The sequence below is a fragment of the Gorilla gorilla genome, chromosome Y, assembly GCF_029281585.2.
Source record: "Gorilla gorilla gorilla isolate KB3781 chromosome Y, NHGRI_mGorGor1-v2.1_pri, whole genome shotgun sequence".
Lineage (NCBI taxonomy): Eukaryota > Metazoa > Chordata > Mammalia > Primates > Hominidae > Gorilla > Gorilla gorilla.
This window is the reverse complement of record NC_073248.2, coordinates 15211967-15284055: the sequence shown is the minus strand read 5'-3', so window position 1 is coordinate 15284055 and position 72089 is coordinate 15211967.

Genomic DNA, 72089 nt, shown 5'->3' with positions numbered 1-72089 from the left:
GAATGGAATGGAATGGAATGGAGTGGAGAGAAGAAGAATATATAATGGAATGGAATGGAATGGAATGGAGTGGAGTGGAGAAGAATACAATATAATGGAATGAAGTGAAATAGAATGGAATGGAGTGGAGTGGAATGGAATGGAATGTAGTGGAAAGGAATGGATTGGAAAGGAATGGAATGGAGTGGAGTGGAATGGCATGGAATGTAGTGGAATGAAATGGATTGGAAAGGAATGGAATGGAGTGGATCGGAAAGGAGAGAAGTGGAATGGAGTGAAGTGGAGTGGAATGGAGTGCAGTGGAATGTATTGGAATGGAAAGGAGTGGAGTGGAGTGGAACGGAGGGGAGTTGAATTGAATGGAGCTGAGTGGAGGAGAATGGAGTGGACTGGAGTGGAGTGGAATGGAGTGGAATATAATGGAATGGAGTGGACTGGAGTGGTGTATAGTGGAGTGGAGTGAAATGGAGTGGAGTGAAATGGACTGGATAGGAATCGATTTGTCTGGAATGGAATGGATTGGAATGGAGTGGAATAGAGTGGAGAGGAGTGGAACGAAATGGACTGGAATGGAGTGGAGTGTAATGGAATGAAATGGAATGTAATGGAGGGAAGTGGAGTGGAGTGGCATTGAGTGGAGGGGAATGGATTGGGGTTTAATGGAATAGAATGGAATGGAGAGAAATTCAATGGAGTGGAGTGGAATGGAATGGACTGGAGTGGAATGGAATGGAGTGGAGTGCAACAAAATGGAAAAGAGTGGAACGGGTTGAAATGGAATGAAATTGAGTGGATTGTACTGGAATGGAGTGAACTGGAGTGGAAATTAATAGACTGGAATGGAATGGAGTGGAATGGAAGGGAATGAAATGGAGAGGACTGGAATGCAATGGAATGGAATGGAATGGAATAGAATGGAATGGAAGGTAATGGAATGGAATGGAATGGAATGGAATGGAATGGAATGGAATGGAATGGAATGAAACGGAATGGAATGGAATGGAATGGAATGAAATGGAATGGAATGCAATGGAATGGAATGGAATGGAATAGAATGGAATGGAAGGTAATGGAATGGAATGGAATGGAATGGAATGGAATGGAATGGAATGGAATGAAACGGAATGGAATGGAATGGAATGGAATGAAATGGAATGGAATGGAATGCAGTGGAATGGAATGGAATGGAACGGGGAGGCATTTAGTGGAGTGGAATGGAATGTAGGGTAACGGATGAAGTGGAGTGGAGAGGAATGTAATGGAGTTTGGTGCAATCGAAGGGAGTTGATTTTAATGGAATTGAGTGCAGTGGAATGGAACGGAGTGGCAAAAAATGGATTGGAACTGAGTGGAAAGGAATGGAGTGGTGTGAAATGGAATGGAAAAGAATGGAATGGAATGGAATGGAATGGAATGGACAGGAGTGGGTTGGAGTGGAATGGAATGGAGTTGAATAGAGTGGAATGGAGTGGGGTGGAATGGAATGGAGTGGAGTGGAATGGAATGGATTGGATTGGAATGGAATAGAATGGAGTGGAGTGGAAAGGAGAGGAATGGAAAGGAGTGGAGTCGAATGCATTGCAGGGCAGTGGAATGGGATGGAGTGGAATGCAATGGAGTAGAATGGAGTGGACTGGAGTGGAGTGTAGAGGAGTGGAATACAATGGAATGGAGTGGCATAGAGTGGAGTGGAATGGATTAGAATGAAAAGGAGTAGAGTGGAATGGTATGGAGTGGATTGGAGTGTAGTTCACTGGAGTGGAATGGAAAGGAATTGAATGGCGTGGAATGGAACTGAATTGAATGGAGTGGAATGTAATGGAGTGGAGAGGGGTGGAGTGGAGTGGAGTGGAATGGAATGGAATAGAATGGATTGGAATGGAGTGGAATGGAATGGAAAAGAGTGGAGTGAGATGGACTGGAGTGGAATTGAATGGAGTAAACTACAACTGAATGGAAAGGAGTGGATTTGAGTGGACTAGAGTGAAGTGGAGTGGAATAGAGCGGAATGCAATGGAGTGGATTGGAACGGAGTGGAATGGAATGAAATTGAATGGAGTGGAATAGAGTGTTATCAAGTGGTCTGCAATAGAATGGAGTGGATTTGAAAGGAATGGAGTCGAAAGGAATGGAATGGAATCGAATGGAGTTGAATGGAATGGAGTGGAATGGAACATAGTGGAGTGGAATGGAAAGGTTTGGGGTGTAATGGAATGGAATGGGGTGACATAGAATGGAAGGGAAAGGAGTGGAATAGAATTTAGTGGAGTGGTATGGAATGGAATGGATTGAAAAGCAATGGAGTGAATTGGAATGGAACGGAGTGGAGTGGAGTGGAGTGGAGTGGAGTGGAAAGCATTGGAATGGAATGGAATGTTGTGGATTGGAATGGACTGAAGTGGAATCCAGTGGAGTAAACTAGATTTGAATGGATTATAATGGAATGGAATGGAGAAGAGTGGAGAGGAGTGGAGTGGAATGGAATGGAATGGAGTGGAGAGGAGTGAGCAGGAGTGGCGTGGAATGGAATGGAGTGGATTGGAGTGGAATTGAGAGGAATGGATTGGAGAGGAGTGGAATGGAATGGAGTGGAAAGGAGTGGATTGGAGTGGAATGGAACAGAATGGAACGGAATGGAGTGGAATGGAATTTAATGGAATGGAATGGTGTTGAATGAAATGGAATAGAATGGAATAGAATATAGTGGAGTGGAGTGGAATGGAATGGAGGAGAATGGAATGAAATGTAGTAGAGGGGAATGGAATGGACAGGGGTGGAATGGAATGGAGAGGAGTTGAATGGAATGGAGTGGAAGGGAATGGCATGGAGTGGCATGGAATGGATTGGAATGTAGTGCAAACAAATGGAGTGGTGTGGAATGGAATGGAATTGTAAGGAATGGAATGGAATGGAGTGAAGTGGAGTAGCATAGAGTGGCATTGAATGGAATGGAATTGTGTGGAGGGGAGTGGAAGGGAATGAAATGGAATGGATTGGAATAGAGTGGAATTGAGTGGAGGAGAATGGAATGGAATGGAATGGGTTTGAATGGAATGAAATTTAACGGAGTGGAGTGGAATAGAGAGGAGTGGAATGGAGTGGATTGGAGTGTAATGGAGTGTAGTGGAATGGAATTTAAAGGAGAGGAATACAATCTAATGGAAAGGGGAGGAGTGGAATGGATTGTAATGGAGTGGACTGGAATGGAATGGAGTGAACTGGGGAAGAATTGGGTGGACAAGAGTGGAGTGGATTGTAGTAGAATATAATGGAGTGGAGTGGAGTGGAGCATAGTGGAGTTGAATTGAAGGGTGTAGAGTGGAATGGAATGGAATGGAGTGGAAGGGAGTCTAATGGAATGGAGTGGAGTGGAGTGGATAGTATTTGAATGGAATGGAGTGGAGTGGAGTGGAGAGGAGTGGAATGGCATGGAATGGGATGGAATAGAATGGAGTGGAATGCACTGGAGTGGAAGGGAATGGAATGGAATTGAGTGGAATATAGTGAAATGGAATAGAATGGAATGGATTGGAATCGAATGGATTGGAATGGAATGGAATGGAATGGAATGGAATGGAGTGGAATGGAATGGAGTGGAGTGGAGTGGAATTGACTGGAGTGGAAAAGAATTGAGTTGACTGGAGTAGAATGGAAAGGAGTGGAGTAGACTGGAATGTAGTGCAGTGGAGTGGCATACAGTGGACTGTAACTGAATGGATTGGAGTTGAATGGACTGGAATGGAATGAACAGGAATTGAGTGGATTGGAGTGGACTGCAACGGAATGGAGTGGAGTGGAATGGAATGGAATGGAGTAGAATGGATTGGAGTGGAGTGGAGTGGAAAGGAATTCACTGGAAGGGAATGGAATAGAGTGGAATGGAATGGGTTGGCATAGAATGGAATAGAATGAAGTGGAATGGAATTGAGTGGAGTGCAATGTAATGGACTGGAGTGAAAAGTAAAGGAATGTAGTGGAATGGAACGGAGTGGAGTTGAGTGGAGTGGAATGGAATGGAGTGGAGTGGAATGCAATGGAGTGGAGTGGAATCGAGTGGAGTTGAAAGGAATGGAGTGGAAAGCAGTGAAGTTGAATGGAATGGAGTGGAAAACAGTGGAGTCGAATGGAATGAAATGGAGTGGAATGGAGTGGAATGAGGTGGAGTGGAGTAGAACGGAATGGAGTGGGGTGGAGTGGAATGGAATGGCGTGGAAATGAATGGAATAGAATGGAATGGATTGGAGTGTAGTGGAGTGCCATGGAATGGATTGGAATGGAATGGAATGGAGTGGAGTGGAGTGGAATGGAATGGAATTGAATGGGTGGATTGGAATGGAATGGGGTGAAGTGAATTTGTATGGAATTCAGTGGAGTGGAATGGAATGAAGCAGAGAGGGGTGAAGTGGAGTGGAGTGCGGATGAGTGTAGTGGACTGGAATGGAATGCAGTGGAGTGGAGTGAGGTGGACTGAAGTGGAGTGGGGTGGAATGGAAAGGGTGTAATAGAATGGAATGGAGTGGAGTCGAATGCAGGGGAGTGGAACATAGTGGAGTGGAGTGGAATGAAAAGGGAATTAATGGAATGGAATGGAGAGGTGTGGAGTGGAGTGGGGAGCAATGGAATGGAATGGAGTGAAGTTTAATGAAGGGCTGTGGCGTGGAATGTAATGGAGTGGAGTCGAGTGAGGTGGAATGGAATGAAGCGGAATGTAGTGGAATGGAGTTGAATGAAACAGAATGGAAAGAAATGGAGTGGAAAGCAATGGAATGGAATGGAATGGAATGGAATGGAATGGAATGGAATGGAATGGAATGGAATGGAATGGAAAGGAGTGTAGTGGAAATGAGTGGAATAGAATGCAATGGAATAGAATGCAGTGGAGTTGAGTGGAATGGAATGGAATGGAATGGAGTGCAGAGGAGTGGAGTGGAATGGAATACAGGGGAATGGAGTGAAATGGATTGAAGTGCAATGGAATGGACTGGAATGGAATGGAATGGAAAGGAATGGACTATAGTGGAGTTGAAAGGAGAGGAGTGGAATGGCAAGGAGTGTAGTGGCATGGAGAGGAACGGAGTGGAGTGGAATGGAATCGAGTGGAGTGGAGTAGAACAGAGTGGACTAGAGTGGAATATAATGAAATGGAATGGAGTGGATTGGAGTATGGTGGAGTGGAGTAGAATGAAGTGAAGCGGAATGGAATGGAGTGGAACGAAGTGGAAAGGAGTGGAGTGGAGTGGAATGGAGTGGAATGGAAGGGAATGGAATGGAATGGAGTGTAATGGAACGGAAAGGACTGGACTGAAGTGGAGTGGAGTGGTGTGCAGTGTAGTTGAATGCAATTGGGTGGAATGGCAGGCAATAAAATGGAGTGGAAGGGAATGGAATGGAATGAAACGGAAGGGAGTGGAATTGAATGGAGTGGAGTGGAATGGAACGGACTGGAGTGGAATGAAATGGAGTGGAAAGGAATGGAATGGACTGGAGTGGAAAGGAGAGGAGAGGAATGGAGAAGACTGGAGTGGCATGGAGAGTAAATGGAGTTGAGTGGAATGGAATCGAGTGGAGTGGAGCAGAACGGAGTGGACTGGATTGGAATATAATGAAATCGAGTGGAGTAAGTTGGAGTGGAGTGGAATGGAGTGAAGTGGAATGGAATGGAATGGAGTGGAACGAAATGGAATAGAGTGGAGTGGAGTGGAATGCAATGGAGTGGAGTGGCATGGAATGGAATGCAATGGAGTGTAATAGAATGGAATGGACTGGAGAAAAGTGGAGTGGAGTGTTATGCAGTGTAGTGGAAGGCAATTGGGTGGAATGGCAGGTAATATAATGGAGTGGAAGGGAAAGGAATGGAAAGGAATTAAACGGAAAGGAGTGGAATTCAATGGAGTGGAGTGGAAGGGAATGGAGTGGAGTGGAAGGGAATGGAGTGGAGTGGAATGGAATGGAGTGCAGTGCTACAGAATGGAAAGTAGTGGAGTGAAGTGGAGTGGAGTGGAATAGAGTACAGTACATTGGAATGGAGTGGAGTGGAGTTGAAAGGAATGGACTGAAGTGGAATTGAATGGAGTAGAATGGAAGGGAATTAAAGGGAGAGTAGTGTAATGGAATGGAATGAAATAGAAAGTAATGGAATGGAAAGGAATGAAATAGAATGAAATGGAATGGAATGGAATGGAATGGAATGGAATGGAATGGATTGGAGTGGAGTAGAGTGTAATGGAGTGGAGATGAGTCGAATGGATTGGAGAGGATTGGAATGGAGTTGAATGGAAATGACTGGAGTGGAATGCAGTGCAATGGAATGGAGTGGAATGGAGTGGAGTGGTGTGGAATCGTTGGAATGGAATGAAAACTAGTGGAGTAGAATGGAGGTGCATGGTATGGAACGGAGTCGAGTGCAATGGAATGGAATGGCATGGAATGGAATGGAATGGAGTGGAATAGTTTGGAATGGAATGGAATGGAATGCAATGGAATGGAATGGAATGGAATGGATTGGAATGGAATGGTGTGGAATGGAGTAGAATGTAACAGAATGGAATGGAGTGGAATGGAATGGAGTGGATTGGAGTGGAGTGGAATGTAATGGATTGGAATTGAGTGTGGTGTAGTGGATGGGAGTGGAATGGAGTGGAGTGGAATGGAGTCGAGTGCAGTGGAGTAGAGTGAAATGGAGAGTATTTGAATGGAGTGTTGTGGAAAGGAATGGAGTGTTGTAGAATGCAATGGGGAGGAATGGAGTTGAATGGATTCGAGTGGAAGAGAATCGAGTGGAGTGGAATGGAATGCAGTTAAATGGAATGGAAAGGAATGGAGTGGAATGGAATGGAATGGAAAGGAATGGTATGCAATGGAATGGAATAGAGTTCAATGGAGTCGGATGTGCTGAAGTAGAGGGGAATGGAATCGAGTGGAATGGAATTGAAAGGCCTGGAATGGAATGGAGTAGAGTGGAGTCTTGTGGAATGGAACACAGTGGAGTGGAGTGGAGTGGAATGGAATGGAGTGTAATGGAGGGCATTGGAATGGATTGGAGTTGAATGGAATGGAATGCAGTGGAATGGAGTGGAATCTAGTGGAATGGAGTGGAGTGGAGTGGAATAGATACACGTGGATAGGAATGGAATGGAATGCAATGGAGAAGAGTGGAATGGAATGGAACGTAGTGGAATGGAGTGGAGTAGAATGGAGTGTAATGGAGTGGAGTGGATTGGAAGGGAGTGGAAGGGAATGGAGTGGAGTGGAATGGGATTGAAAGCAATGCAACTGAGTGGAGTGCAGTGGAGTGGAGTCAAGTGGAATGAAATGGAGTGGAATTGATTGGAATGGAATGGAGTAGTGTGGAATGGAATGGAGTATTGTGGAATGGAATGGAGTGGACTTGAATGGAATGGAGTGTAATGGAATGGTATGGAGTGGAGTGGAATGGAATGGAATGGAGTGCTATGGAATGTATTGGAGTGGAGTGGAGTGAAGTGTAATAGAATGGAATGGAATTCAGTGGAGTGGAGTGGAGTGGAGTTGAGTGGAGTGGAATCGAGTGGAGTGGAATGGAGTGGAGTGCAGTGGAGTGGAGTGCAGTGGAGTGGAGTGCAGTGGAATGGAATGGGGTGGAATGGAGTGGAATGGAATGGAATGGGAAGGAGTGGAGTAGACTGGTGAGGACTGGGGTGGATTGGAGTGGAGTGGAATTGAATGGAGTGGAATGGAGTTGTATGGTGTGGAGTGGAATGTAATGGAGAGGACTGGAATGGAATGCAATGTAGATTAACGGAATGAGATGGAGTGGAGTAGAATGAGATGGAGTGGAGTAGAATGAAATGGAGTGGAGTGGAATGGAATGGAACTTAGTGGATTGGAATGGGATGGATTGGAGTAAAGTGGAGTGGTGTGGAGTGGAATGAGGTTCAGTGGAGTGGAGTGGAATGGAGAGGATTGGAAAGGAATGCAGTGGAAATGAATGCTAAGAAGGAAATAGAATGGAGAGAAATGGAGTGGAAGGGTATGAGTGAAATGATGTGGAGTGGAAAGGGATGGAATGGAATGACATGGAGTGGAGTGCGGTGGAGTGGAGTGTAGTGGAAGGGAAAGGAGTGAAATGGAGTGGAATAGAGTAGAGTGCAATGGAATGGAGAGGAGTGGAATGGAAAGGTGTGGAATGGAATATAATTGAAGAGAGTGGACTGGAATAGAGAGGAGTGGAATGTAGTGGAGGGGAATGGATTTCATTGGAGTGGAATGGAATGTAATGGAGTGAAATGGAATGTATTGGAGTGGAATGGAGAGAACTGTGATGGAATGGAATAGAATGAAGTGCAGTGGATTGGAATGGAGTGGATTGGATTGGAGTGGGGTGGAATAGAGTGGAGTGGAATGGAGTGGAGTGGAATGGAGAGGAGTCCATTGGAATGGAGTGGAAGGAAATGGAATGGGATGGAATGGAATTGAATGGAGTGGATTTTAATGGATTGGAGAGGAATGGAATGGAGTTGAATAGAGTGGATGTTGTCGAGTGGAACTGAATGGAGTCGAGTGAAAAGAAATGGAGTTGTATTAAATGGTACGGAATGGAGTGGAGTCGAATGGAATGGAATGGAGGGGAATGGAATGGAGTGGATTGCAAAGGAAGGGAGTGGAGTGGAATGGAATACCACGTAGGGGAATGGAATGGAGTGGAGTGGAGTGGATTAAAATGGAGTGGAGTGGAATGGAGTGAAATGGCGAGTAGTGGAATGGAATGGAATGGAATGGAATGGAGTGGAGTGCAGTGGAGTGGAATGTAGTGCAATGGAATGGAGTTGAGTGGAGTGGCGTGCAGTGGAATGGAATGGAGTGGAGTGGAATGGAACGGGATGGAGCGGAATGGAATTGAATGGAGTGGATTGGAATGGAGAGCACTGGAATGGAGGGGATTGGAGTGGATTGGAGTGAAATGGAGTGGACTGCTGTGGACTGGATTTAAATGGAATGTAGTGCAATGGAATGGAATTCTGTGGAGTAGAGTGGAGTGGAATGGAATTGAGTAGAGTGGAATCAAATGGAGAGGAATGGAGGGGAATGAAGTGGAGTGGAAAGGAATGAAGTTGAGTGGAATGAAGAGGAGTGGAAGGGAATGGAGTGGAGTGGAATGGAATGGAGTTTAGTGGAATGGAATGGAATAGATTGGACTGGAAAGGAATGTAATGGAATGGTATGGAATGGAATGGATTAGAGTTGAAAGGAATGAGATGTGGTGAAGTAGAAAGGTATGGAGTGGAGTTGAATGGAATGGAATGAACTGGAATGCAATGGAGTGGAGTGGAGTCTACTGGAATGGAGCAGAGTGGAGTGGAGTGGATTTGAATACAGTGGAGTGTAATGGAGAGCATTGTAATGGAAAGGAGTGGAATGGAATGGAATGGGGTGGAATGAAGTGGAATGGAGTGGAGTGGAGTGTAACGGATAGGCGAGGAGTGGAATGGAATAGAATGGAATGGAATGGGGAGGAGTGGAATGGCATGGAAAGGAGTGGAATGGAGGAGTATAATGGAGTGGAATGTTGTGGAGTTGAGTGGAAGCGAGTGGAATGGAATACATTGTAGTGGAATGGGATGGAATGGAATCGAATGGAGTGGAGTGCAGTGGAGTGGAGTGCAGTGGAATTTAATGGAGTGGAATTGAGAGGAGTGGAAAGAAGTGGAGTGGAAAAGAACGGAGTATTGTTGAATGGAATGTAGTGCAGTGGAATGAAGTGGAATTGAGTGGAGTGGAATGGGAAGAAATGGAGTGGAATGGAATGGATTGGAGTGGAGTGGTGTGAAGTGTTACAGAATGGTATGGAATATGGAATGCAGTGGAGTGGAGTTGAGTGGACTGGAATGGAGTGTACTGGAATGGAGTTCAGTGGAATGGAGTGGAGTGCAGTGGAGTGGAGTCGAATGGAATGGAGTGAAATGCAGTTGGGTGGAATGGAATGGAGTGGAATGGAATGGAGTGGAGTGGAATGGAATGGAATGGAATGGAATGGAATGGAATGGAATGGATTGGGGTGGAATGGAGTGGAATGGAATGGAGTGGAGTGGAAGCTAATGGATTGGAATGGATTGGAACGCAGCGGACTAGAGTGGAAGGGATTGGAATGTAATGGAGTCGAGTGCAGTGCGATGGAATGGAATGGAGTGGAGTGCAGTGGAGTGGATGGTACTGCAATGGAATGGAGTGAAATGGAATGTAATGCAGTGGAGTGCAATGGAGTGGAGTGGAGTGAAATGGAATGGAGTTGAACGGAATGGAATTCAATAGAGTGGACTGGAATGGAGAGGAGTGGAAAAGAGTGGAGTGGAATGGAATGGAGTAGAGTGTAATGGAATGAAATGGAGGGGGATGGAATGGATTGCAGTACAGTGGAGTGTAACATAATGTAATGTAATGCAGTGCAGTGGAGGGAAGAGGAGGGGAGTTGAGTAGAGTAGAATGGAGTGGAGTGGAAAGAAGTGGGGTGTAGTGGAGTGGAGTGGAGTGGAGTTGAATAGAGTGGAGTGGAACTAAGTGGAGTGCAGTGGAATGGATTGGAATGGAATGGAGTGGAAAGGAAAGGAATGGAATGGAATGGAATGGAATGGAATGGAGTGGAGTGGAGTGGAGTGGAGTGGAGTGGAATGGAATGGAGCGGAGGGCAGTGGATTGGGGTTGAGTGGAATGGGATGGAGTGGAATGAAGTGGAATGTAGTGGATTGGAACAGAATGGAGTGGACTGGAATGAAATGGAGTCAAATTGAATTGCATGGAATGGATTGGCGTGGAATGGAATGGAATGGAGTGGAATGGAATCGTGTGGAGTGGAAAGGAATTGAGTGGAGTGCAACGGAATGGAATGGAGTGGAATGGAATGGAGTGGAGTGGAGGGGAGTGGAATGAAGTTGAGGGGAGTGGAGTGTAATGGAGAAGAGTGGAATGGAGTGTAGTGGAATGGAATGCAATGGAATGGATTGGAGTGCGGTGGAGTCGAGTGGAATGGAATGGAGTGAAATGGAGAGGAATGGAATGGAGTTCAATGGAATGGGGTTGAGTGGAATGGAATGGAGTGGAATGGAATGGAATTGAATGGATTGGACTGAAATGGAGACGATTGGAATAGAGTGGAGTGGAGTGGAGTGGAATGGAATGGAGAAATGGAGGGAAGTGGAATGGAGTGGAATGGAGTGGAATGGAATTGAGTGTAATGGAATTTAGTGGAGTGGAGTGAAATGGAATTGATTGGAATAGAATGGAGAGCAGTGGAGTGGAGTGAAAGGAAATGGAGTGGAATGGAGTGGAATGAAGTGCAGGGGAGTGGAGAAGAGTGGAATGGAATCGGATGTAATTGAATATAGTGGAGCGGAATGGAATGGAAAGGAACGGAACCACACACAAATGAAAGGAATGGAACGGAACCGAACAGGTGCTAAGATTGTGCCACTGTGCTGCAGCCTGTGTAAGAGAGGGAGATTCTTTCTAAAGAAAGGAGCAAAATGGAATGGATTTAAATGCATTGGAGTGGAGTAGAATGTAGTGGAGTGGAGTTGAGTGGGGTGCAATGGAATGGAGTTGCGTGGAATGGAGTGGACTGGAATTGAGAGGAGTGGAGTGGAATGGAATGGATTGCAGTGGAAAGGACTGGAATGGAGTGGAATGGACTGGAGTGGAATGGAAAGGAATGGAATATAATGGAATGCAATGGCATGGAATGGAGTTGCACAGAATGGAGTGGAGTGGAAAGGAATGGATTGCAGTGGAATGGAATGGACTGGCGTGGCATGGACTGGAATGGATTGGAATGGAATGGAATGGAGTAGAGTGGATTGGAATGGAGAGCATTGGAGGGAAATGGAATGGAATGGATTGGAGTAGAGTGGAATGAAATCGATTGGAGTGGAATGGATTAGAATGGAGTGAAGTGGAACTTACTGGAATGGAGTGGAATGGACTAGAGGGGAATGGAATGGACTGGAATGGAGTGGAATGAAGTGCAGTGGAGTGGAGTGGAGTGCAATGGATTAGAGAGGAATGGAATGGAATGGAATGGAGTGGAGTTGAATGGAATGGAATGGAGTGGAGTGGAAGGCAATGGAGTGGCATGGAGTGGATTAGAATAGAATGGAATGGAGTGGAGTGCAATGCTGTGGCATGGAGTGGAGTGGAATGGAATGGAGTGGAATGAAATGGAATGGAATGGAGGAGTGAAGTCGGTTGGAATTCAGTTGAGTGGAGTGGAATGCAGTGGAATAGAATGGAATGGATTGGATTGGAGTGGATTGGAAAGGAATGGAGTGGAAGGGAGTGCAGTGTAGTGGAGACAATTGGAATGGAGGGAATGGAATCGCATGTAATGGAAAGTAGTGGAGTAGAGAGGAATGGAGTAGAGTGCAATGGAACAAAATGGAATGGAACACAACCGACCCGAAAGGAACAAAATGGAATGGGTGCTGAGATTGTGACACTTCTCTACAGCCTGTGTGACAGAGGGGGACCTGTTGAAAATAGGAGTGGAAAGTGATGGAGTGGAGTGGAGTGGAGTGCACTGGAATGGAGTGGAATGGAATGGAATGGAATGGAATGGAATGCAGTGGGTTGGAGTAGAGTGGAGTACAGTGGAATGGAGTGGAGTGGAGTGAAATGGAGTGGAGGGGAGTTAAATGGAGTGGAGTGTAGTGGAATGGACTGGAGTGGATTGGAGTTGAATGGAGTGGAATGGATTGGAATGGAATGGAATGGAATGGAGTGGAATATAGTGGAGTGGAGTGGAATTGTGAGGAATGAAGCAGAGTGGAGTGGAATGGATTGGAGTTGAGTGGAGTGTAATGGACTGGAGTGGAGAGGGGTGCAGGGGAATGGATTGGAATGGAGTGGAATGGAAAGGAATGGAATCTAGAGGAATGGAGTGGATAGGAGTAGAGTGGAATGCAGTGGAGAGGAGTGGATTGGAATGGAGTTAAAAGGAGTGGAATGCAGTGGAATGGAATGAAGTTGATTGGAGTAGAAAGGAATGGAATGGAATGGAACAGAATGGAATGGAATGGAATGCTATGTGTGCTGAGATTGTTCCACTGCTCTAGAACCTGTGAAACAGAGGAAGATCGTTTCAAAAGAAAAGAGTGGAATGGGATGGAGTGGATTGGAGTGGAATGTAGAGGAATGGAGTTGAGTGGAGTGGAATGGAGTGGAGTTTCATGGAATGGAGTGGATTGGAGTGGAATGGAATAAAGAGGAGTGGAGTAGAATGGAATGGATAGCATTGGAATGGACTGGAGTGCAGTGGAATAGACTGCAGTGGAATGGAATGGAATGGGATGGAATGGAATGGAATTGAACGGAGAGGAGTTGCGTGGAATGGTGTGGAGTGTAATGGAATGGATTGCAATGGAATCGACTGGAGTGGACTGGAATGGACTGGAGTGGAATGGAATGGAATGAGCGGAATGTAATGGAGTGGAATGAATGGAATGGACTGGAATGGAATGGAGTGGAGTGGATTGTAATGGAGTGCAGTGGATTGGGGTGGAATGGTGTGGAGTGGAGTTGAGTGGAATGAAATGGAGTTTAGTGGAATGGCTTGGAAGGGAATAAAGTGGAACTTACTGGAATGGAGTGGAATGGACTGGAGTGTAATGGAACAGAATGGAGTGAAATGGAATGGAATAGAGTGCAATGGAGTGGAGTGAAGTGGAGTGGAACAGAGTGGAGTGGAGTGGAGTAGAGTGGATTGGAGTGTAGTGGAATCGAATTTAATATAATGGAGTGGAGTGGAATGCAATGGAATAGAGTGGAGTGGAATGCAATGGAGTGGCATGGATTGGAGTGGAATGGAATGGAATGGAGTGGAATGTAATGGATTGGCATGGAGTGGTGTGGAATGGAATGGAGTGGAATGCAATGGAGTGGCATGGAGTGGAGTGGAGTGAAATGGAATGGAATGGAGAGGAGTGGATTGGAGTGGAATGGAATGGAAAGGAATGGAATGGAATAGAGGAGTGGAGTGGATTGTAATTGATTGGAGTGGAGTGGAGTGCAGTGGAATGGAATGGAGTGGACTGAAGTGGAGTGGAAAGGAATGGAAGTGGAAAGGAGTACAGTGGAGTGGACAGAAGTGAAATGCAGTGGAATGGAAATGCATGTAATGGAAAGTAGTGGAGTGGAGTGGAACAAAATGGAATGGAATGCAATGGAATGGAAAGGACTGAAACGGAATGGGTGCTGACATGGTGCTACTACGCTACAGCCATTGTGACAGAAGGAGAACCTGTTGAAAGAAAGGAGTGTAATGGGATGGAATGGAGTGGATTGGAGTGGTGAGGAGTGCAGTGGAATGGAATGGAATGGAATAGAATTGAATAGGTGCTGAGATTGTGCCACTGTGCTACAGCTTGTGGGACAGAGGGAGATCCTGTCAAAAACCGGGCTGAATGGAATCCAGTGGAGTGGAGTGGAGTGGAATGGAGTAGAGTGGAGAGGAATGGAATGGACAGGAGTGTAATGGAATGAAGTGGAGGGGAATGGAATGGAGTAGAGTGGAATGGACATAAATGGAGTGGAGTAGAATTGAATGGAGTGGAGTGGAATGGAATGGAATTGAATGGAGTGGAGTGGAATGAAATGGAATTGAATACAGTGGAATGGAATGGAATAGAATGCAAAGGAGTGGAGTGGAATGGAAAGGAGTGGAGTGGAGCAGAATGGAGTGGAATGTAGTGGATGGAGTGGAGTGGAGTGGAGAGGAGTGGAATCAAGAGAAGTGAAGTGGAATGGAGTGGAGTGGAGTGGACTGGATTGGAATGGAGTGGAATGAAGTGGAATGGAATGGAGTGGAGTATAATGGAGTGGAGTGCAGTGGAGTGGAGTGGAATGGAGTTGATTGGATTGGAGTGGAGTGGAGAAGAATGAAATGGAGTGGAATAAAATAGAATGGAACAGAGCGGAGTAGAATGGCATGGAGTAGATTTGAACGGATTGGAGATGCAGGGAGTGGAGTACAGTGGAATGGAAAGGAATGGAATTAAGAGGGGTGGAGTGGATTTGACTGGAGTCGAGTGGAGTGGAGTGGAATGCAATGGAATGGAATGGAGTGGAGTTGAGTGGATTCAAGTGGAAAGAATGGAGTGGAATATAGTGCAATGGAATGCAGTGAACTGGAGAGGAGTGGAATGAAATGGAATGGAATCAGATGTAATGGAATGTAGTGTTGTTGAGTGGAGTGGAATGCAATGGACGGAACAGAACAGAACTCAATGGAACAAAATGGAATGAAACGGAATGGGTGCTGAGATTGTGACACTGCGCTACAGCCTGTGTGACAGATGGAGATCCTGTCAAAAGAAAGGCATGGAATGGGATGGAGTGGAGTGGAGAGGAGTGGCATGGAATGGAGTGGAGTGGAGTTGAATGGAGTGGAGTGGAATGGAATGGAGTGGAGTGGAGTTTAATGGAATGGAGTGGAGCAGAAAAAACTGGAGTGCAGTGGAATGGACTGGAATGGAAAGGAAAGGAATGGAGTGGAATGAAATTTAAGGGAATGGAATGGAGTGGAATTGAATGGAATGGAGTTGAGGGGAAAGGATGAAGTAGAGAGGAGTGCAGTGGAGAGAAGTTGAGTGGAATGAAATGGAATAGAGTGGGGTTGAAATTACCTGAATGGAGTTGAATGGACGGGAGTGGAAAGGAATGGAGTGGAATAGAGTGGAGTGGCGTGGAGAGGAGTGGTGTGGCGTGGAGTGGAGTGGAGTGGCATTTAATAGAATTGCATGGAGCTACAGTGTGTGTGACAGAGGGAGATCATGTCAAAAGAAAGGAGTGGAATGGAATGGAGTGGACTGGACTGGAGCGGAGTGAAGTGGAGCAGAAAGGAGTGGAATGGAGTTCAGTGGAGTGGAATGGAGTGCAGTGAAGTGGAGTGTAGTGGACTGGAATGGAATGGAGTGCAATGACTTGGAAGGCAGTGGAGTGAATTTGAATGGAAAATAGTGGAATGGGATGGAGTGGACTGGATTGGAGTGGAGTGAAATGGAGTGGAAAGGAAGGGAATAGAGTGAAATGGAAAGGAATGGAGTGGAATGGAATGGAGTGGAGTGGATTGGAATGGAGTGGATTGGAATTTACTGGAATGGAGTGGAATGCACTGGAGTGGAATGGAAAGGAATTGAGTGGAGTGGAATGGAATGGAGTGGAGTGGAGTGAAGTGGATTTGAGTGAAATGGAATGGAGTAGAGTGGAATGGAGTGGAGTGGAATGGAAAAGTGGGGTGGATTGGAGTGGATTGGAATGATGTGGAGTGTAGTGGAATGGACTGGAGTGGAATGGAGCAGAATGGAGTGGAGTGGAGTGGAATGGAGTTGATTAGAGTGGAGTGGAATGGAATGGAGTGGAGTAGGGTGGAATTGAGTTGAGTGGGGTGGAACGGAGTGGAGTGGAGTGGAAAGCAATGGAGTGGAGTGGAGTGGAGTAGAGTGGGGTTGAGTGCATTGAAATGGAATGGAATGGAGTGGAATGGACTGGAGTGGAGTGCAATGTACTGGAGTGGAAAGAATGGATTGGAGTGGAATGCAATGGAATTGAAGGAAATGGAGTGGAGTGGATTGAAGTGGAGTGGAGTGGAATGGTATAGAGTGGACTGGGGTGGAGTGGAGTGGAATGGAATGGAATGGAATGGAATGGAATGGAATGGAATGGAATGGAATGGAGTGGAGAGGAATGGAATGGAGTGTCGTGGAGTGGAGTGGAATGGAATCAGATGTAATAGAATGTAGAGGAGTGGAGTGGAGTGGAATGGACTGGAGTGGATTGCAATGGACTGTAGTGGAATAGAATGGATTGGAGTGCAATGCAATGGAATGGAGAAAAATGGAATGGAGTGGATTGAAGTGGAGTGGAACGGAGTGGAGTGGAATAAAGTGGAATGGAGTGGAGTGGAGTGAAATGGAGTGGAGTGGAATGGAATAGAATGGCTTGGATTGGAGTGGATTAGAGTGGCTTGGAGTGGAGTCGAGTGGAATGGAATGGAATGGAATGCAGTGGAGTGGAGTGGAGTGGAGTGAAAAGGAATGGAATGGAATGGAGGTGTGGACTGAAGTGGAATGGAGTGGAATGGAATTGGACGTGATGGAATGTAGTGGAATGGATTGGAGTGGAATGGTATGGAACGGAATGGAATGGAATGGAATGCGGTGAAGTGGAGTGCAGTGGAATGGAAAGGAATGGAGTGGAATGCAGTTGAATGCAGTGCAGTGGAGTGGAGAGGAGGGGAATGGAGATGAATTGAATCAGAGGTAATGTAACGTAGTGGAGTGGAACGGATTGGAATGGAATGGAACGGAACAAAACGGAATGGAATGGAATCAAATGGAAGAGAATGGGTGCTGAAATTGTGCCATTGTGCTACAGCCTGTGTGACAGAGGGAGATCCCGTCGAAAGGAAGGAGTGGAAGGGAATGTAGTGGAGTAGAGTAGAGTGGAATGGAGTGGAATAGAGTTGAGTGGAATGGAATGGAGTGGATCGGAGTGAAATGGAATGGACTGGAGTGGAATGGAATGGATTGGAGTGGAGTGGAATGGTGTGGAGTGGAGTGGAATGGTGTGGACTGGAGTGGAATGGAATGGAGTAGAGTGCAAAAAATTCGAGTGGATTGGAAAGGACTAGAGTGGACTGGAATGGAATGGAGTGGAATGGAATGGAGTGGAGTGGAGTGGAATGTAGTGGAGGGGAGTGGAGCGCAGTTGAGTGCAGTGGAGTGGAGTTGAGTGGAATGGAATGTAGTGGAGTGGAATGGAATGGAATGAAGAAGAGTGGAATTTACTGGAATGGAGTGGAAGGGACTGGAGTGGAATGGTTTGGAATGGCGTGGAAAGGAGTGGAATGGAGAGGAGTGGAATGGAGTGCAGTGGAGTGCAGTGCAGTGGATTGGAGTGCAGTGGAATTGAATGGAATCGAATGGAGTGGAACGGAATGGAATGAAGTGGTGTAGAGAGAGGTAGAGTAGAATTGAATGCAACACAAGGGAATGGATCGTAATGGGTTCTGAGATTGTGCCTCTGCACTACAGCCAGTGTGACATAGGGAGATCCTGTCAAAAGAAAGGAGTAGAATTTGATGGAGTGGAGTGGAGTGGATTGGAGTGGAATGGAGTGTAATACAATGGAAAAGAGAGGAATGGATTGGAGTGGTATGGAGTGGAGAGGAATGAAGTGGAGTGGAGTGGAATGGACTGGACTTTGGTGGAAAGGAAGGCAGTGGAGTGGAACGGAGTGGAATGGAGTGGAATGGAATAGAGTGGAGTGGAATGGAATGGAGTGGAGTGGAATGGACTGAAATGGAGTAGAATGGACAGGAGTGGAATGGAATGGAGTGGAATGGAATGGAATGGAATAGAGTGTAAAGGAATGGAACAGAGTGGAATGGATAGAAGTGGAATGGAATGGAATGGAATGGAATGGAATGGAATGGAATGGAATGGAATGGAATGGAGGAGTGAAGTGGACTTTAAATGGAGTTGGGGGAGTGCAGTGAAACGGAATGGAATGGAATGCAATGGAGTGGAGTTGACTGGAAAGGAATGGAGTGTAATGGAGTGCAATGGAGTGGAGTGGAGTTCAGAGGAGTGGAATGGATTGAAATGGAATCGGATGTAATGGAATGTAGTGGACTGGAGTGGAGCGGAACGGAATGGAATGAATTGAATGCAACAGAACTGAATTTGTGCTGAGATCGTGCCACTGCGTTACAGCTTGTGTGACAGAGGGAAATCATGTCGAAGGAAAGGAGTGGAATGGGATGCAGTGGAGTGGATTGGAGTGGAGTAGAGTGGAATGGAGTGGAGTGGAGAGGAGTGGAATGGAGTGGAGTGGAGTGATATGGATTGGAGAGGAATGGATGGTGTGGAATGGAATGGAGAGGAGTGGAAAGGAATGGAGTGGATTGGAATGGAATGGCGTTGAGAGGAGTGCAATAGCCTGGAGTGGAATGGACTGGAATGGAGTGGAATGGAATGGAATGCAATGGAAAGGAATGGAGTCAAGTGGTGCAGAATGGAGTGGAGTGGAGTGTAGTGGAGCTGAGTACGGTGAAATGGAGTGGAGTGGAATTGAGTGGAGTGGAATTGAGTGGAATGGAATGGAGTGGAGTGGAATGGAATGAAAAGGAGTAGAGTGGAATGAACTGGAGTGGATTGGAATGGAATGGGGTGGAATGGAATGGAATGGAGTGGAATGGAATGGAGTGGAGAGGAGAGGAATGGATTGGAGTGGAGTGGGACTGAGTGGAGTGGAGTGGAATGGAATGGAGTGGAGTGGAATGGAATGGAGTGGCAAGGAGAGTAGTTGAGTTGAATGGAATGTAATAGAAGGTAATAGAATGAAATGGAATGGACTGGAATGAAATGGAATGGAATGGAGTGGAATGGAATGGAATGGAATGGAATGGAACGGAATGGGTGCAGAGATTGTGCAACTGTGCTACAGCCTGTGTGACAGAGGTAAATCATGTCAAAAGAAACGAGTGTAAAGGGGTGGGGTGGAGTTTAGCGGGGTGGAGTTTAGTGGAATGCAATGGAATGGAATGGAGTGGAGTGGAGTGGAATGGAGTGGAATGGAGTGGAGTGGAGTGGAGTGGAGTGGAATGGAGTGGAATGGAGTGGAGTGGAGTGGAATGGAGTGGAATGGAGTGGAGTGGAATGGAGTGGAGGGGAGTGGAGCGCAGTTGAGTGCAGTGGAGTGGAGTTGAGTGGAATGGAATGTAGTGGAGTGGAATGGAATGGAATGAAGAAGAGTGGAATTTACTGGAATGGAGTGGAAGGGACTGGAGTGGAATGGTTTGGAATGGCGTGGAAAGGAGTGGAATGGAGAGGAGTGGAATGGAGTGCAGTGGAGTGCAGTGCAGTGGATTGGAGTGCAGTGGAATTGAATGGAATCGAATGGAGTGGAACGGAATGGAATGAAGTGGTGTAGAGAGAGGTAGAATAGAATTGAATGCAACACAATGGAATGGATCGTAATGGGTTCTGAGATTGTGCCTCTGCACTACAGCCAGTGTGACATAGGGAGATCCTGTCAAAAGAAAGGAGTAGAATTTGATGGAGTGGAGTGGAGTGGATTGGAGTGGAATGGAGTGTAATACAATGGAAAAGAGAGGAATGGATTGGAGTGGTATGGAGTGGAGAGGAATGAAGTGGAGTGGAGTGGAATGGACTGGACTTTGGTGGAAAGGAAGGCAGTGGAGTGGAACGGAGTGGAATGGAGTGGAGTGGAGTGGAATGGAGTGGAATGGAGTGGAGTGGAATGGAGTGGAGTGAAATAGAATGGAGTGGAGTGGAGTGGATTGGAATGGAATGGAGTGGAGAGCAGTGGAATGGAATGGAGTAGAGTGGAAAGAAATGGAGTGCAGTGGAATGAACTGGCGTGGAATGCAAAGGAATGGAGTGGAATGGAATGGCATGGAATGGAATGGAGTGGAATGGAATGGAATGGAGTGGAATGGAATGGAATGGAGTGGAATGGGATGGAATGGAATAGAATGGAATGGAGTGGAACGGAATGGAATGGATTTGAGGAGAATGGAGAAGACTGGAGTGGATTGGAGTGGAGTGGAGTGGAGTGGAGAGGAGTTGAGTAGAATGGAATGGAATAGAGTGGAGTTCAATTTGCTTGAATTGAGTTGAATGGACTGGAGTGGAATGGAGTGGAAAGGAATGGAGTGGAAAAGAGTGGATTGGAGTGTTGTGGAGTGAAGTCGTGTGGAGTGGAGTGGAGTGGAATAAAGTGGAGTAGAATTCAATGGAGCTACAGCCTGTGTGACAGAGGGAGACCCTCACAAAAGAAAGGCATGGAATGGGATGGAGAGGACTGGACTGGAGTGGTGTGAAGTGGATTGGAATGGAGTGGAATGGAGTTGAGTAGAGCGGAAAGGAGTTGAGAGAAGCAGAATGGAGTGTAGTGAAGTAGAGTGGAGCAGACTGGAATGGAATGGAGTGCAGTGAAATAGAACGGTGTGGAGTGGACTCGAATGGAAAGGAGTGGAATGGAATGGAGTGGACTGGATTGAAATGGAGTGAAGCGGAGTGGAATGGATGGGAATGGAGTGGAATGGGAATGGAGTGGAATGGAAAGGAATGGAGTGGAATGGAGTGGAGTGGAGTGAAATGGAGGGGAATGGAATGGAGTGGAATGGAATTTACTGGAAAGGAGTGGAATTAACTGGAGTGGATTGGAATTGAATGGAGTGGAAGGGAATGGAAAGGAGAGGAATGGAGTGGAATGGAGTGGAGAGGAATGGATTGGAGTGGAGTGGAGAGGAATGGAGTGGAGTGGAGTGGAGTGGAGAGGAATGGAGTGGAGTGGAGTGGAGTGGGAAGGTTTTAGTTGAATGGAGTGGAATGGACTGGAGTGGAATGGAGTGGAATCGAGTGGATTGGAGTGGAATAGAGTGGAGTGGAGTGAAGTGGAGTTGAGCGCAATGGAGAGGAGTGGATTGAAATGAATTGGAGTGGAGTGGAGTGGAATAAAGTGGAGTGGAATGGAGTGGAGTGGAATGGAGAGGACTGGAGTGTAGTGGCATGGATAGGAGGGGAGTGGAGGGGAATGGAATTGAATGGAGTGGAGTGGAGTGGAAAGGAATGGAGTGGATTGGAGTGGATTGGAGTGGATTGGAGTGGAATGGAGTAGAGTGCAGTGAAATGGAATGGAATGGAATGGAATGTAGTGGAGTGCAATGGACGGGAGTGGAATAGAATGGATTGGAGTGGAATGCAATGGAATGGAAAGAAATGGAGTGGAGTGGATTGAAGTGGAGGGGAACGGAGTGTAGTGGAATAGAGTGGAATGGAGTGGAGTGGAGTGGAATGGAGTGGAGAGGAATCTAATGGAATGGAATGGAGTGGAGTGGAATGGACCAGTACAGAGTGGAATTTACTGGAAAGGAGTTGAATTAACTGGGGTGGACTGGAATTGAATGGAGTGGAAGGGAATGGAACGAAGAGGAATGGAGTGAAGTGCAGTGGAGAGGAATGGAGTGGAGTGGAGTGGAATGGTGGAGTGGAGTGGAATGGAATGGAGTGGAGGGGAATGGAATGGAGTGGCTTGGAGTGTATTTGCATTGAATGGAATGGAATGGAATGGAATGGAATGGAATGAAATGAAATGGAATGGAAAGGAACGGAATGCAATGGAATGGATGGGTGCGGAGATTGTGCAACTGCGCTACAGCCTGTGTGACAGAGATAAATCATGTCGAAAGAAAGGAGTGTAATGGGGTGGGGTGGAGTGGAGTTGAGTGTAATGGAATGGAGTGGCGTGGAATGTAGTGGAGTGGAATGGAATGGAGTAGAGTGAAATGGAATGGAGCGGAGTGGAGTGAAATTGAATGGATCATGGAATGGAGTGGAATGGGTTGGAGTGGAGTGGAATGGAGTGGAATGGAATGGAGTGGAGTGAAAAGGAATGGATCCGAGAGGAGAGGAATTGAATAGAGTAGAGAGGTATGGACTGGAATTGAGTGGAATGGACTGGAGTGAAATGGAATGGAATGGAGCAGAAAGGAATGGAATGGAGTGGAAGGCAATGGAGTGGAATGTGGTGGAATGGAGTGGAGTGGAGTTGAGTGGAATTGAATGGAATGCAGTGGAATAGAATGGGATGGAGTGAACTGGAATTTTCTGGAATGGAGTGGAATGGAATGGAGTGGAATGGAATGGTATGGAATGCAACGGAATGGAGTGTAACGGAGTGTAGTGGAGTAGAGAGGAGTGGAATGGAGAGGCCTGGAGTGGAGTGGAGTGGAGTGGAATGGAATAGAAAGGTGTCGAGTGGAATGGAACGGAGTGTTGTTGACTGGAGTGGAGTGGAGTGGAATGGAATGGAGTGGTGTGGAGTGGAGTGGAGTGGAGTGAAGTGGAGTGCAATGGAATGAAATGGTATGGAGTAGAGTGAAGTAGAGTGGAACTGAATGGAGTGGATAGGAATGTAGTGGAGTGGAATGGAACCGAATGGAGTGTAGTGGAGTGGAATTGAGTGGAGTGGATTGGAGTGGAGTTCAGTGGAATGGAATGGAGTGTAGTGGAATGGAATTTAATGAAGTTCAGTGGAATTTGCTGGAATGGAATGGAGTGGAATGGAATGGAATGGAATGGAATGAAATGAAATGGAATGTAATGAAATTGAATTGGATCTGAGATTGTGCCACTGCGAAATAGCCTTTGAGACAGAGGGAAATCCTGTCAAAAGAAAGGAGTGTAATGGGATGCAGTGGAGTGGAGTGGAGAGGAGTGGATGGAGAGGAGTGGAGTTTAATGAAGTGGAGTGGAATGGAATGGAGTGTAGTGCAGTGCAGTGGAGTGGAATGGAGTGTATTGGATTGGAGTGGAATGGAATGGAATTGAGTGGAAAGGAATGGAATGGAGTGGAATGGAATGGAGTGGAGTGGAGTGGGATATAATGGTGTTGAATGGAGTGGAGTGGAGTGAAGTGGAGGGGAGATGAGTGGAATGGAGTGGAGTGAAGTGGACAGGAGTGGAGTAGAGTGCAATGGAATGCAACGGAATGGAATGGAGTGGAGTGGAGTGCAGTGGAGTGGAGTGGAATGGAATGGAAAGGAATGGAATCACATGGAATGGAGGAAAGGAGTGGAGTGGAATTGAGTTGAGTGGAGTGGACTGCAATGGAATGGAATGGAATGGAATGGAATGGAAAGTAATGGAATGGAATGAAGTGGAATGGAATGGCATGAATTGCAATGGAATGGAATGGAATGAAATGGAATGGAACAAAACGAATTGCAATGGAATGGAATGGAATGAAATGGAATGCAATGGCCTGGAATGGAATGGAATGAAATGGTATGGACTGGAATGGATGGGAAGGGAATGGAATGGTATGGAATGAAATGGAATGGAATGGTATCTGAGATTGTGGTACTGCAAAATAGTCTTTGCGACAGAGGGAAATACTGTCGAAAGAAAGGAGTGGAATGGGATGCAGTGGAGTGGAGTGGAATGGAGTGGAGAGGAGCAGATGGAGTGGAGTTGAGTTTAATGGAGTGGAGTGTAATGGAATGGAGTGTAGTGGAGTGCAGTGGAGTGGAATGAGTGTAGTGGATTGGAGTGGAATGGAATGGAATTGAGTGGAATGGAATGAAGTGGAGTGGAATATAATGGAGTGTAACGGAGTGGAGTGGAGTGACGTGGAGTCGAGTGGAATGTAGTGGAGTGGAAAGGAGTGGAGTGGAGTGCAATTGAATGAAATGGAGTTAAATAGAGTGGATTGGAGTGCAGTGCAGTGGAGTGGAATGGAATGGAATGGAATGGAGTGGAGTGGGATGGAATGGAATGGAATGGAATTGCATTGAACAGAGGAATTGAGTGGAGTGGAATTCAGTTGAGTGGAATGGACTGCAAAGGAATGGAATGGAATGGAATCGAATGGAATGGTGTGGAGTAGATTGGAGTGGAGAGGACTGAAGTGGAGTGGAAAGGAATGGAGTGGAATGGATTGGAACGGAGTGCAGTGGAGTGGAGAAGATTGGAAGGGAATGGAATAAAATCTTATGTAATGGAATGTAGTGGAGTGGAACGGAATGGAATGGAACAGAATTGAACGGAATGGAACGGTACTGGTTCAGAGATGGTGCCACTGCACTGCAGCCTGTGTGACAGAGAGAGACACTTTCAAAAGAATGGAGAGGAATGAGATGGAGTGGAGTGCAGTGGAATGGTGTGGAGTGGAGTGGAATGGAATGGAATGGAATGGAATGGAATGGAATGGAATGGAATGGGTGCTGAGTTTGTGACTCAATGCTACCGCGTGTGTGACAGAGGAGATCCTGTCGAAGAAAGGAGTGGAATGGGTTAGAGTGGAGTGGAGATGAGAGGATTGGAGTGGAAAGACACGGAATAGAGTGGAATGCAGTGAAATGGATAGGAGCAGAGTGGAATGGAATGGACTGGAGTGGAATCGAATGGATTCGAGTAGAATGGAATGGAGTGCAGTGTAGTGGAATAGAATGGAGTGCAGTGGAGTGGAATGCAATGGAGTGTAGTGGAATGGACTGGAGTGGAGTGGAATGGAATGGAGTTGAATGTAATGTAGTGGAGTGGAATGGAATGGAGTGGAATGGAGCGAAATGGAATGGAGTGGAATGGAAAGAATTGTAGTGGAGTGGAATGGAGTGGAGTGGAGTGGAAAGAACTGGAAAGGAATGGAGTGGAATAGAATGGAGTGGAATAGAGTGAAATGGAATGTAGTGGAATGGAAGGAAGTGGAGTGGAGAGTAATGGAGTGGAGTTTAATGAACTGGAAAGGAATGAAGCGGAGTTGAATGGAATGCAGTGGCGTGGAGTGGATTAGAGTACAACGGAATGGAATGGAATGAAGTGGAGTGGAGTGGAGTGCAATAGAGTGGAGGGTAGTGAAGTGAAGTGGAATGGAAAGGAATGGAATGGAAAATAATGGAATGGAATGGAGTAGAGTTGAGTGGATTGGATTGGAAAGGAATGGAGTGGAATGGAGTAGAATGGAGTGCAGTGAATTGTAGAGTAGTGGAATGAAGCGGAATGGAATTGGAGGTAATGTAGTATATTGGATTGGAGTTGAGTGGAAAGGAAAGGAATGAAATGGAATGGAATGGAATGGAATGGAATGGAATGGAACGGAACAGAACGGAATGGGTGCTGAGATTGTGCAACTGCGCTACAGCCTGTGTGATACAGGGTGATCCTGTTGAAAGAAAGGAGTGGAATGGGATGGAGTGGAGTGGAGAGGAGTGGAATGCAGTAGAGAGGAGTGGAGTTGTGTGGAATGGAATGGAGTGGAGTGGAGAGGAATGGAATGAAGTGGAGTGGAATAGACTGCAGTCGCGTGGAATAGACTGGAGTGGAGTGGAAAGGCATCTAGTGGAATGGAATGGATTGGAATGAAATGGAATGGAATGGAATGGAGTGGAGGGGAGTGGAATTGAGTGGAGTGGAGTGAAGTGGAATGGAATGGAATGGAGTGGAATGGAATGGAATGGAGTGGAGTGGAATTTACTGGAATGGAGTGGAATGGAATGGAATAGAGTGGAATGGAGTGGAGTGAAGTCGAGTGGAGTGGAATGGGGTGCAATGGAATAAAATGGAAGGAAATAGGTGCTGAGATTGTGCCACTGCGCTGCTGCCTGTGTGACAGGAGACCCTGTCGAATGAAAGGAGTGGAATGGGTTGGAGTGTGGTGTAATGTAGTAGAGTGGAGTGCAGTGGAGTGGAGTGAAGTGGAATGGAGTGGAGAGGAGTTGAATGGAATGGAGTGTAGTGAAATGGAATGAATTGGATTGTAGTGGAATGGAATGGAGTGGAGTTGAATGGAATGCAATGGAGTGGAATGGACTGGAGTGGAATGGAATGGAATGGTGTGGAATGGAATGGACTGGAATGGAGTTGGAAGGAATGGAATATAGTGGAGTGGAATGGAGTGGAGTCTAAAACAATGGAATGGAACGAAACGGAATGCAACGGAACGAAATGTGTGCTGAGATTGTGCCACTGAGCTACAGCCTGTGTGACAGAGGGAGATCCTGTCGAAAGAATGGAGTGGAATGGGTTGGAATGGGGTGGAGTGGAGTGGAGCAGAATGGAGTGGAGTGGAGTGGAGTGGAATGCAGTGGAGTGGAGTGCAACGGAGTGGAGAGGAGTGGATGGAGTGGAGTGGTGTGGAATAGAATGGAGCGGAGTGGAATGGACTGTAATGGAGTAGAATGGAGCGGAGTGGAATGGACTGGAATGGAGTAGAATGGAGTGGTGTGGAATGGAATGGAATGGAGTGGAGTGGAATGGAATGGAGTGGAATGGAATGGAATGGAATGGAATGGAATGGAATGGAATGGAGTGGAATGGAATGGAGTGGAGTGTGGTGGAATGGAGTGGAAAGGAGTGGAATGGAATTGAGTGGAGTGGAATGGAATGGGGTGGAGTGGAATTTACTGGAATGGAGTGGAATGGGCTGGAGTGGAATGGAATGGAAACGTATGGAAAGTAATGGAATGGAATGGAGTGGAATGGAATGGAATGGAGTGTGTTGGAATGGAGTGGAGTGGAATGGAGTGGAATGGAATGGAGTGTAGTGGAATGGAATGGAATGGAATGGAGTGGAGTGGAATTTACTGGAATGGAGTGGAATGAACTGGAGTGGAATGGAATGGAATCATGTGGAAGGTAATGGAATGGAATGGAGTGGAATGGAGTGGAGTGGAGTCGAGTGTACTGGAGTGGAGGGGAGTGGAGTGGATTTTAGTGGAAGGGAATAAAGTGGGGTGGAATGGAATTGAATGGAGTTCAGTGGAATTTACTGGAAAGGAATGGAATGGAATGGAATGGAATAAAATGGAATGGAGTGGCATGGAATGGGATCTGAGATTGTGCCATTGTGAAATAGCCTTTGTGACAGAGGGAAACCCTGTCAAAAGAAAGGAGTGGAATGGGTTGCAGTGGAGTTGAGTGGAGTGGAATGGAGTGGAGTGGAATGGAGTGGAGAGGAGTGGATGGAGTGGAGTGGAGTTTAATGGAATGGAGTGGAGTGGAATGGAATGGAGTGTAGTGGATTGCAGTGGAGTGGAGTGGAGTGGAATGGAGTGGAATGGAATGGATTTGAGTGCAATGGAATCGAATGAAGTGGAATGGAAAGAAGTGGAATGGATAGAAGTGGAATATAATGGAGTGGAATGGAGTGGAGTGGAGTGGAGAGGCGTGGAGTGGAGTACAATGGAATGGAATGGAGTGGAGTGGAGTGGAATTGAATGGAATGGAATCGAATTGCATGAAACGGAGGAGTGGAGTAGAATTGAGTGGAGTGGACTGCAATCAAATGGAACGTAGTGGAATGTAGTGGAATGGAATGCAATGGAATGGAGTGGAGTGGAGTAGAGTGGAGTGGAGTGGAGAGGATTGAAGTGGAGTGGAAAGGAATACAGTGGAATGGTGTGGAATCGAATGCAGTGGAGTAGAGAGGAGTGGAATGAAGTGGAATGGAATCTTTTTTAATGGAATGTAGTGGAGTGGAGTGGAACAGAATGGAACAGAACAGAATGCAACAGAACGGAACGGAACTGGTTCTGAGAGTGTACCACTGCGCTGCACCCTGTGTGATACAGGGAGATCCCGTCGAAAGAATGGAGTGGAATGGGATGGAGTGTAGTGCAGTGGAGAGGTGTGAAGTGGGGAGGAAAGGAATGGAATGGAATGGGTGCTGAGTTTGTGCCACTGCACTACGGCCTTTGTGACACAAGGAGATCCTGTCAAAAAAAGGAGTGGAATGTGATGGAGTGGAGTGGAGAGGAGAGGAGTGGAGTGGAAAGAAGTGGAATGGAGTGGAGTTGAATGAAATGGAGAGGAGTGGAGTGGAATGGAATGGAGTGGAATCGAATGGATTCGAGTGGAATGGAATGGAGTGGAATCGAACGGATTCCAGTGGAATGGAATGGAGTGTAGTGGAATGGACTGGATTGGAGTGGAATGCAATGCAGTGGAGTGGAATGGAATGGAGTGGAGTGGAGCAGACTGGAATGGAGTGGAATGGAAGGAAGTGGAGTGGAAAGAAGTGGAGTGGAGTAGAATAGAGTGACATGGAATGAACTGGAAAGAAATGAAGTGGAGTGGAATAGAATGGAGAGACGTGGAGTAGAGTAGAATAGAATGGAATGGAAAGGAGTGGAGTGGAGTGGAGTGCAATTGAGTGGAGGGTAGTGGAGTGCATTGGAATGGAATGGAATGGCATGGCGTGGAATGTAATGGAGTGGATTTGAGTGTAGTGGAAAAGAATGGAGTGGAATGGAGTGCAGTGAAGTAGAGAGTAGTGGAATGGAGTGGAATGGAATTGGAGGTAATGTAATGTATTGGAGTGGAGTGGAGTGGAAAGGAATGAAACGGAACGGAACAGAATATAATGGAATGGAATGGAACGGAATGGGTGCTGAGATTGTGCAACAGCACCACAACCTGTGTGATGGAGACCCTGTCGAAAGAAAGGAGTGGAATGGGATGGAGTGGATTGGAGTGGAATGCAGTGGAGAGGGGTGGAATGGTGTACAATGGAGTGGAGTGGAGGTTAATGGATTGGAGTGGAGTGGAATGGACTGCAGTGGTGTGGAATAGACTGGGGTGGAATGGAAGGGAATCTAGTGGAATGGAATGGATTGGAATGCAATGGAATGAAGTGGAGGGGAGTGGAATCGATTGGAGTGGAGCGGAGTAGAATCGAGTGGAGTGTAATGGAATGGAGTGGAGTGGAATTTACTGGAAGGTGTGGAATGAACTGGAGTGGACTGGAATGGAATGGAGTGGAGAGGAGACGAGTGGAGTGGAATGGAGATGAATGGTACAGAATGGAATGAAATGGGTGCTGAGATTGTGCAACAGTGCTCCAGCCTGTGTGACAGAAGGAGATCCTGTTGAAAGAAAGGAATGGAAAGGGTTGGAGTGCAGTGGAGTGGAGTGGAGTGGAGTGGAATGGAGTGGAATGCAGTGTAGTGGAGTGGAATGGAGTGGAGTGGAATGTAATGGGGTTCAGAGGAGTGGTGTGAGTGTAGTGGAGTGGAATTGAATGGAATTTAATGGAACGGAATGTATTGGAGTGGAATGGAGTGGAATGGAGTGGAATAGAGGGGAATGGAATGGAATGGAATGGAATGGAATGGAATGGAATGGAATGGAATGGAATGGAATGGAATGGAATGGAACGGAATGGAACGGAACGGAACGGAACGGAACGGAACGGAATGGAATGGAATGGAATGGAATGGAATGGAATGGAATGGAATGGAGTGGAGTGGAGTGGAGTGGAATGGAATGGAATGGAATTGAATGGAATGCAATGGAATGGAATCGTGAAATGAAATTATAGCTGAGATTATGAGACTACACTCCATACTGGGTGACAGAGTGATATCCCATCGACAGAAAGGAATGGACAGGAATGGAGTGGAATGGCATGGAGTAGAATGCAGTGGAGTGCAGTGTAGTGGAATGGAGTGGAATGGAAAGGGACGGAAGGAGTGGAATGGAATGGAGTGGAGTGGAGAAGAGTGCAGTGGAATGGAAGGGAGTGGAGTGGAATGGGAAGGAATGCAATGGAGTGGAGTGGAATGGAATGGAATGGAATGGAATGAAATAGAATTGAATAGAATGAAATGCAATGCAGTGGAATGGAGTTGAGTGGAGTTCACAGGAGTGGAATGGGATGCGATGGATTGGAATGGAATAGAGTGGAGTGGAGTGGTGTGGAATGGAGTGGAGTGCAGAGGAGTGGAATGGAATGGAATGGAATGGAATGGAATGGAATGGAATGGAATGGAATGGAATGGAATGGAATGGAATCAACCCGAATGGAATGGAATGGAATGGAATGGAATGGAATGGAATGGAATGGAATGGAATGGAGTGGAGTGGAGTGGAGTGGAGTGGAGTGGAGTGGAGTGGAGTGGAGTGGAGTGGAGTGGAGTGGAGTGCAGTGGAGTGCAAAAATCTTCAATAAAATACTAGCAAACCGAATCCAGCAGCAAATCAAAAAGCTTATCCACCATGATCAAATGGGCTGCATCCCTGGGATGCAAGGCTGGTACAACATACGCAAATCGATAAACGTAATCCATCATATAGACAGAACCAACGTCAAAAACCACGATTATCTCAATAGATGCAGCAAAGCCCTTTGACAAATTTCAACAACCTTCATGCTAAAAACTCTCAATAAATTAGATATTGATGGGAGGTATCTCAAAACATTAAGAGCTATTTATGACAAACCCACAGCCAATATCATACTGAATGGGCAAAACCTGGAAGCATTCCCTTTGAAAATCTCAGTTACCTATCTTTTGGATATCTGTGTGAGGAAAGAGTACCTACAAACTACCCTTTTTGTTAAATGCCATACATAATAAATATTAATACCTACAGTCTTCATGTTGCACATTAGATACCTCAGTTTGTTAATTCTACATATCTGCAACTTTGCATCCTTCGAATTCTCTATCTCCATTTTCTCTTCTCACCCCCAGCCCATGGTAACCACTGTTTTATACTCTATCTCTGTGTATTTAACTTTTTGTTGTTTTTGTCCTGAGAAGTTTGTTGGGACTTTCAGCTAGGAGGTAATATGTTCTGAGTCTTGATTATCTCAAATTATAGCAGGTAAGAAGTTTTACTTGTCTGGAAAGCAGAGTGCAAGTGCATAATTTTATGCAGAAGAGGGAATAAAGAGAATTCTCTAATTAAAATTTGAATCAGAAATATGGCTCATATTTTTATGTACAACAATCTCTAAGGCTTCTTGGAAAGGAACTAGCTGCCTGATTTTTTTTCATTTGAATCCACTAATACATAAAGAGGATGATCCTACCATACCATTCACAAGAATGATATCTGTAGAATCAAAAGTTGAAATCCGATTATCCTACAACTTTTTTCAGAAAACTTGAACATGTATTGAAATTTCATGCTGGTCATATATTTTATAGCAATGAGGAATTTACTTATTATATACTTTAGCTTTTTAGCCCTTTCCCTGCCCACCAGAAATGTTTCTTTTGAATTCAATTTGGTCCTCAGAGTTTTAGAATGTTAAGGAATGTATAGGGGTTTCTTTTTTCTTCTTTTTTTTTTTTGTCAAGCTATTGTATATTTTTTCTTTACCTGTTTGGGTATGTAGTTACTATTTGTTTGGACTGTCATACCAGAAAAAAATTATAGTGAATTTTACATGTACGGAGTCTTCATTAATCTGTATAAACTGACAAGTTTAGAATATCAAAGTCAACACTGTAAAAAATAAAGTGATATTTTATGTGGTCTATCTCCTTGCAAATAAAAGAACAGTAAATTCTGTACTATTATGAAATATAAGAGCTTGAAAATTATTCAAGTGCCTTGTATAGAATGGCCTTTGAATTCAAGGTATAAACTACGACAAAACACTTTAGCGATCTAGTTTGATTGAAGAGTGCATTCTTACCTATTGATATATTTTCTGCAATTTCTGATTCAAGATAGTCCACAGTTCTAAAGGAAAACCAAAATAGAATAATAATTACAAAACAAAATAAAAAGTAATTGAGGAAGATAATTGAGCAACTTATTCTTGACAACTAGCTTTTTAACAAACAGAAAAGTGCACTAAAAATACTGCCTAATTGTTTAAAGTAGGGTGAGATCTGACTGTATCCCCTAAGTGAGTGTCATAAAGAAAAAATTACCTTTGAGGGAGCACAGTGGTTAAGTTTAAAAGAGGTATTGTTTAACCTCAGGAAGACTTTCAGTAACTTTTTATAAATTGTATACAGTTAATGGAAGACATGCTATGCTTCTTGTAAGAATTTGTTCCAGATCACCGTGTACAATTAATGGCTTGTCTACATATTTTTTCAATAAAGCTGTTCATGAAGAATTTTAAGTATGCACTTTCAGTACCAGAATGAATATATCTTTGTGAAGATACCACTTATGTACCATAACATCCAAAGCATAATGAGGAGATTTTGATACACTGCAGATTTAGATCTAAGTTGGAAACAAAACTTCAACATACTGTCTTGTCAGCAGAAAGCAAATAAATTCATCACTGTAAGTTGAGATTTAAATTCACAAACTTATAAGCAACAAAACAAAGTAATTTTATTATAAGATTTTTGACACCAGATTATGTGGGGTAAATAATTTACTTCCTAATCAAGCAATTGATATATATAAACCTGAAATAGAGAGTTTTGCCTTTTAATTAGATACATTGTTATGCAAAGAATGGTTGAAGCTGCAGTTGAGAATTACCTTTTTCTCTTTTTGCTATTCTTACAAGTAGAGTTTCTAGAATTGTTTCCAAAACAATAGAACAGAAAATTTCACTTACTCACTTAATTTAACTTTTGTTAAAGTACTTTGCCAAAATTAGCAAATTATGAAAGGAAAGTTTGCCTTTTCAATATATATGTAAGTGGCAAGTAAAAGGTGTTCTTAAATCACGTGATCTCATAGAAATAACATGGGATAAAAAGAGTTCTGAAGGTGTTCAGGAAATGCCAGTCCTAAATGGATTGTTTTGGTGTACTGATTACATCGAACTGAAAATATTTGAAAAATAACAACTGCGGGACATGCTTTCTCTGCACTCCCTTTACGTTCCTCAAGAGAGATCCTCCAAAAGGAACTTTCAATACCGGAATGAATGTATCTTTGTAAAGATACCATTTATCTACCATAACATCCAAAGCATAATGAGGAGATTTTTATACACTGCAGATTTAGAACTGAATTGGAAAACAAAGCTTCAAGATACTGTCTTGTCAGCACAAAGATATTCATCTCCTTCCTAGGAGTTTCATCAGCCAGGGAAAATTGACTCCTCATATCACAGGAGACAAGACTAAGAGTCCATTCCACACCAAGACAGACTGCCACAAACTATCATCTATTCTCCTAGGGGTCTGGTCATCTTTCCCAAAAGTCATTTGCTCTCCCCTAAGTTTCCTACATTCTTCCTCCTGCCTTCCTTATAAGCTCCTAAATCTCACTGGGGTTTTTTCTTGGTGGTGTTTTGTGTGTTTTGTTTTGTTTTGTTTTTGATTCCACTTTTCTTTCCTGTGATTCCCCCATGCATGTAATAAATGTGTACACATTTTCTTCTTTTGACATGCCTGTTATCCATTTATTCAATAGACTCAGTTATCATACCTTCAGAGGGTAGAGGGAAGGGTCTCCAAGTCCTACAGTTCCAAAAGAAAATAGCTAGTAACTGCAAATGCAAAAGTCATATAAACTTTGAGACAAAGTTAGCTTCTTATACTGTACGTTCAGAAAGAAGAGATGTGTTGCACACCACGGGACATTTCCCTGGTCTTAGCTACTAAGTTTCTCTGAGAAGAAGCAGTTACTACTACAGCAGTTAAACACCTGACTCCCAAATTATAAAAGCCTAAGTGTTGAGATTAAATCATTAGTTGTCACCTGTGGATCATAAAGTCTGAACTCTTTAAATTGCAAACACACATAGAAAAGCGATTCTTACACAGGGATCCATGAGTGGAACTGCAAAGTTTTGTCAAAATCTATATATATGTTTTCCTTTTAAGGGTCATAGATTTCAATATATGTTAAAAGATATCTGGAGCTAGTAAAGATTAATAACCATTTTCAGTTTTGTGCTGAAATTGGCAAATCATGGCTTTTCTCCCTCCAACACACCCCCTCCCGCCTCAGCACACCACTGGTTAATCTTTATTTTCAGAAGAGAAAAAGATTTTTCACATGAATAAAGGTAAATTATACACTTGTTTGTTTTATACTTTTCCATCTCTGAAGCTTAATTGTGTTTTAATAATGTATAATTGAATACATTAACATTTAGATGTTAGTAAACTAATAACAAATGTTCATTATTTCTCTTGAGTAGAGGAATACAAATTTTGCACCTGTTGTTGTATAGAATGATTATTAAAATCTCATTCAATCCCTCAGAAGTTTAAGATTTTTTTTCAAGAATTTATATATAAAATTTTTACTCAGAAGCAGATAGCTCACAAAAAGTATGGGGTTTTTTTTTGGATTATAAATGAACTATTCCACTCACCAATATGCTGAGACATACTACTTCCTGGTATTTTGAAATAAAAACAAAACACAAGAATGTCACAATGAAGCATGTGAAAATTAAAAGGGTATAGACTTTAGAAGTATTATAAGCTAAAAATAAAATAAAACAAATCTATAAAGGAACCAAAAGCCCAGGCAGATATAATACAGTAAATTATGAGAAGCTAAAAAAATGAGGAGGTGATAAACAATAAAGTGAAAATCTCTGATAAAGCCAAAACTACTTGAATAGCAGTCAACAAAACAGAAGAAAAAAATGACACTCATAACAAGGCAGAACTATGGAAATGCATCCCTGGGAGTAAGATAATAGAGTTGCGAATTAGTGGAGGTGGATCACCAATACTGGCCAAATAATGCCCGCTAACATAATTCAAAGGACGGAGAAATTCTGTAGCTGAAGATAAAAAGTCTGAAATATATTATGGTATAGTCAAATGAGTGTCATTTCTAATAGACACACTTATTTTTCAATAGTTGATAATATGAAGTAAAAATTTGGTATGCAAGGTTCAAATTTTCCATTTGTTGAGTAATTCATTTTTATTAAATATTTTCCAACAATTAAACTAAAGTGGTACCAGAACAGAGTAGACAGTCTGAGCTTTCACTTTACAAAAGCCACACATAAATCTACATACTTCTTAAGGGTATAAACAAAGTCAGAGCCTGTGTGATATTTCAATAAACAATTGGAGAATATTTTTTTAAGAATAGGTTATATACATATTGACCTCTTTGAGAACCTTATTTTTTTCTTTGTGTGTGTCTGTGTGGACATATGTTTTCATTTCTTTTTTTAATTATTATTATTATACTTTAAGTTTTAGGGTACATGTGCACATGGTGCATGTTCGTTACATATGTATACCTGTGCCATGTTGGTGTGCTGCACCCATTAACTCGTCATTTACATTAGGTATATCTCCTAATGTTATCCCTCCCCCCTCTCCCCACCCCACAACAGTTCCCAGTGTGTGATGTTCCCCTTCCTGTGTCCATGTGTTCTCGTTATTCAATTCCCACCTATGAGTGAGAACATGCGGTGTTTGGCTTTTCATCCTTGCGATAGTTTACTGAGAATGATGGTTTCCAGCTTCATCCATGTCCCTATAAAGGACATAAACTCATCATTTTTATGGCTGCATAGTATTCCATGGTGTATATGTGCCACAGTTTCTTAACCCAGTCTATAATTGTTGGACATTTGGGTTGGTTCCAAGTCTTTGCTATTGTAACTAGTGACACAATAAACATATGTGTGCAGGTGTCTTTAGAGCAGCATGATTTATAATCCTTTGGGTACATACCCAGTAATGGAATGGCTGGGTCAAATGGCATTTCTAGTTCTAGATCCCTGAGGAATCACCACACCGACTTCCAAAATGGTTGATATAGTTTACAGTCCCATCAACAGTGTAAAAGTTTTCCTATTTCTCCACATTGTCCCCAGCACCTGTTGTTTCCTGACTTTTTAATGATTGCCATTCTAACTGGTGTGAGATGGTATTTCATTGTGGTTTTGATTTGCTTTTCTCTGATGGGCAGTGATAGCACTTTTTCATGTGTTTTTTGGCTGCATAAATGTCTTCTTTTGAGAAGTGTCTGTCCATATCCTTTGCCCACTTTTTGATGGGGTTTTTTTTTCTTGTAAATTTGTTGGAGTTCATTGTAGATTCTGGATATTAGCCCTTTGTCAGATGAGTAGGTTGTGAAATTTTTCTCCCATTCTGTAGGTTGCCTGTTCACAATGATGGTGGTTTCTTTTGCTGTGCAGAAGCTCTTAAGTTTAATTAGACCCCATTTGTCAATTTTATCTTTTGTTGCCATTGCTTTTGGTGTTTTAGACATGAAGTCCTTGCCCATGCCTATGTCCTGAATGGTATTGCCTAGTTTTTTTCTATGGTTTTTATGATTTTAGGTCTAACATGTAAGTCTTTAATGCATCTTGAATTAATTTTTGTATAAGGTGTAAGGACGGGATCCAGTTTCAGCTTTCTACATATGGCTAACCAGTTTTCCCAGTACCATTTATTAAATAGGGAATCCTTTCCCTAGTTCTTGTTTTTGTCAGGTTTCTCAGAGATCAGATAGTTGTACATATGCAGCATTATTTCTGAGGGCTCTGTTCCATTCCATTGGCCTCTATCTCTCTTTTGGTACCAGCACCATGCTCTTTTGGTCACTGTAGCCTTGTAGTATAGTTTGAAGTCAGGTAGCGTCATACCTCCAGCTTTGTTATTTTGGCTTAGGTTTGACTTGGCAATGCAGGCTCTATTTTGGTTCCATATGAACTTTAAAGTAGTTTTTTCCAATTCTGTGAAGAAAGTCATTGGTAGCTTGATGGAGATGGCATTGAATCTATAAATTACCTTGGGCAGTATGGCCATTTTTACAATATTGATTCTTCCTACCCATGAGCATGGAAGATTCTTACATTTGTTTGTATCTTCTTTTATTTCATTGAGCAGTGGTTTGTAGTTCTCCTTGAAGAGGTCCTTCACATCCCTTGTAAGTTGGATTTCTAGGTATTTTATTCTCTTTGAGGCAATTGAGATCCTTATTGTGAGATTCAAATCAGAATCTCGGATTTTGTTTTGTTTTGAGATGGAGTCTCTCTCTGTCACCAGGCTGGAGTACAGTGGCACAGTCTTGGCTCACGGCAACCTCTGCCTCCCAGGTCCAAGCAATTCTCCTGCCTCAGCCTCCCAAGTTGCTGGAACTACAGGAACGTGCCACCATACCCAGCTAACTTTGGACGTTTTTTTAGTAGAGATGGGGTTTCACCATGTTGGCCAGGATGGTCCGGATCTGTTGACCTTGTGATTTGCCTGCCTCAGCCTCCCAAAGTGCTGGGATCACAGACGTGAGCCACTGCGCCCAGCCCAGAATCTGGGTCTTAACCAGATTTTCCATTATAAAATGAAATGAAACCAAAACCACCAGTCAATATCTGTAGCAGTGTTATTGGGGAGCATGCACGTTTGTTGGAGCTTACTTATATATACAGAGCTGTTTAGCTTAATCTTTAAATTGAAAATTTTTAGTATTTTTAGAATGTTTTAGATACTTTGATGAATAAATTTTGTGTCAACAAACTACTATAAAAAAACTTATAGATTATATATTTCTGAACACATTGGCAGATGTAAATGACAAAGTTATATTCACACAATCAGTTTTTCTTGCACAGAATTGACATTTTGTCAAAAAGTTAAAATCTTTGAAATGTATTTTCTGTCCTCATCTTTCCCCTTTTGAGCATTTTTCCCCCTGTGTTGGTTATAAAATATCCCTAACTTCAGGCATCTGGTTAAGTTTTGGGTTTTCTGCCTTCCTACCAACTCATATGGATTGGTAATGAGCTGATAGAAGACAATTGCCAAAAATCAATCAAATATGTTTTAAATGAAGCTTCTCTAATATAATATTCATATTAATCCTTCTTTAATTGCTGAATGAGTAATAATAGTTCACTGACCCTTAAAATCCTAAAACTTAATCAGCTCACTGGAGTGGATGAATGGATATTTGTCTAGAGGAGAATGCTTAGGGTTTACTTCAAGGAGTTCATAATAGTAAAAATGTCCTTTTCTTCCATAAGAAACTTCATCCTGGATATTTTCATCCTTGTTTTTCTACTAGCTCTTCTTCTCCAAATACACTGACTTGGAACCCTAGTTTCAGTGGTGGACTGCATGGGTTTGATTCTAAGCTATGCTGTAATGAGAAAGTAGCTATAACCCTATTCTCATTTTCTCCACCTGTAATATAGAAATCATCATCAGACAATATACAGATAGGGGCCAGTTATTTCACAGATAATAATAGGTGAAAATGGAGAGTATGTGGGTGTAGACATGGGAGAGTGAGTTTAAATGGTTTCAGGAGTCTGTGGAAATTGTCTTTGGGTGATTCAATGTTCTCAGGGAAGCACAACCAAAAAGACATTGAGGATTTCTGGGGAAGTGTTAGGGATTAGAGACAGGATAAGATACAAAACTAGGTAAATTAGAGAGTGAATAGATTGGAACATATGTAGTATGATTGATTGATAGGCGGCACTCAGATTCTCAGTTTCAAGTGGGATATTTTTCAATTTGATCCATATAGCTAGTTGCTAAAATATATGTGGGGATTTGGTGGAAATTTGGATCTATCCAGGGTTATTTTCCTGGTTAGGTTCAGCAAAGTGAAAGAGAAACAAGGAAGTTGAAGTTTCCTGGGAATGGTTGGCCATGGAATTTAGGCAGGAGAACAGGAAATAGAGTATATCAGTAGGTAAGGATCATTATGAATATGATAAAATAATAGTTTGGAGGTCTCAGAGAGATTGAAAAATTTTATGTCAGTGTATGAAAGGGAATGATTAAAGGAGGAGCTCAGAGGATGGGATGAATGAAATTATGACTACAGAGAAGTTGCTATTATAAGTAATGACGATGCTTCACTCAGTCCCTCTGGAAATGTCATCCCTGTGCTAGCAGCAACAGCATCACCTGGGAAGTTACTAGAACGGCATATTCTCAGGTTACACCCCCAGATCTACCAAATCTGAAATTCCAATAGCAGGTCTCATCAATCTCTTATTGTAACACAACTGTAGGCAATTTTGAGGCACACAGTAGTTAGCACAACTGGTCTAGTGTATGTCCTATTTGGTCTTCCTCCCCGGTTCACAGTACAGAGCTCCTAAAACTTGAAGTTTCCTGATAGAGATGAGAGGACCATCCTTTACTAGTCATAAGTCCCTCTTAGCCATACCTGAGTTTGTGCTATTGACATGACATGAGTGGTGGCTGGAGACCCGTGTAGCTTCAGGGTGGGTGCTCGACACCAGAAACATGAAGGCATAACTAGATGGTTGAAACTGTCAGCCGTCTCCTCCATCACCTCTGAGGTGCTGGGAGGGTGATACAGTGATATACTTAGAGGTCATATGGCAGCTTTGTGCCCCTTTTCACCATACCTGGCCCTATGTGTCTCTTCTATTTGACAGTTCCTGATTTGTATCAGACAGTAACTGTAAGCAAAGTGCTTTCTTGGGTTCTGTGCGCCATCTTAGCAAATTATAGAACCTGGGGAAGGAATCCATGGAAGTCCTAATTTATAGCCAGTTGGTCAGGAGTATGGGAGGCCCACAACTCCTCTCTAATGGTGGGGGACAGTCTTGTGGGCCTGAACCCTGAACTTGTGGGAGCTGATGCTATCTTCAAATAGATAGTCTCAGGATTGAATTGAATTGTAGGACCCCATTTGGTGTCCTGAGAGCTGAAAAATTGATTGGGGTGAGACTAAACCCACAAATTTCATCTCAGAAGTTTGAGTAGAAATAATTCTGTTGGAAAACATTATCTTTAGATCAAAGGTGTTTATAGAACTGAGAGATCAAAATGGCAAAGAGTCATCTATGATTACACATTGTTGACATAAACTAGAACTAAGACAAGAGTATGTCAAAGAGAGTTACATTGAGCGAGGGATAAAAATAGTCAATCGATTGATTAGAATTTAGTAAATGCTATTTTTTGAAAAATTAATCTTTACTTAATTAATGGAGATACTTAATTATCTCCATTTTGACTTTAAATTTATAACTAAAAAATTGCTGTTTTATCTATTTTCCATAAATGGAAATTGAAAAGCAATAGCAAAATGCTTCGACAGAAAATCTGCCCTTATTTCCAAGAGGAAGAATGGCCAACTACCTTAAGCAAAAAGTTAGAAAAACTTTCATAATTTTTTAAGTTGCCATATTTTATAGCTTTGAACAAGTTGAATTATTAACTAGACTGCTCAGGGAATGGAGCCATCTAATATAATTTCCCTACTATTTAGATAAAATCTTTGTTGTTGAAAATCTTAATCATTTTTAATGATCCTGTTTTCAGAGACTGATATTAATGATTCATGAAACTCATTAAATGCAGTTATGCATCTGATTTGAAAATCATGAGGGAGATTTTTGGTCAGATATGCATAGCAAATCTATGTCACTAGACATAAGTCCCTTCTACCCATGCCACAACCTTTATGTCTACTCTTGAATTGAGGTTTTGTTACGTTTTATTTTTGAGGTTTAAGAATTATTCATTTAACTGACGGAAAATTGTGTTTCTCTTGTTAGAATAGAGCCCAATTTATCTTTTCTATTTTTCATGGAGACATGAAAGGATGTGAATTTGGAATCAGAGAAACCTGAGTTCCACCATGCTTTCTTCCTCTTGCAAGGCATGAAATCCACAGTGGGTTAGTAGATATTACAAAACCTCTGGTCCCACCTTATTAAGATGAAAAAAAATAATACTAATTAAAAGAACGAATGTGATAATGAGAAGAAATGGTATCAATAAAGTTTCTGGAACACAGTAAGTTCTAAAAAATGCTAGTTCTTTTCTTTCATTATTCAAAATCTAAATAGAAGCCAGTTGGTAATTCCAAGATAATAGTATGAAGACAAAAAAATGTTTGTTAACTGACCTTCAACCATCGAGACCTTGTCTTATAGGAAGCAAAATTAGCAAATATTTTCTCCCTTCTACAAATGTATACCCTCGGAGAAAGAGAGACAGTGTTCCAATCAAGACGATGACAGTGTTCTGTGCACACATAGGAAGGGAAGAGGAATAAGAGAGAACATTAAAAAAGACAATTTTAGATAGGCACCCCATTTTTACTGGCAATAACATTTTTTAGAACTTATGGCATACAAAATAGACCTTAAATGGACTCAGTGCTGAGAAATTTTTATAAGGCTGCTTTATTTTCTTCTATGGTAAATCTAGGAACCAATAAAATAGCTTTGATACTTCACTCATTACATTCTTTCCTAACTAAACTATTTACATTATAAACTTTGTGGATATGCTTTGCTTTTGTATTAATAATTCTCATGTGTCTCATTTGTGAATACATGAAAACTAGTTGTAAAATAAGGAAAAAGTAATTTTGAAATATCTTCAAAAACAGTTGCATAATTTAACAATGTTTATAAATTTTTGTCCTTACTCTAAAACCATAGATATCCTAAAAGTAATTGAAGGTAAAATGATTTTTTAAAGAACTGGATTTCTCATCATGATTTATTTTATCACCATACAAACTTTGGTAGTGTTATACGATGATTAAGAAGAAATTACTTAAAAGTGAGAATAAAGATACAGCTTATTAACACTTCATTTTGTGGATGAGACCTGAAAAATTAAACTTTTCTTCTAGAGACAAGTTGTAGTTGTGTATATAGAGTGTGAATAGATAGTGTCCATATTTTACTGTCATTATTTAAACAGAAACATGTAATTTGCACTTCAAAAACCTACTACAAATTAGCTGTGTTATTTGGAAGTGTCAAAATTATCTCATTAATGATCACATAGGCTTTTGGCTCATTGTAATGAGATGTTCCTATAAACCTAATTTGAAAGACAAAGACAGAGTTTGGAGTCTTTAATTCTTGGTAAAATCAGTAGCTCTATTTAGGGATATATTTGCAAAATACTATTTCTACTCAAGCATATTTTTATTTACAAGGCACTTCACAAATGTTGACCACAAAGATGTTTCTACCTAGCAGAAATAATTATAGTTACATATAGTTGTCTAGGAATATCTCAAACATGGGCTATTAAAGTAATTTTCAAGAACAAGAAGAAATGTTATACCAGGCATTTTTGCAACTAGTTCTCTATTTCAGTGCAATATTTGTGGCAATTAAAAAACATAAATGGCTTGGATATATAGCTAAGATATCAAAGGAAAAATATGCAAAAGCATGATTATTTTATAAATGTGCCACATATGTGACTTGAGGTACAAGTCCTCTAAGTTTAAAATTGTCTTTTTAAAAAAGAAATCAGAACAGACAAGTGGGCAATGAGTTATGGATACTATTATAGGGTACCGTGATAAACTAGTAAGAAGACGACTTTTGGTACTGAAAATTCCAATTAACCACATGCCCCCCTTAAGGCCATGATCACTGCCAATTTTTACTGACAAAGGCTGGAGCTAGAGTTATATGGAATTCCATATATATCTAAACCATAGATTTATCAATTATCACTTAAACACAACTTGGAGGACACTATCCAGAATTTGTAGGGCTTGGCCTTATTCTAGAGAAACATACACTAGAATAGGCAGTTGGATTTTAAATTCAGTCTTAAATCTGTTGAAAATAATGCATTTTTTTCTCAGAGATGAGATATTGTTCAACTCTTTTGACTTATTTTAGATTTGATATTATAAAATTTGAACACCATGGAGATTTACTAATCTGAATGAACACATACCAAATTAGCCTTTGCTCCAGTCTCAAAATCTGAGATTAATTCTGGCTGCTGAAGAAATTTTCCAGTGTTAGGAGTATGCTTCAATGTTGGTGGCCGGTACTACTTTCTGGTAAACTATAGATGACATGTGCGCTTTCATTGCCTAAACTCACTTTGTAGAACACCATTAAATGAAACTCATCACCAGCAATTTGGGAGGCTAAAGTGGGCAGATCATTTGAGGTCAGGAGTTTGAGACCAGCCTGGCCAACATGATGAAACCCCGTCTCTACTGAAAATACAAAAACTTATCCAGGCATGGCGGGATGCACCTGGAATCCCAGCTACTTGGGAGGCTGAGGCAGGAAAGTCGCCTGAACCCAGGATGTGAAGGTTGCAGTGAACAGAGATGTTGCCATTGCACTCCAGCCTGGGCAACAGAGTGAGACTTCATCTCCAAAAAAAGGAAAAAAAAAAAGAGAAAGAGAGAAAAAAAAATATCAGTGTTCAGTGACTCTTTTTTTTTTCATGCTGATAAACTATTACACAGAAAAAGAAAATTTTCATGCTGATAAACTATTACACGGAAAAAGAAATGTATCCATTATGGACAATTAAAAGGGCTATACAATCTCTCTCATTGTATGATTCTGGTTTTCTTTCTTTTTCTTTTCTTTTTTTCCTTTTTTTTTAAGACAGGATATCACTCTGTCACCCAGGCTGGAATGCAGTGGCTCTATCTTGGCTCACTGCAACCTCAGCCTCCTGGGTTCAAGCTATTCTCCTGCCTTAGCCTCCTGAGTAGCTAGGAATAAAGGCATTCACCACCACGCCAACTAATTTGTGTATTTTTTTAATACAGGTGGGGTTTTGCCATGTTGCCCAGGCTGGTCTTGAACCCCTGACCTCAAATGATACTCCCCCCTCGGCCTCCCTAAGTGTTGGCATTACAGGCATAAGCCACCATGTTTGGCCTGATTCTGTTTTTTAACACAATTCTTATCACATCCGTTTTAATTTTACAAAGCCATAGGTTTTTAATCTGGGAAACTTTGAGAAAACATCCAGATAAATTTATAAATAGAAAAATAAATTCAGATACATAGAATGAAGTTTATGATCTAAAAAGTGGGTGGCCACTGAAAACTTTCCAAGTTCCATAAACTGAAGTGAAAGGATCACTTTCCTGAAAATATTACAAAAGCTTGATAATTACCTGGATTGTACTAAAACCTACACAATCTTGTATATTCTATAGCAGCAATTCATAAAGACAGCTTCACTTACCATGTAGAATTTATACGTACACTAAATTTAAGGAATGTGTTACTTGCTATTGGAGTAGGATAATAAACTCCCAGCAGAACTGATTTGCATGAATGCCTATCAAACTATCATTGATGTTGAAATTAAACAATATATTAAGCTATTCAGCCCCAGATGTGTGAGAGACAGAGAAAAACTTCAAAAGAGTTCAGCTACCAAATCCCTTCCTCAATAGTTCTTTGAGTCTCAAGACAGTTTCAACCACACACAACCTCAGTCTTATGGTCCAAACAACATTTGACTGCAGCTATAAAGTAAGCAAACACTTGAAAAGAAACAATCAAAGATCTATGCCTGTAGTTATGGTCAAGGAGGTCCACATACTGGTGGGTGAGCATGGCAAGGATAGGGACTAAGCCAAATGATGGGTTTACCAAAACAGAAACAAGAGAAGCCAATGGAAGCAGAGTCCAGGTTATAACAGGCGCCCAGGCACTTGATGTGGGAACCCTATTTGTCTCATTCAGCACCTAGAGTTTTAACATCCTATGAGGCACAGCTAATGCCCTTCATTATTTTTTTGTAATTGACTGCATAGTTTAGAACTATGCCTTGAATTTAATATCTATCTGTTGAATAAATGAATTAATAATGATGAAAATCTGTCAACAGGTTATGTGCAGTACTGAAGAGCAACTTCAGCTATTGAGGTATCTATCAGAAGTCTTACTCTCTAAAAAGCCTCTGGTTAGTTACTGATACACATTGCTGATAATTTCACTCTCACAATGTAGGGGAAGCAGGAATGTTATCTGGCCTCTTGGCTCCTCTTCCTTTCCCTTCCACAGATCTCTCTGCTTGTTCACAGAGGAACACTTTCGTGGCTCTCAGTTCATTTTGCAATTCTGCTAGAATCTCATTCCATCCTCGGTTGTAACTAGCTTGTCCTTCACCCAACGCTTATTTATGGAGGGACAGATAGCAAGAAGAAATCGCACTCTGGATTACAAAGTGGGAAGACGCACCCCTTGGCCAGAATGCCTGCCTCCTATGTTCATGATGGAGATTTCTAATTGATCTTGGCACTCTTTTCCATTGAGCCCATGTCCCAAATTGGCCATGAGTTAGGGAGAGGGCTCTAGAGTTGGAAAGGTGTACCCAAAACTTCCCTAATCTGACTATCAAGCCTAAAAATTTAAACTTTCAATTCAACATCACTTGTTTCTCCAACTTGGAGTGCCTGATGGTGTGGGAAGCCCCTACTCATAAAAATTCATAGTTGAAGATTGTTGGTAATTTTGCCCAACCTCCTTCTTTTTTTTTTATTATACTTTAAGTTCTAGGTTACATGTGCACAACGTGCAGGTTCATTACATACGTATACATGTGACATGTTGGTGTGCTGCACCCATTAACTCGTCATTTACATTAGGTATATCCCCTAATGCTTTTCCTCCCCTAGCCCCTCACCCCACAACAGGCCCCAGTGTGTGATGCTCCCCCTTGTGATAGTTTGCTGAGAATGATGATTTCCAGCTTCATCCATGTCCCTACAAAGGACATGAACTCATCAGTTTTATGGCTGCATAGTATTCCATGGTGTATATGTGCCACATTTTCTTAATCCAGTCTATCATTGTTGGACATTTGGGTTGGTTCCAAGTCTTTGCTATTGTCAGTAGTGCCTCAATAAACTCCTTCTTTCTTTGCCTAGTTACACCTCAATGCAACCTCCTGGCAGGCCAGCCTTAAGCCCAGCAGTCCAACCATGCATCTAAGCTGAGTTCTCATCAGAGCCAACTTCAATTATAAACAACTGAGATGATGCTAGAGGCCAGAATCCCTGAGAACCCAATTTGCTGTCATCACCGCAGCTGAAACAAGGCGCTTGGCATCTAGAAAAGCTGATCTGTGGGAAATTTCCAATAGAGTTCAATTTTTTCCAAGTTTAAAGTGTACAATATCATCAAGGTCAGACACTCGAGATAAAACTAGGCTTGTGTTTAAATATAATAAAAATATTTGAATAATAGTAAGAGTGGTGACTACTTTTACACAGGAATGTTTCAAATAAATTTTTTTGTGCCTTTTAATTTTTGTGATTTGTCAATGAGATGCTGACATATTTTTAATGAAGCATGCCTTGTAAAATAATAAGTGAATGAAAAATACACAGTAATATTCACATCAACAAAGCTATAAGAAGACTGTATGTCTCAAGAGTCTCCATCATCTACCCAGTGGCCACTTGATCAAATTAAGATCCAAATACCAAAATGAAAAGTAATTAAAATTTGTGTTGTATGCCTTATAAGACCAAACCTGTAAAATGAGGGGAAACTTCACAATTACTTGTAATTTGCTCTGTGGAATTGTAACAGATGGATTATAAAGATGATTCCATGATAAACATCTAAATGTGGTTACTACCTTCTGGGCTTTCTTGGTTCATATTTTTATTTTTTTTTCTTTATAAACAGAAAATTCATTCTTATCTATGGCAATGCAAACTTTTCTGATGTATTGAATATGTCATAGTTTTTTTCTATTGTAGGCATCTCTAAAAAAGGTATAGAAAACAAACAGAGAAAAGTCTGGTGTTGGAAAGGAGAGAGAAATAAAGCTTGTAAAGGAATGAAGATTAGAGCTTTCTGGAGATTAAAATTCTTAGAATATACAAAAGCTAGTTACTGAATTAGATGAAGGTTCTTTTTCAGTTTTTCCCAGTTGTTCACCTCTTAGAAGGCACATATTCACAGCAGAAAAGAAAAAAAGAGTTGAAAAAAAAATACCTCGGTGTAGTGAGATTGTAATTTCATGAGGGCATTACTGAAGACTCACTTTTTCCAGCATCACTCAGCATGGTATTATGCATGTGTGTAATGTAAAGGAAAGTGAATACGCATTCTTGGATGGGTGATCAAATCGTAATTCCAGAATATAATCAGAAGCTGATTCATTATCCTCTTGAGATTTCACAATCTTTCCATCAGAAATTAAAATTCAGTAGAGGGTAAATGTATCTAATCTTTGAAAGTTAAAATTTAGAGGATGGAGACAACATGGCCAAATAGGAACAGCTCCAGTCTACAGCTCCCAGCATGAGTGATGCAGAAGACAGGTGATATCTGCATTTCCAACTGAGGTACCAGGTTCATCTCACTGGGGATTGCTGGACAGTGGGTACAGTGCACCATGCATGAGCCAAAGCAGGGCAAGGCGTCACCTCACCTGGGAAGCACAATGGGTCAGGGAATTCCCTTTCCTAGTCAAAGAAAGGGGTGACAGATGGCACCTGGAAAATCAGGTCGCTCCCACCCTAATACTGCTCTTTTCCAACAGGCTTATCAAATGGCACACCAGGAGATTATAACCAGCAACTGGCTTGGAGGATCCTACACCCATGGAGCCTCGCTGTTTGCTAGCACAGCAGCCTGAGATCAAACTGCAAAGTTACAGTGGGGCTGGGGGAGGGGCGCCTGCCATTGCTCAGGCTTGAGTAAGTAAACAAAGCAGCCAGGAAGTTCGAACTGGGTGGAGCCCACCTCAGCTCAAGGAGGCCAGCCTGCCTCTGTAGGCTCCACCTCTGGGGGCAGGGCACAGACAAACAAAATACAGCAATAACCTCTGCAGACTTGCATGCCCCTGTCTGACAGCTTTGAAGAGAGTAGTGGTTCTCCCAGCATGCAGCTTGAGATCTGAGAACGGGCAGACAGCCTCCTCAAGTGGGTTCCTGACCCCTGAGTAGCCTAACAGGGAGGCACCCCCCAGTAGGGGCAGACTGACATCTCACATGGCCGGGTACCCCTCTGAGTCAAAAATTCCAGAGGAACAATCAGGCAGCAGCATTTGCAATTCACCAATATCCATTGTTCTGCAGCCACCGCTGCTGATACCCAGGCAAATAGTGTCTGGAGTAGACCTCCAGTAAACTCCAACAGACCTGCAACTGAGGGTCCTGACTGTTAGAATGAAAACTAACAAACAGAAAGGACATCCACACCAAAACCCCATCTGTATGTCATCATCATCCAGGACCAAAGGAAGATAAAACCACAAAGACGGGAAAAAAAAAAAGCAGAAAAACTGGAAACTCTAAAAATCAGACTACCTCTCCTCCTACAAAGGAATGCAGCTCCTCACCAGCAATGGAATAAAGCTCGACGGAGTATGACTTTGACAAGTTGAGAGAGGAAGGCTTCAGAAGATCAAAGTACTCTGAACTAAAGGAGGAAGTTCGAACCAATGGCAAAGAAGTTAAAAACTTTGAAAAAAAAATTAGATGAATGGATAACTAGAAAAACAAATGCAGAGAAGTCCTTAAAGGACCTGATGGAGCTGAAAACCACGGCACAAGAACTACATGACAAATGCATAAGCCTCAGTAATCGATGTGATCAACTGGATGAAAGAGTATCAGCGATGGAAGGTGAAATGAATGAAATAAAGCATGAAGAGAAGTTTAGGGAAAAAGGAATAGAAGAAATGAACAAAGCCTACAAGAAATATGGGACTATGTGAAAAGACCAAATGTATGTCTAATTGGTGTACCTGAAAGTGACGGGGAGAATGGAACCAAGTTGGAAAACACTCTGCAGGATACTATCCAGGAGAACTTCCTGAATCTAGTAAGGCAGGTCAACATACAAATTCAGGAAATACAGAGAATGCCACAAAGATACTCCTCGAGAAGAGCATCTCCGAGACACATAATTGTCAGATTCACCAAAGTTGAAATGAATGAAAAAATTTTAAAGACAGCCAGAGAGAAAGGTCAGGTTACTCACAAAAGGAAGCCCATCAGACTAACTGCTGATCTCTCCTCAGAAACTCTACAAGCCAGAAGAGAGTGGGGGCCAATATTCAACATTCTTAAAGAAAAGAATTTTCAACCCAGAATTTCATATCCAGCCAAACGAAGCTTCATAAGTGAAGGAGAAATAATATACTCCACAGAGAAGCAAATGCTGAGAGATTTTGTCACCACCAGGCCTGCCCTAAAAGAGCTCCTGAAGGAAGCACTAAACATGGAAAGGAACAACTGGTACTAGGCACTTCAAAAACATGCCAAATTGTAAAGACCATCAAGGCTAGGAAGAAACTGCATCAACTAATGAGGAAAATAACCAGCTAACATCATAATGACAGGATCAAATTCACACATAACAATACTAACCTTAAATGTAAATGGGTTAAATGCTTCAATTAAAAGGCACAGACCGGCAAATTGGATAAAGAGTCAAGACCCATCAGTGTGCTGTATTCAGGAAACCTTCTCACCTGCAGAGACACACATAAGCTCAAAATAAAGGGATGGAGGAAGATCTACCAAGCAAATGGAAAACAAAAAAAGGCAAGGGTTGCAATCCTAGTCTCGGATAAAACAGACTTTAAACCAACAGAGATCAAAAGAGACAAAGAAGGCCATTACATAATGGTAAAGGGATCAATTCAACAAGAACTAACTATCCTAAATATATATGCACACAATACAGAAGCACCCAGATTCATAAAGCAAGTCCTTAGTGATCTACAAAGTGACTTAGATGCCCACAAAATAATAATGGGAGACTTTAGCACCCCACTGTCTACAATAGACAGATCAACGGGACAGAAAGTTAACAAGGATATACAGGAATTGAACTCAGCTCTGCACCAAGCAGACCTAATAGACATCTACAGAACTCTCTATCCCAAATCAACGGAATATGTATTCTTTTCAGCACCACACCACACCTATTCCAAAATTGACCACATAGTTTGAAGTAAAGCACTCCTGAGCAAATGTAAAAGAACAGAAAGTATAACAAACTGTCTCTCAGACCACAGTGCAATCAAACTACAACTGAGGATTAAGAAACTCACTCGAAACCACTCAACTATATGGAAACTGAACAACCTGCTCCTGAATGACTAGTGGGTACATAAGGAAAGGAAGGCAGAAATAAAGATGTTCTTTGAAACCAACAAGAACAAAGACACAACATACCGGAATCTCTGGGACACATTCAAAGCAGTGTGAAGAGGGAAATTTACAGCATTAAATGCCCACAAGAGAAAGCAGGAAAGAAATAAAATTGACACCTTAACATCACAATTAAAAGAACTAGAAAAGCAAGAGCAAACACATTCAAAAGCTAGCAGAAGGCAAGAAGTAACTATAATAAAGCAGAACTGAAGGAAATAGAGACACAAAAAACCCTTCAAAAAATCAATGAATCCAGAAGCTGTTTTTTTGAAAAGATCAACAAAATTGACAGACCACTAGAGCAAGACCAATAAAGAAGAAAAGAGAGAAGAATCAAATAGATGAAATAAAAATTGACAAAGGGGATATCACCACTGATCCCACAGAAATACAAACTACAATCAGAGAATACTATAAACACCTCTACACAAATAAACTAGAAAATCTAGAAGAAATGGATAAATTCCTTGACACATATACTCTCCCAAGACTAAACCAGGAAGAAGTTGAACCTCTGAATAGACAAATAAAACGCTCTGAAATTGAGGCAATAATTAATAGCTTACCAACCAAAAAAAGTCCAGGACCAGATGGATTCACAGCCGAATTCTACCAGTGGTACAAGGAGGAACTGGTACCATTCCTTCTGAAACTATTCCAATCAATAGAAAAAGAGGGAATCCTCCCTAACTCATTTTATGAGGCCAGCATCATTCTGATACCAAAGCCTGGCAGAGACAAAACAAAAAAGAAGAGAATTTTAGACCAATATCCTTGATGAACATTGATGCAAAAATCCTCAATAAAATACTGGCAGACCGAATCCAGCAACACATAAAAAAGCTTATCCACCATGATCAAGCGGGTTTCATCCCTTGGATGCAAGGCTGGTTCAACATATGAAAGTCAGTAAACGTAATCCAGCATATAAACAGGACCAAAGACAAAAACCACATGATTATCTCAATAGATGCAGAAAAGGCCTTCGACAAAATTCAGCAAACCTTCATGCTAAAAACTCTCAATAAATTAGGGATTGATAGGACGTATCTCAAAATAATAAGAGCTATCTATGACAAACCCGCAGCCAATATCATACTGAATGGACAAAAACTGGAAGCATTCCCTTTGAAAACTGGCACAAGACAGGGATGCCCTCTCTCACCACTCCTATTCAACATAGTGTTGGAAGTTCTGGCCAGGGCAATCAGGAAGGAGAAGGAAATAAACGGCATTCAATTAGGAAAAGAGGAATTCAAATTGTCCCTGTTTGCAGATGACATGACTGTGTATGTGGAAAACCCCATCGTCTCATCCCAAAATCTCCTTAAGCTAATAAGCAACTTCAGCAAAGTCTCAGGATATAAAATCAATGTGCAAAAATCACAAGCATTCTTCTACCGCAATAACAGACAAACAGAGAGCTAAATCATGAGTGAACTCCCGTTCACAATTGCTTCAAACAAAATAAAATACCTAGGAATACCACTTACAAGGGAAGTGAAGGACCTCTTCAAGGAGAACTACAAACTTCTGCTCGATGAAATAAAAAAGGATACAAACAAATGAAAGAACATGCCATGCTCATGGGTGGGAAGAATCAATATCGTGAAAATGGCCATACTGCCCAAAGTAATTTATAGATTCAATTCCATCTCCATCAAGCTACCAATGACTTTCTTCACAGAATTGGAAAAAACTACTTTAAAGTTCATATGGAACCAAAAAAGAGCCCACATTGCCAAGTCAATCCTAAGCCAAAAGAACAAAGCTGGAGGCATCATGCTACCTGACTTCAAGCTATACTACAAGCCTACAGTAACCAAAACAGCATAGTACTAGTACCAAAACAGAGATATAGACCAATGGAACAGGACAGAGCCCTCAGAAATATTGCCACATATCTATGACTATCTGATCTTTGACAAACCTGACAAAAACAAGAACTAGGGAAAGGATACCCTATTTAATAAATGGTGCTGGGAAAACTGGCTAGCCATATGTAGAAAGCTGAAACTGGATCCCTTCCTTACACCTTATACAGAAATTAATTCACGATGGATTAAAGACTTACATGTTAGACCTAAAACCATAAAAACCCTAGAAGAAAAACCAGGCAATACCATTCAGGACATAGGCATGGGCAGAGACTTCATGACTATAACACCAAAAGCAATGGCAACAAAAGACAAAATTGACAAATGGGATCTAATTAAACTAAGGAGCTTCTGCACAGCAAAAGAAACAACTATCAGAGTGAACAGGCATCCTACAGTATGGGAGAAAAGTTTTGCGACCTCCTTATCTGACAAAGGGCTAATATCCAGAATCTACAATGAACTCAAACAAATTCACAAGAAAAAAACCAACAACCCCATCAAAATGTGGGCAAAGGAAATGAACAGACACTTCTCAAAAGAAGACATTTTGCAGCCAAAAGACACACGAAAAAATGCTCATCATCACTGGCCATCAGAAAAATGCATATCAAAACCACAATGAGATACCATCTCACACCAGTTAGAATGGTGATCATTAAAAAGTCAGGAAACAACAGGTGCTGGAGAGGATGTGGAGAAATAGGAACACTTTTACACTGTTGGTGGGACTGTAAACTAGTTCAACCATTGTGGAACTTGGTATCGTGATTCCTCAGGGACCTAGAACTAGAAATACCATTTGACCCAGCCATCACATCACTGGGTATATACGCAAAGGATTATAAGTCATGCTGCTATAAAGACACAAGCACATGTATGTTTATTGTGGCACTATTCACAATAGCAAAGATTTGGAGCCAACACAAATGTCCAACAATGATAGACTGGATTAAGAAAACGTGGCACATATACACCATGGAATACCATGCAGCCATAAAAAATGTTGAGTTCATGTCCTTTGTAGGGACATGGATGAAGCTAGAAAGCATCATTCTCAGCAAACTATTGCAAGGAAAAAAAACAAACACCACATGTTCTCACTCATAGGTGGGAATTGAACAATGAGAAAACATGGATACAGGAAGGGGGACATCACACACTGGAGACAGTTGTGGAGTAGGGGGAAGGAGGAAGGATAGCATTAGGAGATATACCTAATGTTAAATGACGAGTTAATGGGTGCAGCACACCAACATGGCCCATGTATACATATCTAACAAACCTTCACGTTGTGCACATGTACCCTAAAACTTAAAATATAATAATAAAAAAAAATTAACAGGAGACTTTTATACAGACAAATTTGCTTTGCATCATGATCAGCACTAAAGTGCATCATAGATTTAAACCATATTTTCTCAGTTAAAACAATGTAACCAAATATGCAATATATTATGTAACATTCTACAAGATGCTTTCAAACATGCAAACTGACCTTTAAAACAATTTTGCATAACATAATACTTCTAGGTAAGAGAAAAGACAGACATGTGGTTAGGGCAAAATATTTCTGTTCAAATTACAAAATACTGAATGACAAATCACAGGTTAGAAAAAAATTATGTTGTACCTGGAATTTGAAGTCTTCAAATTTATTTAGATATATGTATCTATATGTATTAATAGAGACATATCTAACTGATTATAAGTTTAGAACATTTATATTTTGAAGATGTCAATCTTTAAAAATTATTAATATCTACAGCCTTGCTGCAGATATTTTAATTTTTAACAAATAGTTTTCACTAATGTGACCAGTATTTATGTCCTATTTCATTAAACAGACATTTCAAGATTCTTTTAGAGTTAATTTTTAAAAATTAAGTATTGCACATATTTCTGAAGTACTACCTTAAAAAATAAAACTCTTTCCTACATTTTCATATAGTTAAACATTTTCATAATGACTAAAAAGATAAAAAATAAATTAACCATAATTAAATTAGAATTCTACTTTTTATATAAGATGCAATACTATATAAAATGTCCAGAAAATCTAGTGTTAATGAGGCTGTGCAGCCTGGATATTTGATGTCTCATCTGTGGGAATGTGAACTAACCCAACCATTCTGAATAATTATTGGCTCTGTGTGTTAACAGTCTAGAGTCCTGAAACAAGGATCTTAATCCCAAAATCAAATCCTATTCTAAGAATATACCAAGGGTTGATAATCAAGGAAGTTTCAAAGTTATAGAGAAGAACCTTCATCCTAGCATTATATATGTAATCATCCATATAAACCAGATAGTGTTGAATGAAACTGCAGAAAAACAAAGAGCCTACAGAATATGTTTCTCTTTGTGTACAACTGTAAATGTACACATCTATCCGTGTAAAATTTTACCTCTCAGGAGGATAGGTACCAACATGTTAACATGCTATAGCTATAAGATAAGAAATTTTACTTTCCTAAAATTTCATACACACACACACACTCTCAAACACATACACACACACCGAGGATATATACACACACAAATATATATATAAACATACATGTTTATATAGGTACACACACACATACATATACACTGATGGTCAACAACTTATAATGGTTTAATTTATTATTTTTTTTACTTTATGATGAAGCAAAAGTGATAGCTTTGAATAGAATATAACTATTCTGCTTTTCACTTTCAGTACAATATTCAACAAATTACATAAAATATCCAATACTTTATTATAAAGTGGGTTTTGTATTCAGTGATTTTGCCCAATTGTCAGCTGATGTAAGTTTTCTGAGCACATTAAAGGTATGCCAGGCTAAGCTGTGATATTCAGTAAGTTAGGTATTAAATACATTTTTAACTTACTGTGTTTTCAGTTTATAATCAGCTTATCAAGACTTAACCCCATTGTACATTGAAAAGCATTTGTATTGCATTAAACATGTTATATAATATTTTTAATTGAAATTACTGGCAACTTTTGAAAAAATGTAATGAAATAATGTGCTTTGCTATTGGTTAAAATGCTTTTGGGCAGGGTTAGTGGCTTACACCTGTAATCCCAGCATTTTAGTAGGCTGAGGTGGGCAGATCACTTGAGGTCAGGAGTTTGAGACCAGCCTGGCAAACAGGGTGAAACCCCATCTCTACTAAAAATACAAAAATTATCTGAGTGTGGTGGCATGTGCCTGTATCCCAGCTACTAGGGAGGCTGAGGTGTGAGAATTGCTTGAACTAGGCAAGAAGAGGTTGCAATGGGCCAAGATCATGCCATTGCACTCCAGCCTGGGCAACAGAGTAAGATTCTGTCAAAAAAAAAAAAAAAGAAAGAAAGAAAAGAAAAAAAAGTTTTTAGCTTCAAGTAACAGAATAGTCAACTAATTGAAGAAAAAAACAAGGAGCAACTTTTATCAAATCGCACAACAAATAGATGGTATCAGTGCTTAGTTAATTCAACATGATCCACTTCTTTGTGATTCTCTTATCTTTCTACCTATGTTTTCAAGATGGCTATGGCATTCCCAGCCTTACAACTTCATGTGACAAAATCCAATGGCAGGAAACAATAAGTGACGGCATTTTGGAACTTTAAGGAAAAACTTTAAGGATTGGAAAACAGGGATGCCATATGTCCAGTAACATGGGATAGCCACTCCTAATTAAGGATTGCTGTATGTCCTGAATGACTTTCTAATGTAATGAAGGTGAATAACCTGCTTTGTTTAATTATATAATCCCAAATGTAACTGCCTAAGTGCCAACTACTTTTGCATGATTTTAATATGCCATGAATTTTGCAAGAATGAAACTACTATGTATATGAGAAAAGACGGTAGATTTTTTCATTTAGATACTCATTTCAGAGTCTCAATAGGAAAAATAGAACACACACAAACTAAGATAATTTAACATGGGTTTATTTCCAAAGAGACTACTTACAAAAATGTCAGGGGAGAAGGGTGAAGGAATCACAGAAATCACACCCCACAATAACTCTGGGTTAGTAGCAGCAGGCAGAGTTCTGGGGAGTAAACTGCCCTGATCACACAAGGAAACACTAATTTTCTTATGAAAAAGATTGGTCAAGGAGACCTAGCAGAGAGGGAGTTTAGGCAATAACCCCCAATCCCATCTCCTCCTTCCCTTTAATCTCATGAACATGCATAGAAGGCAATGAGCAAGGGAACCGATTGAGATATTCAATATGGACCATTACACTTGGACAAAAGCCAGTAAATAGGGGAGAATAACAGGGGACAAGGGCCAAACAGAAAGTGTCTATTACATTTACCAATGCAGATCAATCATGTCAACAATAGAAATGGCAGTTTTGGCATTTGTTTATTCAATGAAACTATATTTGTAGCTTTTTATTTACAATGTTTCAAGGTATGGGCGAAGATATGAAAATTTCATTATGTTGTGTTGTATTTGATATGTAAATGTTGTGGCACAATTATATACATTTTGGATCATATATTGACAGTAAATTATTTCTCCTTTGTTAGCTTCAGCATAACATTAATATTTTCAACAACTTGAATGCATACATTGTGTTCTCACTAAGAGTTTAGAATAGTGAAGTGGTCTTTGAAGAATTTCTTATGAAGTAGAGGCATTGGGTCAGACAGAGCCGAAAACCACTGGCTTAGATTAATCACTATTTATCCTAGGGCTGAAGAGGGCCAATTGAAGACACAAATGTCCAATCCCTCTATGACCTTGGAGATCTATGAACCACAGAAATAGAGACTGGTTCTTAAGGAGGTAATAAGTGTGCCTTCTATGGTTTATATGCATTGTCTTAACAATCGAATACTTATAAGTTAATGCCCTCATAATATGCAAAATTTTTAATAAGCACATTTGTCCCTGTGTTCAAGTAGTTGGTAATCAAATTAGTGAAGTATGGTAAGTCTTTTGAAGAGCATTAAACAGCAGAGAATGTAAGAAATTTGTCTCTATAGTAGTGTGGGCCTTCTGTGTCTCCTAACGGCACATTCATATGATCTAATAACTGAGCAGAGAGAAGCCTAAAGGACAGTTTATGGTTTCATTTGTTTGTTTTTGCCAATTAACATACATTTCTAGATTAAAAGCCAACTATCTTTTCCTTGGGAATCAACTATAGGAGAAGATAGTGAAGAGGCAAGGAAAACTACAGCAGCTCAACAGCTTTACCCTGGAAATATCCGTATTGTGTACCGCTATAGCCTACCTTTATCTGTCACATAACAATGTCAAAGAAGCAAGCTTGGCACCATTGCTCTTAGTGAATCCCTGCTGCCAGCCTTTTATCCTAAGTGCTCTCCAAAGACCCATTTAATGGACCTTCCTGAAATTGTGCTCAGGATCAATATGAGGCTCATTGATACAGCATTTTTGGAACTCACCATTTGCTTATTTCTTAAACCTGGGATAGTTGCCCGACTTCTATCATCTGAAATCCTCTCCATGACTTTCAAAATTACCAACATTGGTTCCAACATCATTCCTAGAAAACATTTCAGTGGAGTATATTTATATGACATTTGACTGTATTTATAGCAGTAAGAATCTATGATGATTCCTCCCAAAATAATCCCACAATTACCCATTTTGGGTCACCTTTGAGGGTCTTATCCTTAATATCAGAGATCTGTTCTATACATTTGACTCTTAGAAATAATTACTAGCCTCTCTCTGAATTTAACTGAAGTTCCTTACTTTTATTCAGCCTGTTACCCAAATTACATAATGTATTGAAGGCTAAAAACTGTCCAAATTTCTGATTACATTTAGATAAAAATGGGAATATGACTTTTTCTTTTTCTAACTTGGCAAAGATTATGTTTTTTTCATGAAGAAATATAGGCATATTTAAACACTCAGGATCTGAGAATTTGAAATACATGAAACTTAGCAAGTGGTCTTTAAGTAGTTTTCATTTCTAAATTATAGTACATACCATTGAATGCTACAGAAGGAAAGACAATGTGGAATTACTCATAAACATTGCTTTATGATACCCTTCCAAAGAAAACCAAGTGTCCCTGTGCTTGGATTCATAAAGCAGAAATGCTTACCTTGCTTTTATGTCACTAACAAACAATTGTGCCTAGTAATTTAATTCTAACACATTTAAGCCATCTTGAGAGTGGACTCCCTAGGGAAAACTACAAATGGAAAATTCATTGATTTTTGATTTTGCTTTCCTATGGATTAAATTTAACACTTTCTTGTAACTCTCTCCCTTTACAGATCATATGTGATAAATAGTTATCCAACTTTCTAGATGTCCACCCAGAGCTGCTTCCATATGAAGAGGTGGAAACGGATTCTGTGCATGATACTGGTTAGGATAGGGAACTGTTTTTTTTAAAGGAGATTTTTAAAATTTGTTTTCCTTGTACACATAGCCTTAATATTGTGTTGCTAACTGCCCTCTGGGAACAAAGTCATACCAATCACAAATATATTGACTAAAGCGGGAGGCTTCTTACTCTGCTGTGAATTCCATCTCCTGTTATGTTTTAAAGATGCTACAAACTTGAGACATTACTATATAGATGACATTCCCAGCAAATCCCCAAACAACACTTAATGAGATTTCAAATACTAGGATCATGCAACAGTAAAAGATATAAGGAAATAAAGAAAAGCACAGTATATGTGTAGAAGGCATTAAAACACAAATTTTATAATTATGAGTGCATATAATAAGGAACAAGTTTCATTCTAAATAGCAATTAAATCAGAACTATGATACAGGGAATTAAAGTGAATATTAAACCATTGTACCGACAATAACAGAGCCCTTTTTCTGCTGGGTGATGGAATTTAGTGTTTACTAAGGAAGAAAAAAAATTCAAGATATCTTAAATTTGGTACTTTCCAACAAATTTAAGAAATATGTACACACTTGAGGAGACTTAAGAAGTCTCTGACTAAAACACTAGAAAAGCAGTGAAAAGCCAAATAACTATTACTCAACAATAACATTTGTTACTATTATATTAATATTAAACACACTATTAGGCAACGACATTTCAGTTACTCATTGAGCCCAAAGTCATTTTTCATGAACCATTCACAACACTGATAACCTATTGAAAAATGATTGAAAACAAAAAAGCTTATTGCTTTCCAAGTCCTTTTAAAGCCTTCTTATGTGTCATTTCGTATAATCCTTATAACGAATCTATGGAGTATATACTGACTTTATCTCTGTACAGAAAAGAAAACTGAGTCATATTCAGAATAAGTTGCAAAGTTCCCCAGATAATCAGTGTCATAGGTGAAATTTGATGTCACAGTGTAGTCAAGTGTAATTTAGGGAAGCAGTACAAATGATGGTTGAAAACACAGGTTCTGGGGTAAATAGCCTGAAGTCAAAATCTAGTTCATATCCTCAGTGGCTGTGTGATCTTGGGAAATTTCCCTTAACTCTCTGTGTCTTGGTTTTATAGTTTCATCCATTTTTGCCTCTCATATGAGCTGGTGAGTATTGCACTAGTTTATGCTTCTAGGACACTGAAAACAGTACCTGGCTCTTGATATATATTAACAATTTTGTTTCATTTTCTTCACCTTGAGTATTTCATGGCCAGATGGAAATCAATGTCAATATGAAAACATGTTCATAATTCAGCAGGAAGAAATACAAAACCATATAAACAACTTTGTTTTACTGGTAAGTGTATTTGGAAGCTATGTTAATTTGAGAAGGGGAGGGGAAAGCCCCTAAGGATATCGATTAATCAATGACCGAAAGCTGATGAGACTTGTCTGGAATTTTTTTTTTGGAGACTCTGAGACTTAAAATTTTGACAAAATAAGGAGATGAATTGAGTAGTGTGGAAGAGACATTTTCTGAAGTCAGCAGAGAAAGGAGAGACAAATATGGTAAGGTGAAAGTGGTATGAAGTAATAATATCTATGAAGTGTTTTCTAAAGTATAACACATGTAAGTTGTGTTAAATGTAATCTATCATGATTATATCATTACTGTCTGACTGATACAACTATATCCACCTCAGTTAGCCACAAAAGATCAATTTTCCTATACCTTAGAGAATACCAGTAACCTCCAGTTCAGAAACAGCATAAATATCTATTCACAGCTGAGCAGACACATACAGCTAGCTACCAGATGAAATGGGCTATATCTTCAAATACTATTGTTTTCCGTTTCTTAACTGTGGCAAAGCACACTCAACAATTTGCATCTTAACCACTGTTAAGTATACAATTCAGTGTCATTAAATGTATTCACAATGTTGTGCAAGCATCACCACCACCCATCTCCATAATTCTTTTTGTCTTGTAAAATTGAAATCCTGTACCCATTAAAAAGTGACTCCCCATTCCCCACCCTCCCAGGGCAACTGCAGCTTTACTTTCTGTCTTGATGAATCATACAATATCAAATGGAATTTTTAAGATATTTAAAATCTTTTGTCTGGAAGTGAAGTGGAAGTTAATATCAATGGCTATGCCTTCAGTGAGTTCTCAGACCACCTTACAATGTAGTTAACTATTTATCTTTTATTACGTTCTAGACCTATTATTTCTTTCTGGCACAAAAATATCTTCTTTGTAGATTATGGCATTTACCTCTATCTCCACACCTTTTTGCATCTGTCATCCACAGATCATCAGCCTCTTGCTTAGTCTCCATTCAATGACAATTTCTATTTAGTATACAACAGTCCTTCCCCCTGCAATGCAATTTCTTCACTCTGAAAAGCTCTGACTCTGGCTACTGGTCTCTGTTATGTACTCATCCCTAGAGCCATGTCTTCAAATATTTCTCAGAACTTCTTCACATCTAAAAATCTAGGATTAATTTATTGCTCTCTGATTATATTCTTCTGGTATTTCAAGTATCCTGTATAACTTCTTCATCTGCCCTTGCTTTTCTTCTACATCAAGATGTCAAGTTCATGGACTTCCCAATTAATCATTATAAAAATTTACTTCAAGCCTTTATGAGTCACTACAATGTACATATGTTCTCAGGAATTATGGCCCTACAATTTGTATGTGAGAATAGTTCCTATGTCAGGCATTGACATAAGAGTAAATAAATTCTAGCCCCTGCCTACAAGGAGCTAATTCCCAGCCTAAGACAGATTGCAAGCCAATAATATGCAGAATTGTAAGTCTAAGGAAACTGATTGGGATATACCTAATTCGAGCTGGGAATATCAGAAGAAAAACTTTTTGAAAGTCATGAGACATGAGCTATGCCTAAAAGAATAAAAAATAGAGAGAGAAATAAGAAGAAATAAATTAGGGAATGAGATGGGTATAATAGCAGAAAAAGGAAATCTCTTTAGATAAAACAGGTTATGAGAGTATATAGGAGGCTTATTAACTCAGTGTGGTTGGAGAAAACAGGTTGAAAGGAGAAATAGGAGAGAAAGTTACAAAGGGAATCAAATGTGTTAGTAGTTGAGGGAAAAGCGAATATTGAATACGACCCATAGATCTTGGATAACCCAGTGTTTTGTAGTAGCTTACATAAAAAGTTGTGACAAAATAACCAGAGATAAGCGGAGAAAATAATAACTGAGTGTTATATTTCCTGTCAGTAGAAACCTAAAAAAAAAAAATGTAATCACACCCTGATCTTTTAACTGACCTCCACTTATCTTGCTGCCTGGATTGGCATACATATTCCTCTGCCTGAAAAATTGCTCAACACTTTTGAAAGGTTGTTTCTCACTGTTACACCCAGGCATTTCTGCTAACACCAGCTGAGTTGTAAGGGGCCCTCCAGGAGGCCTATGTTGTTCTCCTTATCACATATATTATTTTCATTTATCAATTTAACCAGCACATCTAATGAAATATTATGGACACCAATAACATGAATACAAATATAGCTATAGACCCTAAAAAGTAAATTGATGTCTCTTGAAAGGCTGTCATGTCTTAGATGCTAAATTTGGAGTATGTGTTTCTAATAAATAAATAGCTTGCTTTAATAATTCTGATTTATGAATGTAACTTAGGGGAGCAGCTTTTATTTTGCCCTTAATCTTAAAAAACAATTAGCCTGGTGTGGTGGTGGGCACCTGTAGTCCCAGCTACTCAGGAGGCTGAAGCAGAAGGATGGTGTGCACCTGGGAGGTGGAGCTTGCCATAAGCCAAAATTGTGCCACTGCACTCCAGCCTGAGTGACAGTGTGAGACTCTGTATCAAAAAAAAAAAAAAGATCGTACAAGGAGTAAATGATGATTTAGCATAAAACACAACTTTAGCCTAAAACACAGATCATAGGGCTCAAACTTTGTTATTTTATGGGATTATACTAACCAGTTAATATTCAAAATTTACCATTTCAAAAGAAGAAACATTGGTCTGGGAAAATTGTCATTGCTTATACAGAAGAATGGAGGAATCTTTTTGAGAACAACAGTTCTAATGATCTTCCTCATCACTGGTTCCAAAACCAAGCCCACGGAAGGCCTGCATAGGGATAATGTGGAGAACATGCAAAAGAAATGCACATCACCAGCTCCTCAACTCAGAGCTCCAAGGGAATGGCTAAGGGAGCTGTATTGTCCTAAGAAATTTGAGACTGTTTTGACTTACACTAAATCCTGCTCAATCATATGTATGTATATGTATATACACACACACACACACACACACACACGGTGTTGTCAGTGAAGCCTCTAACAATGCATCTTGACTGGGCAGATTTGACAATTAAAATGGCTGGAAGAAAATAGGTTTCATAAGTGGCACTTACTATTCACATTACACATTAAAAGGACATCTCCTAAATTAAATTTTGTCTATGATAAAAAGGCAGAAAATCATGACCCAAGGCTCATTTATAACTGCAGAAATGTTCAAGATAGACAAATGCTTGCTATGTTTAGGAACTGACAATAAAGTACAGGTCTTTATAATCTACCATTTTGCCTCATTTGATACCAGGTGACCTTCATAATGCAGGCAATAGAGAATTGCAAGATTTGTCAGAGATTTCAGGTCTTTGGAAAGCTATGCTCTTTCACAAGAACAGCCATGGAAACAGGAAGAAAGTCAATTCCCACCTAATGTAATCAGAATTTACAAATATTCCTTTCTTCATTGAAATCTCAATAGGCACTTCAATATTATATTTCATTAATTCTTTTGTTACAATCATGCATCACATAACAACATTTTGGTCAAGGATAGTGCACATGTATGACAGTGGTGCAATAAAATCATAACACCGTACTTTTACTGTACCTCTTGTATGTTTAGATATGTTTAGATACACTTACTGTATAGATATAAGTAAGCATAGATATACTTAACTGTTGTGTTACAATTGCTTACAGTATTCAGTACAGTAACATGCTGCAAAGGTTTGTAGCCTAGGAGGAATAGGCTATAGCATCTAACCTAGGTATGTAATCAGCTATAGCATCTGGGTTTGTGTAAGTAAACTATGTGATGTTCATACAATAATAAAATTGTCCAGCAGTGCATTTCTCAGACACACCCCTGTCATTAAATGACACGACTGTATTAGTTAACACTATGGGAACTTCATGGGAAGTGGACACTGCAGCTCCACCATAAATAGAAACTGTTTATTTCAAAAAACACAAAGAAGCATAGTTGCAAGATTATAATTCCTTCCAGATATTTCATTTAGTATCTCCACAGATCACTTACTGCCTGAATAGCATTCTTATGTCTCCACTGCGTCACATTTGATTTCAGGTCATTCCATCAATTGTCAAAGACACATCCAACATTAACTTTCCAACTACTGGTTTGGATTGTGTCAACATTGTCATCCTGCACCACAACAACACAAAAAGCTAACTCAGTGAGGTAATATAGACACTGATCAGTGAGATTTTGCTGATGGGTGGTACCATTTTTTACTAAGATCAAGGGTATTCATACCTTCAGGCAACTGGATAACATTGAAAAGGGCAGGTTCATAGATAAAAAGGGAAAGAGGAAGGGTTTTTGCAGTATACATGAGCTACCGTGTCTCCTGTTTAACCTGAGTCTGAAGAGATTCAAAGTGCAGGTGCCATGAATGCCTCTTTAATAATTCAATGTCGATTGATTTTCTGGGCTACACTTCCCAGCATTCAAACTGCTAAATGCATATAAACTACTACTGAATATTTATAACCTATATTTGTGCTTTTGAGTGACTTTATCTATAGTTATGTGCTTCAGTGATCCAACTTGGGCTGGACTCCAAACTTTGATCAATTAAAGACCCTGCTTATTCCTTGAGTATTGCTACACTGACAACTGATTTAGTGAATGCCACTGTGAAAATAATAAACCTCTTGGTGAATATATTTAGACATGTCTTGTAACCTGTACACATCTTAACCAGGGATGTTACTTGGTCTTTCTATGCTCAGGAGTGTGTGGAGATAGAAAAACATACAGGATTGTAATTGTTGCCTGTGAGACTAACAGAAAATTCAAGCTAGTGAAGTGTGTTTATGCATGGCACACTTCTCACCAGCAATTTTAGGAAGTTCTACCCACAACCCATATGTCTTTTGATATGTGTGTTACCTTGTAGAGAGAAAAAGAAACCCTGAAATCAAGCATGAAATACTTTAGAATTTTATCTAGAGTTGGACTTGTCCGAAAGCTTTTGTATAAACTTGCTTGATGAGCAACTGTTGTCCACTGGTACCTTCACTGTACAGTCCTCACACAACCAAACTTCACAACTGGACACCTAAATTTGCACTTTGTTTGGTAAAGTTGAATGAAAAATGTTGTCTTTTAAGCTTATGCTCTCTTATGAAAGCTGTTATTAGATTAATTTTACTCCAAGATATGCCAATTAGGAAATAACTTCCAATTTAATTTCACCAGCTCCCTGTGGATGGACTAATTAGTCATACATCACACTTACTCTGGTGGTGAAATGCCTCAAAAGAAGGTCTCCAGAGTGTTGCTCTACCTAGAAGGACAAGAATGAAAAGACATAAAAATCATTCATTAAGAAGGAAGATTTTCCTAGCCTAGATTCTCACTTGTAGGATCCAATTAATTTTATCACTTAATATTTTGTCCTGGTGGGCATTCATTTTACAAATTTGTAAGGTCAGTAGAAATGGAAACTTTTGGAAATCGAACTGTAAATGTTCTGTAGACGTTGACAGAAATAGCTATTTGGAGCTGTGCTTTTGCCAACTAGACACTCTGAGAAAATCTGTGAGAGAATATTTTCAGGAAGTCATTGAACCCCCGAAAAATCAAGTTTATTGCTTTTACCATAAATATAAATAATTTATTTATTATCAACCACTTTCAATATTCCAATAAGTAACATTTATTGTTTATTTCATTGACATGATCCACATAGACACAGAATTTATCTTCTTTTGTGATACATTCAGAAAATTTGCTGCCTGGAAAAGCCATGTTTTAAAATTACCACCTGTTTAAAGATTTTTTTTTTATACTTTAAGTTTTAGGACACATGTGTACAACGTGCAGTTTAGTTACATATGTACACATGTGCCATGTTGGTGTGCTGCACCCATTAACTCATCACTTATCATTAGGTATGTCTCCTAATGCTATCCCTCCCCCCACCCCTACCCCACAACAGGCCCTGGTGTGTGATGTTCCCCTTCCTGTGTCCATATGTTCTCATTGTTCAATTCCCACCTATGAGTGAGAACATGCAGTGTTTCATTTGCACTTAAGTATCTATCTCTCTTTGTCCTTTATTTTCACTTCCATCCTGGCTCTATCCTTTGTCTCCTTCGTGTGTCTCAGGATAAGTGCCCTATAACATTTTATATTTCTGGAAACCCTTCAATATAAAGTTATTACATGTAAAAATAAAAAGTCAGTTTTAGCGAACTTTCTCTTCACAAATTATCTTTTCCTACTTCCCTATTAGACAATTTTTGTAGGCTCCATATGCTATTAATTTATATTCACTTTTAGAAGAATTTTAATCAAAAGCAAAATTCTTATGTAAATTGATTATATGCTATTTGTACTTCTATGTATATATACACACATAGCCACATACACATATGTAACTCCAGAGGCCTGCATAGACTGTTTAATAACTGTATTGAACAAGAGCAAGAAAAAGCTCTTCAAATTTCAAACATAAAGTTCAACTGAAGAGCTCACATCTTTGAACGAAATAGACACTAGTAGCCTTTAAAAATTAAACATTTCTACTGTTTTAAAAAATTATAGCCATCATAGTATGAGGAAAAAATGTAATAATCCTTTTTAATTCTTACCATTTTATTAACCACGGAGTCCTTATGCCCTGACTTTATTGGTACCCCTTTGAGATTAAACAGAACACTTACTTTAAAATTCTGATAAATAAATTAATTACACCACTTACTTGAGGTACTCTTTCACCTTTCAAGAAATATTTTGAGAATTCATTAGCTAAATATTGCTATAATGCAGGCTAGGAATAAATGGAAATAATGAGTTCATTGTAAAGTTTAAACTAATGATGGTATGATCTGGAATTTTTGTTAACCTAGAAGACATAATTAGCTCTAGAGGTGAAATGAAAGACAAAATCACCTCACATATTAGTAAAAAACAAATAATATAACTTTATAAGCTGCTGCTGTTCTTTTGCTATTAAGAACCATTGACATCTGTAATTAGGGAAGATTATGGAAAGGTTAAAGGTGAGAATACATGCAGTCTATCTACAGGAAACCTAAAGTGTTTAGGTTAAGGAAATGTCTGCAAAAGTCTTATTAATTAGCAGGTTCACAGGAAACTAACATTTATTGTATAAATTCCATGGTAAAATGTATTAGGGCTCCATGCACACAACTGTGCACCATCTACATTACCACACAGTGCTTACTTCTTTCAGTCTTTATTCATTTCTCTCCTAATGGTCTGTATGGTATTATTGCACAGTTCTATAAACCTCCCATGAGGCAGAAATTTCGTTTAATGATATAGTTTCAAAAGTAATGAAAAACAGTAGAAACTTTCTATTTTTTATGAAGCAGAATTGTTGAATTTTCAGTTTCATTTATTTAATGTTACAAGATGACAAACATATTTCTTTAATTCCCTCTTGTTATTTTTGTCTGACATCAACCAAAGCCATTTCTTTCATTTGAAGGTGAAAACCGCTCATCAAAATCCAGTTTAAGCTGAGAAACAAAGAACTAAATTTTGCATGAGAGATTATACACTGCATAAGTATAAAACAGGACCAGAAACAATGGTGGATTAGCAATTTTTAAAAAGACAAAAGCAGGTTATCATCAAATCAATTGTTACCAACACCCCAATTCCACCTCTAGGCCAGAAAATTAGCCACTTACCCACGGGAAAACAATGATTGAAGACAACTTTCACCAGTGAAAGTTGGTTATTTTCTTCCATTCTTGCATCAACTAAAATGATATCTACTGTTCCTCTTAACACTTTTCTTACTTTCAAATATGTGGGTATGCTTAATTAGCTGAGGCCATGTTCCATATGTACTTCTGGCTACAAGGGAAACTGGGAATATGAGCCCCGATACTTATGTTTGTAGAGTATTTAGAAATTTGAGAATTCTCTCCAAATAAAGAGTTTTTTGAAACATTGTTAGACAAAAAGTTTGAATTACAAAATGTGGTAGTAGCTCAGGTCTAACTCAAATGCAGGGAAAAAAACTATTAACTCTAAAAAAATTAAATACACATTTGATGGTAATGAGAAACAGAAAACAGGCAGAAATAGTAGAATATTCAACCACTGATGAAGTATTTGACCATTGAATAAAGAAAATTGCAATGATTTAAATTTGCTTCAATGCAACTTCACACCTGATGACACTTCCCAGTCTGTGCAAAATTAGGTGTCAGTGAGTTTTACTAGCTTGAGGAATAAGAGCACAGAGTTCCAGGCTGACAGAAAAGAAGAACCGGGAAATTTGAATGACATGGGAGGAAATCTCACAAAACTGAAAGTCACAGAGGAGAATGTCACAGAGTAAAAATCTAAAATCAGCACTTAAACTTCATTCAGATATATGATGGCTGCTACGTTTCACATTCATAAAAAGAGACTCCATAGAATCCAGCAGAAAACAACAGCTAAATTGCTAGAACAGAGCAGAGATTTCAACCATTGTATATAGCTCAGGAGTGAAAGTTTGGTGTTTGACTGCAGAAAGAAGACTAATGTTAGAAAAGAGTCACTCTTCAAAGGAAAATAAAAGAACCTATCTCTACAAAATATCATACACATAATCTAACATATAATTTAACCTGCCTAGACATAGAACCAGGAAAATATGACACATAACAAAAAAAGTAAACAATGGATTAAGACATTGAAATGGCAGACATGCTGGAATTAGAAGATAAGAAATTTAAAATAAGCTATTATAAGCATATTCAAAGATTTAAGGAATAGATGGTCATAAGAGGGAATATATGGAGAATCTCAACAGAGAAGTAAAAATGATAAAGAGATAATAGGACAAATTTTAGAACTGAGAGACAGAATATCTTATATAAAAATGTCATTTTATGCACATACCAGTAAATTAAAGATGGCAGAAAAAACTATCAGCGCACTTAAAAACAGATCAAGAACAATTTCCCAATACAGTTAATACAAAGGAAGAAAAATAATAAAAATAGGGCCAGTCTAGCACTAATATAATTGGAGTCCTAGAAAGAGTAGAGAAGAAAATGAGACAGAAAAAGCTATTTGAAAAAGTAAAGGCCAAAAGTTTTCCTAACTGTCAGCATATATAAGCTTACAGGTTTAAAAAACTCAAAGAACAGAATAAAAATAAAGAGAACCAAATGTAGACATACCATACTCAAACCACTGGGCCAAAAAGAGTAAATCTTGAAAGTAGCTAAAGGGAAGGAGAAAATAATTTACATACGTGGAAACAAATAGACAGATGACCTGTCATCAGAAATGACACTTTAAAAAGCAATGAAACTACATCTTCAAAATAAAAAAAACTCCAAATTCTATAACTAGAAAAAGTTATTCTTGAGAAAATAAAGATTTATTCAGATAAAAGAAAGCTTCAAAAAATTGTCATTAGCAGACCTAGATACAAGAAATGCAAACGGAAATTTTTTAGGCTAAAGAAAGATAACAACAGATGGAAATTCTGACCTACAGGAAGCAAGGAGAAGCTCTAGGAATGGCATGTGCATAAACATGAAAAACTAAGGCTTTTTTCTTTTAGTTTTATAACAAACAACTGATGGTTTAAATAAAAAATTAAGTGTACTATTGATAATGTATGTAGAGTAAAATATTCTAAATTAATAGCTCTGACAGGAGACTAAACGCAACAATTTTGCCACAACTTTTCTTTATGTTACATGAAAACTTTGACTATTAACAGTAAGTGGACTGTGATAAGCCCAGGATGTTTATTATAATCCCTAGAGAACCACCACATTATATGAAGATATTCTTCTAAAATGCCAATAAAGGAATTAAAATGGAATGCTGAATATTGTTCAGTTAATATAAAAAGGCATGAAAGAAAGAACAGAGGAGCAAAAAATGATGGAACAAATAGAACATAAGAGCAAAATAGGCTGGGCGCGGTGGCTCAGCCTGTAATCCCAGCACTTTGGGAGGCCGAGGAGGGTGGATCACGAGGTCAGGAGATCGAGACCTCCCGGCTAACACGGTGAAACCCCGTCTCTACTAAAAATACAAAAATTAGCCGGGCATGGCGGCAAGTGCCTGTATTCCCAGCTACTCTGGATGCTGAAGCAGGAAAATGGCGTGGACCCGGGAGGCGGAGCTTGCAGTGAGCCGAGATCCCGCCACTGCACTCCAGCCTGGGCAACAGGGCCAGACTCCATCTCAAAAAAAAAAAAAAAAAAAAAAAAAAAGCAAAAAAAGTAGGCTTAAATCCAACCTTATCAATAACTATTTCAAATGTAATTTAAATACTCCAAATAAAACACAGATTGTCCAACTGGATAATAAAAGTACCTATAAGAGATGCATGCCAAATATTATGGTATAGATAAGTTGAGAGTAAAATAATTTCCAAGTATACCAAGGAAAAAACAAGCACAAGAAATCTTATGTGTCTATATTAATATAAGAAACAGTAGACCTCCAAACAAGCAATATTACAACAGACAGCTATTTCAGAATGATAAAATGTCAAGTAATTATGAAGACATAATGCTGTATTGCTGATAGAATAACTAAAGAAAGTTAAGATAAAATAATTTTGACAACAGCTTGACCTAGTCGATATTGACGAAGACAATAGAATATATGTTCTATTCTGCTACACATGAAACATTTATCAATAGGCTATAGACCACAAAATATCTCTCAAGAAGTTTCAAAACGCTGTAATCATAGAAAGTATGCTTTCTGACCATAATAAAAATGAGTTGAAATGGGTGAAAACAAGCTACCCAGGAAAGTCTACACTATTGGAATATTTAAATATACCTTAAAATGCCCTTTAGCTCAAGGAAGAAGTCATAAGAAACACCTTAAAATACATTGAACCGAATACAAATAAAAATATACTATATCAAAATCTGTGGGATAAAGTTAAGCAGACCCAGAGTAAATTTTTTGTATAAATGTTTATTCTAAATAAGAGAAGTTCAAAACAAGTGAACTAATTTTCTACCTTAAAGAGAAAATCTAAAACAAGAGAGCAAATTAAGTCCAAAACAAGTAGAAGAAAGGAAAAAAACAGAAATTAGAAATCAATGAGACAGAAAACAGACACAGGAGAAAATTAACATGGCCAAAAGTTAGTTCTGTGGGAAAGAAAGAAAACGCAAATTATAAACATCAGGGATTAATGAGATTGTACAGTTGTAGACAGAAGAGACATTAACAAGATAATGGAATATTGTGAAACATTTTATACTAACTTTCATTACTTGGATGAAAGGGTGAATTCCTCGAAAAAAACGTATAAAAAATTCACAAGATTAAATGGAACATATGAAGTAATTGACATTTATTAAAGTAATTAAATTAATTGTCAAATACCTGCACATAAAAACATAAAACTAAAGAAATAAAAAAATAAGCAAACTCCACATCCAAAGAGTTTTGCTGGTGAATTCTTTCAAACGTTTTAAAAAAATAATTTTTTAAAATTATTTCAGAAATAAAGAAGGGAGAAATTCCAAACTTGTTTTATGAGTCAGAATCCTGATAGCAAAACTACAAAACCCAGGAATGCAAAATTGATTTCAACTTAAAGAGCTATCACCATCCTAATCTGTGATTCTAATGAATTTGGGATCTTAGATACTTTATACAAGTGGAATCATAACGTTTGTCCTTCTGTGACTGATTTACTTTACTTAGCATTAATGTCCTCTAGGTTCATCCATGTTACATATTGCCGGGCTGTCTTGTTTTAAAGCTGAATAATATTCCGTTGTATGAATATACCACATTTTCTTTATCTATTCATCTGCCAATAGACATTAACCTTATTTCCACATTTTGATTAGTGTAAATAAAGCTGCAATGAGCCTGAAAATCATCCCAATCTCAATTCTTTCAGATAAATAACCAGAATTGAGATTGCTAGATCATATGGTAGTTCTACATTCTTAAATTTTTGAGGAACCACCGTACTGTTTTCCATAGAGGCTGCACAGTTTTACTTTCCCAGAAACACTGTACAAGTGTTCCAATTTCTCCCCATTGTTAACACTTGTTATCTTTTTCTTGTAATAAGACCATTCTAACAGGCTTGAGGCAATATCTCTTTGTGGTTTTGATTTGCATTTCCCTGATGATTAGTGATGCTGAGCATTTTTTTCATGTACCTGTTGATCATTTGGATATTTTCTTTGGAGAAATATCTATTGCTGATTAAAAAAAAAAAAAAACTCTCAGCAAGCTAGAAAAAGAAATTTTCTCAAAGTGGTGGAAAGCATCCACAACAAAACATATAAACAATATTATATTTAATTGTGAAAGCGTAAATGTTTAAACCACGTAGATTAGATTAGGACAAGAAAGGGATGTCTGTGTTCATCACCTCTATTCAACATTGTACTGGTGATCCTAGATTTTGAGTATAAATATTTAGGGGACAACTATTGTCACTGAAGCCCAAATCTTG